This window comes from Ochotona princeps, chromosome 7 (genome assembly GCF_030435755.1).
Source record: "Ochotona princeps isolate mOchPri1 chromosome 7, mOchPri1.hap1, whole genome shotgun sequence".
Lineage (NCBI taxonomy): Eukaryota > Metazoa > Chordata > Mammalia > Lagomorpha > Ochotonidae > Ochotona > Ochotona princeps.
The window spans coordinates 57,927,967-57,999,540 of NC_080838.1; the positions used below are offsets into that span (position 1 = coordinate 57,927,967).

A 71,574-nucleotide genomic window follows, 5' to 3' on the forward strand; every position below is an offset into this window, starting at 1 on the left:
GATCAAATTAAATCAGTGTTCATTGTCTGACTCCAGCAATTTACATCTTAATTGCTATAGTGGTAGATTCATGGGTGTATCAATAATCCAAAGCTTTTGAAAACACCTTGGAGACATTCTAAATTTCATTCTAAGGCTTGCAGGAAGAGAGATGGGGAAGTCAGTTATAGCTACTGGCAGAAAACAACAGAGGTGTGGGGCACATTCCTGAATATGGATTAAAACCTGTACTCAGATCTCATGACGCCCCCCTCACCACCCCAGATGCCACCAAATCCCACTTGCCACCCCCACTGGTTCAGATGCAACAATGACTTGGCTTCATGGTTTATTCCCCTATCCCCACACTATCCACCAAAGGAGGAACACACCTTTCCTTCACCAAATTTGCCTTAGAAATGCTCTTAGCTCTAGGTCCAGAATCAATGTCTCTACTTGCTACCTAGCACTGCAGACTTGGCCCAGGACTTGGACCTTTATTCTGGTTGCCATCTGTATTGATGGCACAATAAATCCTCTTCTGTGAGTGAGCTGTTGCTTTCAAAAGTCTAGGCTAATACATATCTGTTCACTTTGACCACAATTACTGCTAAAGCAAGGTCTTTAAGAAGATTCCAGTAACAAATGAGTTCTCAATAAAGGTCAACTCTTCAGAACCAGTCTTCCGTCCACTACTAGTCTATTCTCCAGTTACCTGCAACAACTAGGGCTGGGTCTGGCCAACATGACAAACTCAATTTGGGTCACCCTCATGAGTGTTAGGAACCCAAGTCATTGAGCCATTGCCTATTGCCATCCAGGGTGGGCATTAGCAGGAAGCTTGAATTCAGAAGAGGACTAGAAACCTAAACCAGGTGCTCTAATATGGGCTTGGGCATCCTTGGCAGTATCTTAACCACTGTATCAAACTGTCCCTAAAAGTCATGCTAGGGCATGTCCAGAAGAAGCGGATAATTCCTCAAGTTCCTTGGCCTCTGCCCCATCCTGGGATATCTCCCAGATGAGGTTCTGGGCTCCTGGCTTCAACCTGGCCCAGCTCTGAGTGTTACAGAAATTTGAGGCATGAACCAGCAGATGCAAGTACATGCAAATAATCATAATAAATCATTGAAGTGTGTGTGCGTGCACTGAGCCAGTGTGTGCCCGAGCAGAATCACAAAGCTGTTTGCTCTGTAAGTGGTGAATATCTGGAATGTGAGCTAAATCATTTGGCTTGGCCCTACAAGGCAGCTGCACATTCAACAAATCCATAGCAGGCTAATCTTCTGGTTGATATTTTTTAAGGCCTGCAAAAAACGTTATAAATATCCAAATGGCCCTTGGCAGAAAAAAGTTTCCCACCCTCACTAAGGGGCTACTTCTCCACGTGTAGTCTATAGACTAACCACACCAGCATCACCTCACCTGCATGCTTGTTAGAAATGCAAAATTTTGGATCTGGCGCAATGGCTTAGTAGCTAAATCTTCACCTTGCATTCACTGGGATCCCATATGGGCGCCAGTTCGTATTCTGGCAGCCCCACTTCCCATCCAGCTCCCTGTTTGTGGCCTGGGAAAGCAGTGGAGGATGACCAAAGCTTTAGGACCTTGGACCCACGTGGGAGACCCAGGAGAAGCTCCTGGCTCCTGGCTTTGGATTGGCTCAGCTCTAGCCATTACAGCCACTTACAGAATAAATCAGCAGGCAGAAGATCTTCCTCTTTTTCTCTCCTCCTCTCTGTATATCTGACTTTACAGCAAAAATAAACAAATCTTAAAAATAATTAAAAAAAAAAGAGCTTTCAGTCCAGGCTGCCTTGGGATCCCTGCATGAAGCTTTTCAAAGCAGTGTCTGAAATCCAGACCAGTTCCCATAGGTTGGTTATGGGTTGTAAAAATCACCGGAGGGGAGTAGGCACAGCAGGTGAAGCAGGGGGCTTGAGACACTTGTCCAGGCTGGAACCCCAGTGAGAGTCCCAGCTCCTCAGCTTCTGATGCAGCCTCCCACTGGTGCATCCTGGGAGAAAGCCCATGAAGGCTCAAGGACCTTGGCCCCTGCCCCCATCATGGGAGGTCTCCGAGATGGAGCTCTGGGCTCCCGACTTCAGCCTGCTCCAGCCTCCAGTCCTGGGTGTTGTGAGAATTTGAGGTATGAGCCAGCAGATGCAAGTAGGCGATAATAATAAGAATAAATCACTGGAGTGTGTGTGCACACAGGGCCAGTGTGTTCTTAAGCAGAAGCACAAAGAGGCTTGCTCTGCAAGAATTTTGCCTGAACACAGAGCCAATAAAATCTTGGAGATTTTGTTTCAAACACGCACTCATTTTTTGCAAGGACATCGAACCGTTTCTCGCAGTTGTGTTTTCTTTGTTTTGGTAAACTGGCAGTCCATAAAGACCTTTAATTTTGGGAAAGCAAGTTCCTGACACCTCATTGCTGACTTGATTTTGCTCCCCACCCCGTGTGTGTTTGGGGGTGGGGGTGGTGCCGGGGTACTTGACACCTGAAGAGGACAAACGTTTTCATTCTTTGCGGGATGGTGGTAGTGGTGGTGCTTTTCGGTCCCTCGGTTCCCTACTTCACACCTTGGGCCAAGACCCTTTTTTTCTGCAGTATTTATTGTTAACACCGTGTCAGTGCAGTCTGCTGGCCCTCCTTGTTTTTCCAGCTTAAAACCAAACCAGGAAGATCTCCAGAAGAGATTGTGGCCTGACTAAGGTCGGATTCAGCCCTTTTCTGGAAACGCTGGGAGGCGTTCTCACTTACCGCCGTTTTCAACAGCCCTTTCCCGGGGTCCTGTTTCACACCAGCAGAAACGCAGAGTGGCAGAAACCTATAACAGATTGCTCTGCAACGCTCTTCTCCAGAAAGTGGGTTCAGGGTAGCTCTGTCGCAGGCGCCACACCTTCCCAGCACCGGCAGCCGGGCGCTCTCTGCGGCGTGCGTGGTGTGCGCGCAGAGTGCGGGGAAGAAAAGGGGCGCTGAGGGGGGTGGGGTGTCTGCCTTGGGGAAGCAGGCCAAGCGGATTAGGCGCTTTGTGGAAGGAGCTTGAAGCTTTCTGAGTAAGCAAGATTCAGCCTCCCAGCTCCGGGGAGTAGGGAAGGGAAGGAGGCGTGCGAGTCCCTAAAGCGACGTGAATGGCTACCCGGCTGCCTTTATGTCCCCTGGGAATCCCTTCCCAAGAGGTCGCTTGACATTCGCGCACACAAGATTGTTTCCAGGGTCCCAGTAGTTGATTCTGGGGGCGAAGGAAAAGTGTAACGCTTTCCAGACAGAAACATCCCCAGAAAGGACCTGAAACGGGCGTACCGGGGAAGACTGGGAAGAAGGGGGCGGCCCTCAGGCTGCGGCGCTCCGGGTGTGTTGTGAGTGTGGGAGGCAGAGCCTGCCGGGGAGCTCCCTGTTGGGTGGCCGAGGAGGTGGGGCGAAAGCCGCGCACAACGAAGCTGGAGCGCAGCCTGCCGCCCGCACAATCCGCAGCCGGGGGCGGAGGAGCCGGGAGCCGGTGGGGATCCTTGCTCCGGGAGGACTCGCGTGAGTCACCCGCTGAGCTGTCGCAAACGTCACCCGAAGGAAACCAGGCTCGGGGCGGGGCGCGTCCCTGGTGCGCTCCCGCGCTCTGCCCGCGCCGTGGTGTTCGTCCCCTGGCTTCCCTGGGCTCAGGTCCTCTACCCGGCGCTGCCCAGGTCTGCGCACGCTGAGCGGGCTTCAGCCCTAATCTCCCGCCGCTAGCGCAGGAGGAGTTAACTGGCGGGGCCCGGAGCGCCCGAGGAGGAAGGAAGGAAATTTTCGCAGTTTTGAAAGTTTTTCACTTCCTCTCTTCTTTGTCCCGCAGAGGTGAGTGCCAGGAAGCTGCGGCGGCCGCAGCGCCGACTTCTCCTCAGCTGAGCTTGCGCTGGGTTCCCGCGGCCCTCCACGGCCTGTGTGGGGACCGCGCAGCCTCGGGCTCCCACCTCCGCCTCGGACCTCTTCGAGTGCGCGCGCCAAGCCATGGAGGGCGCAGACCTGGCCGGGAAGATCCTGTCCACCTGGCTGACGCTGGTGCTCGGCCTCATCTTGCTACCCTCGGCCTTCGGCCTGTCGCTGGGCATCTCAGAGATCTACATGAAGATTCTGGTGAAAACTTTAGAGGTGAGGGGCCAGGATGGGAAGGGGGGAGGATGCTGCATGGCGCACCTGTGGGAACTTTGAGCTGGGTTGGTGCGGGCGGATCTTAGGGCAGTGAGAACCAGCTGACCCCAGGGATCCCGTGGCTAAGGTCAGAGGTAGGGGGCGCGTGTTTTGCTTTGCACCCGTCCTAGCGCAGCCCGCTTCCCGGCTTCTCTAAAACAGGAGGGATCTGGAAAGAGTCCGCTGGATCGCCTTTATTGGTTCCTCTGTTTTGCCCCCTACTCCGCGTTTTATCATTATTTCTATTTTGCCTGGTACAGTAACAATGCGACCGCCTGCGTGCTGGATTTATTTACATCCATTACGCCCTGCAGCTGTCATGTCAGTCACTCCCCTTAGTTTTTTACAACCTCAGGTTTCAGAGATCCTTTCTTGTACTGAGGCATCCTGTCCAGAGAGGTATCCTGTGCTACTCTGTGCCCAAGATAAGAAAAAACAGTTGCTGGATAGCAGCAAGAAGTCTGATTTTATTTCAGTGGAGTCATGGACATTTTATCTGATGAACAACACTTGGAATGACATTGAAAAGGTGTATTCTTTGACCTCAGCTCTCTGTATTCTGTTGCTTCCAAATCCTGAAAATGATACAGCAGTGGAAGTCACCATAAGAACAACTGTAACTTACCTTGACAAAAGGTGTTTGTGTCTGTTTTTAGTTTCTGAAGGCATATAAGATAAGGGAAATACAGATAAACTTGTACAGATAAACACATGAGCTGAAAGAAGTGTTTGAATTTAATCCAGTGTTTGCATTTAAATGTTGATTATGGCTCAATTCATTATAGCATATGTATCAACTCGACTGGATAAAGAAAATGTGATACCTATGCACTGTAGGATACTACTCAGCCATAAAAAGAAATAAAAGGGAATGAAGTCACAGCAAAATGGATGCAACAGGAGACCATGATGCTTATTGAAATAAAAGCCAGTGTCAGAAAGACAAATATCATGTATTTGTATGGGAGTGAAATGGCCACTTTGGGCTGTGATTGTTATTTTCACCCCATGTTTATGTTTGGCTTTCCTCTTTTTTACTGGAGTAACTCACTAGTGGTGACTAGAGAGTGGATTAAAATTGTGTCTGCAAAAACTGATGAAGAAAGGGGAGGAGAGGGGAGCAAGGGAGTGAGGGAAGCAGGGTGATCTTGGAACTGTGCTGATGGAACACATAAAGTCGGCTTTCAGTATTAACTAAAAGAAAGTTAAGGGTTAGAAACAGGAGTCTGACCTTGGAGGCTTGTTGGTGACACAGATGTGCCTAAACCCAGCACTAGAACCCCGGGCGTTTGTAACTGACCTCAGAGAGGCTGCCTACCTCTTGTGCCTGATTTATTTCATCTGTAACAGGGGGTCACGATACCATCCATATCCATAGGTTTATTTAGCTGTATTAAAATATGGCAAGCCCCTAGAAAAGTGGCTGCGTTGACTAGGCAAGGACACTTAAATGAAATTCATACAAGAATGAAACTAAAAGATAAGGAGGGAGGGTTTTGGGGGTGCAAAGCTTTTTTGGAGACCTATACATAGGTTTTTCAGAATATACATTTCCATTAGTTATTTGAAGGCCCATTTTTGTCTCACTATTAGAGGAATGGTATGATTGTAACATCTTTGTTACTCTGACTTAAATAGTACGTTCTCAACTTCCGGGCATCTTCGACTATCTCCCTAACTTCTTCTGAGCTCCTGGGTGGTTCCCAGATGCTCCTCTTGTTAGTTATTTAGCACACTTAAAGTTCTCAAAGTCCTTATGTTGTTACATGCAACTAATTCTTGCAGCCAAGTTCTTTTACCTTGAGCTGAAAATACCAGAGGCTAGGAGGTACTTTAGGAGGTTTATTTCTGCAGGGCAGGGATGGGTCAGGGTTGGTAGGAGAGCTGAGAAGAGAGAGGCAGAACAGCACCTGGGGGCTCTTTATGCCATTCAGGTGAGCTCACAAGGTGTGTGTGGGGGGGTGTTGGGATTGGGAAGGCTTGAGGGCAGGCCCCAGGGGATTGGTGCCTGAGACCGTCACACCTGATGCCCTAAGGATGGTTGGTAAGTGGGAGGGGCCAGGAGAGATTGGGGTGGGATTCTCAGGTGAAATGCATCTAATTGGTGAGCTCTGAGGAGGCGGAAATGGTGTCGGGTGCTAGATGGGATGTTCGAATCACTCCTTACACGTCTTTAACCCTGCACTAGCTAACTTCTGACACAGCTTCTCTTTTTGGCTACTCTTCGGTTGAGTCTTCCGTCCTTCATCCTCAGCCCCTTCTACTCGGAATTTATTTCTTGGTTTTGAACTTTTCTCACTTGACATTCTGAGTTAAGTCACGCTAGCCGCTGACTTTTTCTGCTGCTTCCTCCTGTGGGAACTTTTTCAGGATATTCTCACATTGGTAGATGGTCTCTTCGGCTGGTGTCTCCTCATTCTTAGAACTTGGAGATGACTGAGTTGTTCTCCCACATAACAATTTATACCCACGTGAGGCTGGAGTGAAGCTGTATCACGTGTGTTGGTTTGCAGGTGCTCATTCCTTAAAAGATATTCTTAAACGAGATGTCTAGGAAAAGGAGGTCAGCCAGGTGCTGCAGCCTGCCAGCTTACTGAACTTGATGGGGTTATTCCCAGTTCAGGATGTAGGTGACAACTTCACGTTTTATTCCATCTAGAATTGAGGAGAGTTTCAGACATGAACTCCTTGTTAACTGAGCACCGAAGAATACATTTGCTAATTATAGTGGCGGGATATGACACTGGTCTTGGATACCCAGTAGGTGGCAACCTGTAGGAACCACCCTTGTTGCTAGGGTGAGGGAGATGCTTGGCATTCCTGGGATACATGGAATCTGAATAGGATTTCACTTGGAGCTCGGATGTTTAGGAGCAGCCAGATTCATCAGGAAAGGGGTTGGGATCCTATGGTGATCCCTGCTTTGGGTGCAGGGGAGGGAAGTAGCCTCCTTCTGCTAGAAGAAGTAAAAGTTTCAAGGACATTTCTGTGAGGCTGGGGTTAGTGCAGTGGGCTGCTTTGCCCAACTTCTCCCAATTTTGTAAGGGTCATTCCCTTACAAAAATTATACCGTTGTTTAATAGTAGAACATCTTTGGTTCTAGATCAATGGTCTGCCTTTTTGTAGATTCTATTTAAGACCCAGTCCCTCTGTTACTCCTTTTCTAAATTTCAGTTGATTTGGTCCTTTCCTTTACATTACTGACCCAGGGATATCTTCTGAGCTGATTGACCAGGATTGTATATTTCTCAAGTTTGTTTGATGTTAATTAACATAGTATCTTAAGAGATCATGTAGTTTTGTGCATTGTGGATCCACTTTCATAAATTTTACGTCAGTGGGTGGCTTTTTCATGACCATACATTGCAATTTTGTAAGTTGAAATGTATGTAGAATTCCATCTGAATATAGCTGACTGTGATAATTGTTACTTGTCAGCTAATTGACCTCCATCCCTTGGTTCACTCCCCAAGTGGCCACAATAGCCAGAACAGAGCTGATCTGAAGTCAGGAGCCAGGAGCTTCCTCCAGGTCTCCCGTGCTGGTGCAGGGTCCCAAGGCTTTGGGCTGTCCTTGGCTGCTTTCCCAGGCCACAAGCAGGGAGCTGGAAGGGAAGTGGAGCTGCTGGGATACAAACCGGCGCCCATATGGGATCCCAGTGCTTGCAAGGGAGAGGATTAGGCAATTGAGCACTATGCCAGGGCTGGGATTTAACATCCCTTAAGGTATTTAATGGGCCAGCGCACCTATTCACGCCAACTCTTCCTCCTTTTTGCATTAATTATTATTCCTTCCCTTCACTGTTTCTTTTCTTCACCAGTTTTCTGTCTTTTGCAAAAGGTATGTCAGTAATTCTCATACAATTATAATGCATTTGTACAAAAAGTATCTCTAGGGTTGTGAATGTTAGTAGCTACAAGTGTTACAAGTCCGTGGCTGTTTACAATGAAAGATAAAAGTAGAGAAAAGCTGCCGGAGTGACATCTTGGCAGTCATTTAGCTCAGTTCCCCTGCAAGTCTCTTAGCAAGGTTCTGTTGTTCCCATTGGCAGATTGGCTAGGGGCACATGGTTTGAAATAGAATTGAGATTGTCATTTGAACCAAGAGTTCAAATTTTTTTTTTTAGTTGAAACACACACACGTTGCTTTCTATCCCCCAAATGCCTGTAACAGCCAGAGCTGGGCTGGGCTGGAAGTTCATCTGGATCTCCTGGACCTAGCAGTGCCTTTGGGCTTTCCTTGGAGGGCAGGGTGAAGTGCAGAGGGACAGTGTGGATTATTTGAAGCCATTTGGTGATTAGGACTCTTGCCTTGGGGCAGTTGTGCTCTGAGATTGCTCTGGGAAAGGTGTTCTGCTTGTGTATTTTCTGTACCGGTTGGTCTAGAGCTGGCCTGGTAAAAGAGAAAGAGCTATTTATTAGGAAGTGCACTAAGGAGCTAGCAAAGAGTGGTCACTGGGAAGTGTGTGTGTGTGTGGGGGGGGAGTCTGGTGTGATAGCTCTTCTGGCTCTACCTCCAAGTAACAGGATCCTGTAAGGGTGCTGGTTTGTGAACACTCGGAAGAAGCTCCTGGTTCCTGGCTTCAGATAGCTCTGGCCACTGTTGCCATTTAGGCTTTGAACTAGCAGACGAAATAGTCTCTCTATCTCTCTTCTTCCTCTAAATCTGCCTTTCTAATAAAAATAAACAAATTTTAAAAAATCACAATCACTAAACAAAATGATCATTGTGGTACCTACATTAAAATGTGGAGTGTGGGGAGGGAGGAGGAAACCACTGATTTATGCTTTGTGGTGGGTACTACACAGATTTGTTCCAGTAACCTTCACAACCACATTGGGGGGTATTGCTGCTGCAGAGATGTTGAAATGGGTGCCCCCAACACACTAAAGGTCAGCTTTGGTTCCAGCCAGGAAATAGCAGGACTGCATTTGCAAACCTGCATCTCTGGCTACAAAGCATGGGGTGCCTTCTTACTTTCCCTGCACAGTGAACCTAATTTTCTCTCAGCATCAAATGGTTGCTCCTCTAGCCTTAAAATTTGCTTGTCTTGAATGTTGTCACTGTATCCTGTAGGGCAGACATGAGCTGCTATTTTAGTCTAGGAACTTATCTTTTGGCAGAACATGGAGCTCTCTGTAGCATATCTTGCCATTGAAGGAATGTCACCATTGTCTGAAACAGCTGCCATAGTAAAATACTACCGACTGGAGGGCTAAATAACACATTTATTTTCTCTTCGTTCTGAAGGATAGAAGTTCAAGGTCAAATGTTTCTGTACACATATCCTGGTGTTTCTGTGTCCACATTTGCTCTTCCAAGGACACTAGTGAGAGAGGAACCAGGCTCACTAAAATGGCTTCATCATAATTTAATGCCTTTGAAAAGCACCTGTCTTCAAGTAGTATACTTATATGTTCTTGGAAGATGGAATTTAGGAAAAAGTTTATTTTCATGCAAAAAAGATGCACTGTCCATGCATAGTTCTTTTTTGTAATACTCATTTTCTATGTACCTTTCCACAGTCTTAGATAATGGGTAGTTGGAGTTTCAGCATGAACTTTGAGGGCATGTAATTCAGCCCATAATAGCTGGAAAATAGTAATATTTTTCAGCATATAAACATGGAATAAATTAGTGATGAAAACTACCATTTGCATAAAGATGAAGTCACATGTCCACAATCAAAAAGGGAGATCCAAGATGAATAGTGATTGTTAACAAAATTTATTTTAATCCCATCTTTGCTTTAGTTAGAAATGATAATATATATCAAGGCTTAAAGTGAAAATCTCCAAAATTATTTGCCATTAATTTGATGGTTGAAGAATCACAAGTGAATTTTTACAAATAAGCCTTCTGGAGAATCATGAGTTTTTTGTTGTTATTTTTAGAAAGTAATTTAGAGCGAACCTAGAGGATATCAATTTTAGAAGCTAACGATGTCTAAATTGACTCATTCAAGGGAGGAGTGTAAGAGGGTAAAAAAAAGTTGAAATGATTATAAACAGATATAAGCATGCTTATTTAGTAAGATGTCAAGGCAAAAACTTTTTGGCTTTGCATCGGATAGGCTCAACTTTAGCTGTTGCAGATATTTGAGGAGTGAACCAGCAAATGCAAGACTTGTGTCACCTCTCTGTCACTCTACCTTTCAAACAGAAATAAATCCTCAAAGAAAAATTAAAAGGTAAAGTAACAGAGAAGGGCTCGGTGCCATGGCCGAGCGGCTAAAGTCTTTGCCTTGAACGTGCCAGGATCCCATACGGGCGCCGGTTCTAATCCCAGCAGCCCCGCTTCCCATCCAGTTCCCTGCTTGTGTAGGTGCATAAAAATATATTTTAAACATTTATGAAAATCACATGTTCCTGTGTTTCTTTATATTCTGTAAGTTCAAAACAAAGGGACAGGTTTTCTTTCTCCAAGTCTCTCAAACCTGTAGATTTTCTTAATCATGGCACTTTCCCCTCGCTTCAGCAGGTAAGTTACAAGGTAGACAGTTTAGTTAGTGATTTCCTAACTCCTGACTTTCTAAGTCTTTGCTACTGCTTTCTCAAACTTTTTTCCCCCAAATATTATTTGTATCTACTTAAAGATGGAGACAAACAAAAGTATGGGTAGATGTTCTTTGCATCAGTTCACTCTCCAGATGGCTACTGTGCTTTGGGTTTGGCCAGGCTGAAGCCAGGAGCCAAAAGCTCTACCTGTGTCTCCCACATGGGACCCAAGTGCTTGGGCTGTTCTGTGCTGCTTTCCCAGGTGTATTGGCAGGAAGCTGGGCCAGAAGCCAAGGCAGCTGGGACTTGATGAGTGGGTTGTCACTCACAGCTTAACCCACTGTGTCGCAATGCAGGCCTCAGGGCTTTATGTTTAATTTCACTTGTGTATAAAAATGGTTTCATTATTGCTGATTGTCTCTAACCAGTTTAAATGAATCCTTGTTTTTGAACAGTGGGCCACGCTACGCATTGAAAAAGGAGCCTCAAAGCAGTCAGTTCTTAAAAATTCAGCTTCTGTGGGTAAGTCTACCTTTTCATTGTTATTGTTAAAAACATACAAACAGGGTGCTTTGTGTCCTCTACATGAGCATGAACCTGAACTATGCAGTGGAAGATAGTCCAAGTCCTTGTGACCCTGCACCTAAGTGGGAGTCTGGGGAAGAAGCTCCTGGATCCCGGGTTTAAACTGATCCAACTCCGGCCACTGGGGCCACTTGGAAGATGGCTCAAGTGTTTTGGGTCCTGCTACCCACATAGAAGCCCTAGCTGGAGTTTCTAGCCCAAGCCCTAGTCTTTGCACCTGTCGGAAGTGGACCAGTAGATAGATCTGTTTCTCTCTCTGTGTGTAACTTTGACTTTCAAATAAATAAATGAATCTGAAAACAAAAACCACTAGGTGAGGCTTCCTGTTGCCTGGGTTTATTATTATTTTTTTATTTCTCTTTTTTTGGGGGGGGGCTTATTCAGAGGTAAGGGCATTATGAATATTTTCACCTATTGATTTTCACCAATATGATTTTTGTCATGGATCCGCCTTTTCCATGGTACATCCCCAAAAAAGTGGAGGTGAATAGGAACACTTAAATCATAAAAGTTTTATTATTATTATTTTATTTTATTTACTTTTTTGCTGGAAAGTCAGATATACAAAGAGGAGGAGAGACAGAGAGAAATATCCTTCATCCAGTGATCCACTCCCCAAGTAGCTGCAGTGCTCCAAAGCCAGGAGCCAAGAGCCTCTTCCAAGTCTCCCACACGTATACAGCCTCCCAAGGCCTTGGGCCATTCTCAACTGTTTCCCAGGTGACAAGCAGGGACCTGGATGGAAAGCAGGGCTGCTGGGACACAGACTGGTGCCCATATGAGATCCCAGCTAGGCTACTGCGCTGGGCCCATGATGGTTTTAGCTCAGGCTGTTGCCTATCACATATATCATATCTCATTTGGTTGGCTGCTTTTCCTTTCAGTCTGTGAACCTGGGATTTGATTCTCACTGTTCTTGAACCTCTGTGATATTTAAAGCTGACATAGAATCCAGTGATGAAGAGAGCATGGCCCCTGTGGGGAGGCAGGCATGCCAGCTTTCCCCTGTGTTAATGCTCTAATAGATTGATATGCAGAGGACTCTGAGGCTCTGTTAATCCGACAGCCATGTGTGTCCTGAATGCTTGTTCCTCTACTGACTGTGCCCGAGAATCCAGAACTTACTGCTTGTGACAGTTAGAGATTTGTGATTTAGTTAGCAATTTCTAGCTGTTGTTTCAACCTGGTATTTGGACTCATCAGAGAACTAGTGTTACAATCCTAGACAGACTGAGAGAGGGTGATGAAACGCATGGAGCACTCATGTGCTTGGCTGGTGCAATCTTGGGTCTCTGGAGCATCATGTCTGTATGTGGTTGCCAATAGTAGCCCAACTCTGAGTTGAGCCGATCAAAGGTCAGGTAGAGGTCCCAGGCAGGCCCCAGGGCCACAGCAGTGCCGGTGGGAAGTTGAGATGTTTCTGAATGATACAGAATGATGCTGTTATTCTGTTAAACTCAGAGGGAAAGATTAGCTAAACATGGAGTATAGTTATGTTTATTTTCTGCACAAAAAAGGTCCTTCTGCTCTTTTAGTTAATGAGACACATTAAAAAATGATTTTATTGATTTGAAAGGCAGAGATACAGATAGGAGCTAGAGAGAGACAGAGATAGGTCTTCCTTTCACTGGGTCACTTTCCAAATGGTCACAATGGGCAGGGCTTGACCAGGCTGATGCCAAGAGCCACATCCGGGTCTCCCACGTGGGCACAGGGGCCCATGGACTTGGGCTGTGTTCTGCTGCTTTCCCAGGCACCTTAGCAGGACGCTGAATTGAAAGTAGAGCAGCTAGGACTTAAACTGGCTCCTGTTTGGAATGCTGGTACTGCAGGTTAAATCTTATTATGGCATTATAAGCCCAATAAAATGCACTTTTTTTCTTTAAAAAAAAATTTATTTGTTTTTATTTACAAGGAGATGTACCAGGAAAAGGAAAGACAGAGAGGGAAAGATCTTCCATCTTCTGGTTCATTCCCCAAATGATTGCATCGGCCAGAGCTGAGCCAATCTGAAGCCAGCAATCAGGAGCCAGGAGCCAGGATCATAAGGCTGTGGGTCATTCTCTGATGCTTTCCCAGGCATAAGCAGGGAACTGGATGGGGAGTGGAGCAGCCGGGACGTGAACCCACACCCATATGGGATCCTGGATTAGCCTGTTTGAGCCAAAGTGCCATCCCCAAAATACACTTTTTGAAACACATTTAAAGGTACCCTGCCTGGTTAAATTCCGTCTGATTTCTTTTATTGACTAATCCAAATAGAAAACTGAACTTGGAGTAATACCTTTGTGTTTGAACAAATCCCTTCTGTTTTTTTTTTTTTTTTTTTTTTTTTGCTGTATTCTGTTGGATCTTTCATTAAATACTTAAGTTATTGAGGTTCTTATATGATTGTGAGTAAGATGTGTTTAAAAAGCCTTGCTGTTGGAGTGGCTGTTTAGCCTCTTGTTAAAATGCTCACATGCCACCTTGTAGTGCTCGGGTTGGGTTCCCAACCCCGGGTCCTGTCTCTAGCTTCTTGACAATGCAAACCCTGGGAGACAGTGGTGGTGGCTTCATAACTGGGTTTGTGCCACAACATGGCTCAGTAATTGGGTTCCTGGATAGAGCTGCTGGCTGCTGGCTGTGGCTCCAGCCCATTTCCAATTGTTGCAAATATTGGGGGAATTGACCCAGTGTATAATTGCTTTCTCTATGTTTTTTTTCTAAGCCTTCTCTACCTCTCTCACACTCATACAGCCCTGTTATTTCACATTCTGCTTCTACATTTGAGAGTTTTTCCTCATCATTATCATAAAGACGAAGATAAATCGGCTTGACCATCTTTCCCCTTCCAATTAATTGTGCTAAAGTGAGAATGAAGCATCAGGGGAGAATATAGGCTGGCCCTTCTCCCCTGTCTGTGGTCCTATGAGAACAGATTTTCCAGAAACACAGCCCGAGAAAGCTAAGACAGTAGAGGAAGAACAATAGTGGCTCATTTACTTCTTTTTCTCAGCAGTCCTTTCCCTTTTCTCTAGAACCTGGTCTGCCTGACATGTTAGCAACACCTGTTATTTTATTACTGTTGTAAATAACACCAGGGATCATGTGAGTTTTAAGAGCCAGTAGCCTCATGCTTTAGGCATTTGGCTGCTTTCCAGAAGATGGCTAAGCACAAATCAGTTGGTAAGTTTGATTGAAATTATAATGAATATAATTAATTATATAATTTTAGTGAGTCAGGAGGAATTCCACTTTAATTGCCTTATAATACTAGCATAGTTTGGAATGATCAACAGTCAGATGTTGACATGGGGTGTGTCATAAACAGCTGGAGCACACAGAGGCTGTGCCTTCGTCATGTGGCTTTGTTCCCTGGAGAGTGTGGCTGGCCTGGCTCAGTCCTGTTGGCTGGAGGAAGGGACTGCAGCCTTCTCATGTCCTCCAGCAGGTACCCCGACAACGCCTTTGGGCTGTGTGGCCTGCTGTTCATTTAGTGCCACGCTGTAGTTCTCTAGCTTGTATTTCATACCCCTCAATGCCTACCCCTGCACCAGCACAAACACTCCATGGTCCTCTTCTTCAGAGAAAAGTTAGACTGCCCAGCATTTCCTTTCTTAGTTGCAAGTTTATATATTTATTTGAAAGGCAGCATTGCAGAGACACGAAGATCTATGCAGTGGTTTGCTCCTCCCATGGCTGCTGTGGTTGGGGCTCTGCTAGGCTGTAGCTAGGAATCTGGAACTCCAACTGGGTCTCCCATCTGGGTGGAAAGGGCCCAGGCTCTCAGTCCACCTTCTACTGCTTTCCTAGGCTAATTTTGTTTTTGGAATTCTGTGAGGCATTTGACCTTGTTGATTTACTGTAAACAAAAATGTTTTTTATTCTTTTTTTATTGGTTTTAAGATTTATGTATTTTTATTGGAAAGTCAGATATACATAGAGAAGGAGAGACAGAGAGGAAGGTCTTCCATCCAATGGTTCACTCCCCAAGCAGCCGCAATGGCTGGAGCTGTGCCAATCCAAAGCCAAGAGCCAGGAGCTTCTTCTGGGTCTCCCACGTGGGTGTAGGGTCCCAAGGCTTTGGGCCAACCTTGACTGCTTTCCCAAGCCACAAGCAGGGAGCTGGATGGGAAGAGGGGCTGCAGGGGTTAGAACCGGCGCCCATATGGGATCCTGGGAATGCAAGGCAAGGACCTTAACCACTATGCTATTGCGCCAGGACCTATTCTTTTTCTTTTTCTTTTTTTTTTTTCTTTTACATTTCTGTTGTTGGAAGAGGCAAAGTTTTTGTGATGAGCCATCCAGTGGTTAGGTCCCCAAATGCCAGTGTATGGTAGCAGTTGATTTAAACAAGATTTGCTAATTGCTGTACACCTTTAACCACCCATCTTAGTGGAATTCTGTAGAAGACAAGCATTCTTTTTGTTTGAAAACTATCAGATTAGATATTCCATATTTCACTGAAATGCAGTGTAATGAAAATTTAGTTCATCCATTTTTAGGGGTGATGGTGGATAATTTGACAATTACCTGGCAAAGTAGAAGACCTGAAAATTATACCCCATCTTCTTCCTCCCTCCCCAATTCAGCTCAGACTCAGCATGTGTGTATTAAGCGACATGTTAAAGTGTAGACAATCGACATGGCACAGTAGCCTAGCAGCTGGGGTCCTTGCCTTGAACGCACTGGAATCCCATATGGGTGCTGGTTTGTGTCTCAGCAGCCCTGCTTCCCATCCAGCTCCCTGCTTGTGGCCTGGGAAAGCAGTTGAAGACGACTCTGCACCTGTGTGGGAGACCTGGAGGAGGTTTCTGGCTCCTGGCTTCTGACTGGCTCAGCTCCAGCCGTTACAGCTGATTGGGGAGTGAATCAGCAGACGAAGATCTGTTCTGTCTCTTCTCCTCTCTGTATCTGACTTTCTTATTCCGAAGGAGAGTGATTGTTTCCTAGGAAGTGTGGGGGTTGGGGGTGGAATGAGAGGAGAAGTGGAGACTATTTTTTGTTTACTTTGAAAAATATCTGAAACCAGTATGACAAGGCGTATCATTTTTTTCCCTGTTAAATCTTTGTTGTTGTTACTTTACGGTTTAAAAAACCCAGCCAAATACAATATTAGTAATTATCCCTTTTTTTTTTTTTTGTAAGAAGGGAGAAGAAAAGCATAATGCCTGTCTCAGAGGAGTACTTTGGTATTTATCTGCTCCCAAACAGCCTGAGCAGTGCCGGGGGCCTCAACATACCAAAGCAAAGAGTTATAGAGAGGCACCTTACCCTTTAGATCTGGGTTTCTCAAATTCAGGCATTACCCATGGCTGTTATTGGATAATTTCCTGTCTTGTGCATTGTGAGATGTATAGTAGCATCCTTAGCCTCCATCCACTAAATGACAGTAGCATTTGTAACCACCAACAACGTATGAAGACATAGTTAGTGTTCCTGGGCACAGACTGTATGTATATCTTTCCTTTCCCTACCCCTCTGCCACCGGGCTGTAAGCCATAACTCTTAGAGGTAATGTGTTAACTCATTGGTTCTCACCCTCATTAGCATGGTCAACTTTCATTTTTTTAATATTTATTTTTATTTTGAATTTTGAATTTTATGATATAATTCTGTAGAGTCTGGGATTTTCCCCCAAATTCCCACCACCCCAACTAATTTTCCCCATATTGTTACAAAATGTAGTCCTTCATAAAGAGTTATAATTCCATCAGTCTTGTTTAAGTGTACCTGATATTGCTGGCACAATGTGAGACAGTCCAGCATCCCATTGTCTACACATTTCTAACAGTTTCATTGGGAATCCATCTTTGATTTGGAAGTAGGGATGCTGGTTGCATTGTGTCTTCACATCTGGATATAGTAGTCTCTATTACTCCATCACTATACATTGCAGTTTGCATGATGGTTTCCTTATGTTAGAGACAATATATGGTGTTTGTCTTTTGGAGATTGACTTATTTCACTGAGCATAATGGTCTCTAGTTGGGACCATCTAGTTGCAAATGGTACAATTTCACTCTTTTTAATGGCTGAGTTATATTCCTTGGGGTAGATGTACCACAGTTTCTCTAACCGCTCTTCTTTAGATAGGCATCTGGATTGTTTCCATGTCTTTGTAGATTGTGCTGCTGTAAATAAAGGATTACAGATCCCTTCTCATATGCAGTTTTAATTTCCTTTGGGTATATTCTTAGGAGTGGGAGAGTGGGATCATATGGCAGGTTTATTTGCAATTTGCTGAGTACTCTCCATACTGATTTCCATAGTGGTTGTACTAGCCTTCACTCCTTTTTTTTCAAGATTTATTTATTTTTATTGCAAAGTCAGATATACAGAGAGGAGGAGGGACAGAGAGGAAGAGAGACAGAGAGGAGGAGAGACAGAGAGGAAGATCTTCTGTCCGATGATTCGTTCCTCAAGTGCCACAACTGCTGGTGCTGCGCCAATCTGAACCTAGGAACCAGGAACTTCCTCCAGGTCTCCCACATGGGTGCAGGAGCCCAAGGCCTTGGGCCATCCTCGACTGCTTTCCCAGGCCACAAGCAGGGAGCTGGATGGAGTGGAGCTGCCAGGATTAGAACCGGTGCCCATATGGGATCCTGGCGTTCAACGCGAGGACTTTAGCTGCTTGCGATTAGTGATTTGATAAACAGAACTCTGGAAGACTGTGTAGTGTTCCTCCACCACATGGGTCAAGGGGAGGAATTATCCATTTGTAGCCTGGAAAAGGGCTCTCTCAGTAGAACCCAACCGTACTCATATCTGATGCCAGACTTCCAGTCTCCAGAGCTGGGCGAAATACATTTCTGTTGTGCTAAACCACTCAGTGGTACTTAGTTAAATCAGCATGAGCTGACCTAGACACTGCTCTAAGCCTTGGAAAGTAAGTGACTTAGCATTACACGCTGACCCGTGATGAGTAAGCATGATGGAGTGGTTCCAGCAGGAAGGGAGAAGGTGAAAGGTCAGATGTGATTCAGTGGTGTTACCATTGCATTGTGATGTGAAGAGTGGGGGAGAGCAAATTGAGCTCTGAATCCCAAAGTGCCAGGTAGAGAGGTCCTGCCACACTGTTGTTTTTTAGATCCTTTTAAAAATTTTTCATATAATAGGAGCAAGGTGGGTGGCATACCTTGTACCCTATTCCTCTATTTGCAGTGAAATTCTTCTTCTTTTTTTTAAATGAACTTTCAAATCTAGCTTCAGCAGTGATTGCTGGAGATCTGGTTGATGTTTAACTCTTAGTCCCAAACCCCTCCAGTTTGAAGAAGCTTTTTGCAATTCAGAGTGTTAGGGAGTTTTGAAAAAGAGGACAGAGATCCAAAGAGAATAGAATTGCACAGTAGTTTTTTGTGGTTTTTTTTGTTTGTTTGTTTCGTTTTTTGCACAGTAGTTCTTGATGCTCTATTTCAGAGTCCATCCCCTTGGAGAATTTGTTGATAGTGTTGGGAGGAGCAAACATCTCCCCAGGTAGGAACTAAATTGAAAAGCCTGTTTGGTGGTTTCAAGAGTGTTCTGCAGGCCAGCTTCCACACTCAACACATCCCTGCTTGCCACTGTGTCCTCTCGACAGTCCTGAACAAAACCTCAAAGCTTCTCAGCTTTGTTTTTATCTTACACTCAGACACCTGTTAATCAATGTCATCACCACTGCCAGCCACCATGTTAAACATTGATCCCAGAGTGCAAAATTATTCTTATTAGGGAGACTTTGTTAAACCTTGTTTTACTGGTGAGGAAACTGGGTGAGGAGGCTCAAGTAAGTTGATTGTCATCACACACTAGTCAAATGTTTATCTGGAATCAGAATTTATCTGTTCTGGTTAACATCTGTTAGCACCACATCCTACTTTGTAACCCAACCTTCTGATACTTCCATTTGTGGCTGGGGTGAGTATTGTATGACCTGGAGCACCTCTGCTGAGTGCTGCTGGCCTTGTCACTGTGATGTAATAAGAAATGCAGATTCCATCTGTGCCCTCTTTTCTTTCCTGGCAAGTAACTCTCCTGGAATCCTAGAAATGTTGAGTGTCTCTACCAGTGAGATGGCTGGTGGTCAGGGACTCCTGAAGAAGCTGTGGGATTCAACCCCAGAGTCGGCTTAGTGGATAAGGGGCTGAACTTTTGACCCTGCCTTACCTAGGGAGAGAGGTGAAAGGGTGACTTCACCTGAGTTATGAAGCCCTCATTGTACTTTTCTTCTTCTTTTTTAATATTTACATATTTTTTTTATTGGAGATGCAGATCTACAGAGGGAAGGAGAGAAGGAGAGACAGAGAGGAGAGACAGAAAGATCTTCCCTCTGCTGGCTCACTCCCCAAATGGTTGCAATGGCTGGAGCTGAGATAATCCAAAGTCAGGAGCCAGGAGTTTTTTCCAGGTCTCCTGTGTGGGTGCAGGGTGCCAAGGTCTTGGGTTGTCTTTGACTGCTTTCCCAGGCCACAAGCAGGGAGCTGGAAGGGAAGTGGGCTGCTGGGATTAGAACCAGTGCCATATGGGATCCCAGTGCATGCAAAGCGAGGACTTAGGCTCCCACGCCAGGCCCAAGGATAAGTAAAATTTTAAAAACAAACAAAACAACAAACAAACAAACAAAAACAACAAAAAACCAAAGCTCTTTTCTTTCTCCCCCTTTTTTTATTGATAATGCCTTGCTGTGTTGGTTGTAATATAATCTCTGTAATAATTTTGTGTCCCCTCTTTTGAATCTTGTAAAGATTTTTAAAAATTTTATTTGAAAATAAATTTATTCATTTATGGAGAGAGGGATATAGAGATCTTCCAACTGCTGGTTCACTCCCCAGTGGCCACACTGACTGTTAGGTGCAGGGACCCCAGTACTTGGGCTGTCATTCTCTGTTGTTTTACTGGGCGCATTTGCAGGGAGCTGGATTGGAAGTGAACAGCCAGGATTCAACCCGATGTTCATATGGGACTTCCATGTGAGATTCAGTTGCTGTGGGCAATGCCTTTACCTGCTACGTCACAGCACCATCCCCTCTGTTTACTTTTTTGATTGTTCCAAGTCTCTGCTTGTAGCACTAGCTTTTATAGGCAGAGAAAATGGAAGAGGTCTTCATCCTTCCATGAGGTCTTTACTCCTGCCTGCAGGTGACAACAGCCGTTCATTTCTCCCTTGCCTTCCCCCACCACATGCCCAAGGCTCTTGGGACTTCATGAAGTTTCCCAACAAATAAGAAGCGACGGCAGAGCAGGTGCTGAAGCATGTTTGGTACACAGAAGCCAGGGGACAAAAGGGCATCTTTTTTCTGGGAGAGTAAGTTCTTGGCCTCAGGGAAAGGAAAGATCTCCTTGAACTTGTGCTTCCACAGAGGCCCTTTGTTGAGTTGGGGTAGGAAGAAACCAGCGAAGATTGGAGGTTTTGGCAGTGGACAGAACCTTGAGGCAAGGCCCTTCCTCTGTGCAGCAACCTCAGGGATATGTAATGGGGGCTCTGCCCATTACCCCCTTACTCCCTTCTCCAGGTCATGTGTGTGGGGTTCCTGCTTTTCTTCCTCAAAGCACTATTTTCCTCAAAGCTTGGATTGGTTAGAAAAGAGCTTTGATTGCCTGCACATTGCAGTTTGCTGAAGATTCCCTGGGGAGCCAGTGGACCTGTATGTCTCCAGTGAATTTTTGGGGAACAGCTGGTGAGCTTGAGCAGGAAGAAAGAGCAGGCTGAGGGCTGCTTTTCACCCTTTGGGGCTTTGGAACAGCTTCATTTTGTCTCTGAGCTTTTGGGTGGGTGCTGGGAAGCCTGCATGTGCTTATTTTCAGTGGGAAATGGAGTGAATAAATGGGGCCCTTTGACGTATCTAAGTGCATGGAAATTGTAATGTATGCAGAGGATAGCAGCTTGGAGCCATGTGGACTGCAGGCCTTGAAAAAAAGGCAACGTGTGTTGGAGGCAGGGCAGACACCTAGCAGAGGTCATCTACATTACCAGAGAGCATAGCACTCTGTGTGCACTGTGAGGGTGTCCTTTTCCAGCTAGGGCCATCCTCTGGAGTTAAGCATTGTGAAAACTGATAATGATTTCTAAAGTTGATACCTTTAGAAAAACATAAGAAGAGTAGATTTTTGACCTAATGCATGAGATGTTATAATGCCTGCATCCCACATTGGGTTGTCTAGATTCTGTTCCTGTCTTTGGGAATTCCTGCTTCCTGCTCATGAGCACCCTGGGAGGCAGCAGTAATGGCTGCAGTATCTGTGCCACTCATGTGGATGGCTTGGGTTGAGTTCTGCTCAGGCTGATTGTGGCCCTGATGGGCATTTGGGTAGCAAGCTAGGGGACAGGAGCTCACTCTGTCTCTAAATCTCTCAAATAATTTTAAATCATAAACATAAAATTGAATGTTAAGACTTGGCATGGAGTATAGACGTTGACCACATATAATTAATGACATTCACCCTGATGGTAGACTAGGTAAAGCCAAGTCCTTGCTGGCAGTAAGCACATGTTCCCTCTCCCCAGGCCTGTGATGCTTTTTGTTTATTAGGTTGGTATCTATTCATGCATCATTCATATCCCCTCCTCTTCCTGCCTCTGCAGTGAGGTTGCCATAAATCTGCTCCAACAAGTTCACAGCTTCATTTCTATTGCCTCACATGTCCAAATCAGTGAGTGTACTTGTCTGAATATGGGCCAACCCACATGCTCCCTGTACAAGCAGACATCAAGTATGTGATGCAGGCAGGCCTTGCCAGCTCCCAGTGTATGACAGTGTGCAGCCTGTGGTGTCAGCAGCAGTCTGTACAGCAAGCATGTGGCGAGATTTGCTGAGTCACAGGGCAGTGTGTGTATCAGGGTTTGTGCAAGAGAACAGCATTTTGTCATCGATGCAGATTTGGAAAAAAAAAATGGAAGATCCTGCTGATTTTTCTGTTTACTTTTGGGGTTTAGTTAAAGCATTGCCTGGCCACTCCACCCTTTCCTGCACAGGACAAGCTACCCATTGCGCTCTTCAACCCACACCTGATTTAATCTTAGAAGAAACTGAGAAGGGATTTTGCAGGATAGGACAATCCCTGCATTGTACAATGAATGGAACTGGTAGTTCATAGTCTCCAGGAAAACAAGAAAGGGTGAAGTGCAGTTCTGCCAATAAAAAAAAAGCTGGAATGATTTTAGGAAAATGGACATCAGGTGGAAGAAAATGTAAGCGGGGCTGACACTGTGGCACAGCAAGTGAAGCTGCTATGTAGTGTTGGAATCCTTGTCCCTGTCCTCTTCTGATCCTGCTTCCCACTAATGCTCCTGGGAAAGCAGTGGAAGAGAGCCTGAGTGCTTGGGTCCCTGCATCCGTGTGGGAGACCAGGTGGAGTTCATGGCTCCTGGCTTCAGTCTGGTCCAACCCTGGTTGGTGTAGCTATTTGGGAAGTGCACCAGCATATAGAAGATCTCTCTCTCTCTTCTCTCTCTCTATCTTCCTCTGCCTTCCCCCACTCCCCTACTGTCACTCTGTCTTTCAAATAAGTAAGTAAATCTTCAAAAAAGGTAAGAGAAAGTGAGCAAAGGGAGGAGTGTAGTAGTGTTGGAAAGAGCAAATGTCCGATAACTGGTGTAGTTGGCTTGGAGCTGGGATACCTAAACAGGTGGTTAGAGGTAGAAAGGGTTGAGGTTGGACAGTTGGCTTTATGTCAAATCCTAAAAGGCCTTAGGCTGAGAAACTAACTCCTTGGATGAAAGGATCCCATAGTTCTGAGAGGACAAGTCTGGAGATTCAGGGAAGGGGAGTTAAGCAGGAAGAAGGTGGAGAAAGTGGCGAAAGGAAGCCATTGTGGAATTCAGGGAGGCTTGCACCATCCAGTGGGGTTGGTAGAGTGGTGGAGTGTCCCAGCCTCAGGAAAAGTCAGGACAATAGATGCACATTCGGCAGTTCTTTATAGATGAGGACATTTTAACTGAACTCATATTGGGAGACTGGTGAATACATCATAGAAAAGGACCAGGAAGAGGTCAGTGAACTGGATAAGGGTCAACTAGAAAAAATACTTGAGAATGAAGAGAGAAATATATATTTTTTTCTCTCTTTGGTTCACTAATTACTCTTTGGGGCTGTATTTTTCTCCCTAAGGTAATGAAAGTTGTCCATCAACTCTTTTTCAGAAGTGAAAACCTCAAGTATCTCATCCCTAAAGGATTATATCATGCAGACATGAGGTGGGGGGTTATTTGGAACTTCTAAGGCTAATGCAGAAATTAACTTTTTTTTTTTACATAAATATTAGATTGACCTGATTTGGAAAGTATGACAATTTAGAAACCTTAGTGCTTTGAGGCAGTGCTTCCGTGCTTGCAGAAGACTTCTGCTCTGTTTCTTGGCTCGCTTTCATGGTAGTAGAAACATGTGGTTGCAATGCCGGCGTTGAGTATTTTCTTGCCTAGGTAATAGCAAACATGTTGTACAAGAAACACTTGAGCTGTATTTTACACTTACACCCTGGAGACCTTTCCACTTTATTACTTAGAAAGTTTTTTTTATTTTAAAAATAGCTGTAGGAAATTTGATTATATGAATACAAATGGTTCTTTTAGCCTGTAGTTGCATACCATTTGATGCTAAAAATAATGCCACCATAAATATCTGTAGAATCTAAAAATATCCATACACCAGGGTTGCTCTGTGAAAGAGCATTTGTGATTTTTGATTGACATTGTCAATTGCCCTTCCTAATGCTTGTCTTACCACTAGGAGTAGACAGATGTGGGCATTTGTGACCCTACAACTTCCCCAGCAGTGCAATATATGTCAGACTCTTGGATTTGTGATAGTCTGATAGGTGAGGGGTGGAAACACACTTGTCTTACTTTGTATTGCTTGTGTAAAGTGTGTGATTTTGTACACAGCTCTGTGTGTATGAACAGTGTATTCATTTTTCTGGGACCAATCATGTCTTTTTCCTTTCAGGCTGCTCTGTGGTCCTTTCTCCTATCATAAGAATTAGCTTTAGTCTGCATTGCCTTGACCTGGGCAGATGCTTTTCATTTCTGTGTAGTCCAATTTATCAATATTTTACTTTCATAGCTTTTGAATTTTGAATCTTTCTCTTTTTGCCAATTTTTAAAAAATGATTTATTTAAGTTCATTGGAAAGGAAGATATACATAGAGAAGGAGAGACAGAAAGGAAGCTCTTCCATCCAGTGGTTCACTCCCCAAGCAGCTGCAATGGCTGGAGCTGAGCCAATCCAAAGCCAGGAGCCTCTTCCGGGTCTCCCACGTGGGTGCAGGGTCCCTCCTCAACTGCTTTCCCAGGCCACAAGCAGAGAGCTGGATGGGAAGTGGGGCTGCCGGGATTAGAACCGGCGCCTATATAGGATCCCGGGCATTCAAGGCGAGGACTTTAACCGCTACACTATCATGCCGGGCCCTTTTTGCCAAGCTTTAAGGAAATTCTCTGAAGTTTTCATTGATTACTGCTATGATTTTATTTTTAAAATTATGTATTTTCATCTATTGAAAGGTGGGGACTCTCTCTGTCTCTCTCCACATGCTAGTTTTTTCCCTAAATGCCTGCAGCAGGTAGGGATGGACCAGGATGAAGCCAGGAACTTGAACTCCATCTGGGTCTCCCACGTGGGTGACAGGGACCCAAGCATATAGTCATCATTTGCTGCCTCCCGGGATGCATTAGCAGGGAGCTAGATTAGTAGTGTAACTGTTAGAACTTGAATTGATTCTCTGATATGAAATGTAAGTAACCCAAGCAGGAGATTAACTCATTGTGTCACAGTACCTCTCCCATGAATTTTTAAAAAATTTTTTATAATTGGATTTTCAACTTTTGTATTCTGGTATGGTTGTTCAGATAGCTATCCAGTTGTCTCAGCATTAAAAAAAAAGTCCATCTCTTGGGGCTGGCACTGTGGCATAGTGGGTTAAGCCACTACCTGCAATGATGGCATCCTGTTTGGGTGGCAGTTCATGTCCTGGCTGTTCCACTGCTGATCCAGCTCCCTGCTAATGTACTTGGAAGAGCAGCAGAGGATGGTCCAAGTGCTTGGGCCCCTGCTACACATGTGGGAGACCTGGAATAAGCTCCTGGCTTCAGCCTGGCGCAGCCCCAGCCATTATGACCATTTGGGGAGTGAAGCAGTGGATGGAAGGCCTCCCTCTTCCTTCTTTCTCTCTCCTTCTCTCTCTGTGTATCTCTATATCTCTTCTTCTGTAACTCTGCCTTTCAAATGAATAAAATAAATCTTTAAAAAAATCTATTTCTGCACAGTATTTTAAGAGGAATTTTTGATAATTTCCCAAATTCCAGTATTTCTTTGATTCTGGGTTTTTTGTCCTGTTCTGTTTGTCTATTTCTTTTCTTTCTTTTTTATTTTTGGATTCATTTCTTTGAAAGTTATGGTGACAGAAGGAGTAACTGAGAGAGAACTAGACTGGCCAGCCCAGAGCTCTTCCATCTGCTGAGTCCCTCCCTCAACGGCCAGGACAACTGGGGCTGGGCCAGGCTGAAGCAAGGAGCTGGAGCTTCACACTTGTCTTCCATGTGGGTACAATGCATTCAGTACCAGGCCGTCCTCTGCTGCTTGCCCAGATGCATTAGCAAGGACAGGGATAGGAAGTGGAATCGCCGGGATTTGAATCAGTGCTCATACAGGATGCTGGCATTTCAGGCAGCTGCTTACCCCTCTGCATGAGATGCAGTGCTGACCCCTGGTTTTGCTATTTCTTTTTTTAAGATTTATTTTTAATGCAAAGTTAAATTTTTAAAAGGTTTATTTATTTTCCTTGGAAAGTCAGATATACAGAAATGTGGAAAGACAGAAAGATCATTTGTCTGATGTCTGTCTGATGATCCACTCAAGTGGCCGCAACAGCTGGAGCTGCACCAATCTGAAGCCAGGAGCTTCTTTCATGTCTCCCACGTGGGTGCAAGCTCCCAAGGACTTAGGTCGTCCTCAACTGCTTTCCTAGGCCACAAGCTGGATGGGAAGTGGGGCTCCCAGGACACAAACCAGCGCCTATATGGGATCCTGGCATACACAAGGCAAGGACTTTAGCCACTAGACTACTGCACCAGGCCCAGAAATTTAAATTTTACAGAGAGAAGGAGAGACAGAGAAAGATCATTTGTCCACACTTCACTTTCCAAATGATTGCAATGGCCAGAGCCAAGCTGATCATAAGTCAGGAGCCAGGAGCCTCCTCTCTCACATGAGTGCAGGGTCCCAAGGCTTTGGGCCATCCTCCACTGCTTCCCCAGTCCACAAGCGGGGAGTTGGATGAGAAGTGGAGCAGTTGGAACACGAGCCAGTGGTCAAATGGGATCCCAGTGCTTACAAGGGGAGAATTAGCCAAATGAGCCATCATGCTGGCCCCTGATTTTATTATTTCAAATTCAAGGAAAGTGTTGTGTTTTTTTATGCTGTTAGCAGAGAACTGGGTTGGAAGTGAAGTGTCCTAGACACAAACTCATCTCCATGTGGGCTGTTGGCGTCTCAGGTGGCAGCCTTGACCCACCGAGCCACGTGCCAGAGCATCCTTTGTAAATTTGTATTTTATATTATATGTAGATTTTACCCCTGCTATTTTATTTTAGATTTTTTTAAGTAGTGGAGTATGTAAGTGTTTAAAGGGAACATTTCCTTTTTTCATGTGAAAAAAAAAGTTAATTGATACTCTTAATTATGCTGAGTGAAGTAACTTGGAGGAAGGTCAGTAGTTTCATAACTTTCAGCCTCTTCTAAAAAATGGGTAATCCTGATTGAGTCATCATGATTGAGCAGTGCTTGGGAAAACCATGAGAAATGCACTTACTTTAGCTTGTTTCCTGTGTATGAAAGGTCATGATACTTAAAGTGATTCTCTCCCCGACCGCTTCTCTTCATGGGCCTACCATATTGAATGTCACAGTCCTGTTCTTCTAAGCCAACATTGGTGTTACATGAGACCTGTGAACATTTCATCTGGTTTTTTTTGATAGTGTATTTTTTTTTTTTACTAGAAAAGATTGATTTTGGTGATGTGGCCATATCTCAGTTGCTCCTTTTGGAAATACACATGAGGAATCATCAGTCTACATTCACAATTCACTTAAATCAGAGTTTTATCCTGTTTAAGCAGTTTACATATCACACAGTCTTCCAAAATATCAGCAATTTTCAAAACATTTAAATCTATACCAAAAGACAAGAATTTACTATACTGGAAAGTATTCAAATGAATGTGAACCTTAAGCCGTGAGAGTAATTCCAGAAGATTCATACTTGGAGTTGTAACATCACTAAACATTGTAGTCTTCCAAATCAGTTATATGGAAGAGCATACATTTACTTTTTTTTTTTTTATAAAAAATGAAATCTATATTATCATTAAAAAAAAGATTTACTTATTTTTTTTTTTTTAGCAGAAAGGCAGATGTACAGAGAGAAAATCCAGGGAGATTTCCCACCCACTGATTGATTCCCCAAGTGGTCACATAGTGTATTTTTAATACGTTACACTTACTGCCTTTTTGTATTTAAAAATATTTTTAAAACTTATATGAAGTGAACACATTTTACATAGTTTACAACAGTTGTAGGAGCATAGCAGTTCTTCCCTCCTGCCCACATTTCCCACTCACCCTTCTTCTTCCTTCCTTTGTTTTAATTTCCCTAACATGAAAGTGTTAAGTAGTGAATTACCTAACCAGAAACAACCTCACTGACTGGTACTTTGCTAATGTGATTATGAAATACATAAAATATTAATAATAGGTGAAGCTAAGTGGATAGATTTCTTGATTATTTCTCCTAAAAATCATCTTAATTTGAAGGCTGTTTTCTCTCAACTCTGGCTGGGAAAGTCCAGCCATTGTGGCTGCTAGGGGAGTGAACCATTGGATGGAAGATCTTCCTGTCTCTCTCCCCTCCTCTCTGTATATCTGATTTTCCAATAAAAATAAATAAATATATATATATTTTAAGGAAAGTACATGAAGTGATTAGGAATAATTTATTCTCACCTAACGTATGCTTTTTAAATAACATTTAAAAAGTAATCTCAGGTGTCCATGTCCTTTTTGTCTTCATGTACTTTAGTATGTATTTAAAAATAGACTTATTTTCCTTGCATAGTTCTTATTATATCATAGTTATTATTAAACTTAATAGTACTAAAGTAAGCTTTTTAGAAAGAGTATTTGGGGGGAAGTGTTGGTAATCAGAAACATAAATGTATTACTGTGAAATAAGCAAGATCAAATTGCTGAAGTCCTAGAAACTTTGGACAACTTTATTTAGAGCTTAGCCTTATGGTATGATGGTCAAATTATTATTATTATTATTATTATTATTAAAAGATTTATTTATTTGGAAGGCAGGTTTAGAGAAGGAGGAACAGAGAAAGAGACAGAGTCGGATCTTCAGTCCACTGGTGCACTGCCCAAAGGGCCACAAGAGCTAGATCTGGGCCAGGCCATGCAGGAGGAATTTATTTGGATCCCCCACATGCGTACAGGGGCCCAAACATTTGGTCCATCCTCTGTTGCTTTCCCAGGAGCATTATCAGGGAGCTGGATCGGAAGTGAATTGAACTGTGAATTAACCTGTGTCCATATGGGATGCTGGTCCTGCAGGTAGCTGGTTTACTTGCTGCATCACAGCACTGGCCCTCTAGCTGAATTACTGTGAAAGAGGACAGAAGGTTGGTTAGAAACGTGTGTGCTTGGTGTAAGTAATGTGTTCATAAGTGTGGTGAGTAAGGAATAAGAGAAGACCTGGAAGGAGATTGGTGGTATGTGTCAGGGATCTATCCTGGTGGCAGAAAGCTCTTCCCAGCCTTGAACTGTGTCCAAGTGATTGCTTTAGCATGCCTTTCGTGAATGTTCCTCTTCTTTAATTTCAGCTTGTGCAGAAATCCTGACGTCCAGGTGGTTATTGTTACTACTTCACTTTGGACTCTGATCAGGCCAGCCACATTGTGGGCCAGGATGAAAGCTTGAGTCAGTAGGGAAGGGTCCTGGCCTGGTGTCCTTGCCATGTATGTGAATCTTGGTGTAACTTCTCATGCCGGTAAAGGAATTGTTACCAATAGCTGGTGCTGGGACAGCTAGCATCCTTCAGGCCTATTTGTTTAATAATTGGAGAGGGGAATAGAAATGTAATGTTCATGGACCAGAGTAGCATTAGGAACATACAAATTCATTTCCTTGACTAGCCAGGAGACCAGAACTCCATCCGTGTCTCCCATGTGGATGCAGGAGCCCAAGTAGTTAGTTCATCTGCTGCTGCCTTCCCTGGCACGTTAACAGGGAGCTGGATCTCCAGCAGAGCAGCTTGGATTTGAATGGTGCTCACATATTGCGCCTTGTTGTTAGCAAGCAGTAGCTTCATGCGCTGCACTGACACCTGACAGTATGTTTTTGAATTAAATGTGTGATTGGGTAGAACTTTTGGTAAAATGGACTTATGCAAACCTTGTTCCAAACACTGAGCTTCTGGCTTCTGGAGAAGAGACATAGGTGGGTTAGGGGTTCCCTGGCATATTTAAGCTACTAAATGCTTTTTGATCTATAGTAGACTCCGATTGACATTTTTTCCTCACTTCCATCTCCCCAGCCCTCCCTCTCTTCCTTCTCTCCCTGCTCCTCTTTTTCTTGATCTCTTTCTCTCCCTTCCCGTCTTTTTTTTTTTTTTTTAAGTTTTAATTTATCTAATTGCAAAGCAGAGACAGAGAGAGCTCTGAAGAGCTAGTTCATTCTCCCATTGCCCGTGATGGCTGGGACTGGGCCAGAGCCAGAGCAAGAAGTGGGAACTGGGTCCAGGCCTCCCACGTGAACAGCAGGAACCCGGGTGCTAGCACTGTGTGGCCCAGGATCTGCCCTCGTAGGAGAGTAGAGTCAGCAGCTGGAGAGGTGGACCCAGAAGCTCTGATAATGGCTGTGGGCATCTTCTTCAGAGACCTGCTCCCACCCTGGTCTCCTTAATTGCGTAGAAAGCTTGCTTTATAGTTTGTGGACTTTAAAACTGTGATTTATAAACAGGCGGTTATTCCAAGAGTTCACTCAGTTAATTTGGAGTTCATTATGCTTGTAATGGCTTTAACTTCTGTCTCCATTGCCACAGGCCTCTTCTTTCTGGTAATTGATGTGCAAGTGACTTGCCTAAGGCACAGGGGCACAGGGCAACTTGTGCAATTTATCCCTTGCATGAGATGGAAAGATAATTTTAATTTTATTTCATTCAAGTGTTGGCTTGGCCAAAGCATTTGGTGGAAGGACAAAGTTCAAATGTTGATGATTTGTTTTCAATGTGTGATATGAAGGGGAAGATCCCTCTGCTCCTGTTGCCTGGGGGTTATCAGATTAAAAAACTGTGGGTTACTTGGATTATTGTTTATTAAAAATAAGTGGGCTTTCTATTGGTGTTAAAATGAAAACAATCATTTTATCTGTGCTTGTTAATCTGATAAGTGTTTTTATCTGTGTACTTTAGTGTTTTAGTCTGTTCAAGAACATTTTTGTTTTGGTGCCAAGAGAAATACTAATCTTTTAATCTGTAATTTGATACTTGATCCATGGTGAATGTTCCTTATATTTTAATTAATTGAATACTTTTTTCCAGACAGTAATTCAGACCCCCAAGTAGACAGTACATCACGGGGAAGAAGTCACATTATATTTTAAACAGTGTTTCTTTGAATGTTTGCTTTTATTGTAGGACCCATTTTTCACAATTTGTGTGTTTATTAGTAGGGGAGAGCTTTTAGTTGGTATCTGTTCTTCTGGAATACAGATATTTATCTTAGGCACAACTGAGTTCTACAAAGTATAAATACTTATCATGTAACTTACTGAAGAAAATAGATAGGAAACAATGGAATCCCCTGAGTATCCCTTTCTGATCCCATTACATTGCCACCCCTTGAAACTACTGTACGGATGTTGCTACTTATTTTTTGGCATGATTTCATACTTCTCCTGCATAGATAGATCTTCAATATATGTGATTTATTGTTTTATATTGTTCAAACTCTATAAAAGTCTTGTCTTTCACATATCATTCATTATTTTTGTTCATTCCAATGCCTGAGAATCATTTAAGGGAATATAGTTAATGTCTTTTTAACCCTGGGTAGTTAATGTGTTTTAACCTTAGGTAGTAATGTCTTTTAACCTTGGGTAATGTCTTTTAACCCTGGGTAGTTGAGAGAGAGAGAGAGAGAGAGAGAGAGAGAGAAAGAGAATGTGTGTGTGTGTGTGTGAAGTATATTTTTGTGTGTATGTCTCCCTTTATGTTACCTCTCTTTAATGCACCTTTGGTTTCCACTACTTGCTTATCACAGTCAATGTAGCAAAGCGTTCTTGTGCTATGTATAATGTATTAAAGTATTATGATGGTTCTGTGCATGAATTTTATCAGTTTCGCTAGAAGATAATGAAAAAGATTTTCTTTACGTGAAAATGTGAAGCAATCAATGTGAAAGTAATGAAAGAATGAGAAAATACCATTTTAAGATTCATGCTGTCAAGAATTATTGAGACCAGAATTATTATTTAGGTGATATAACAATCTGAGTATCCAAAGTTTGGAATTCTAAATATCCAATGGCAGTATTTATTTATTTACATAGTCTTAAATATCTTTCATTTATGGTCACCTGTTGATTACAGATGCTTACTAAACATAAAGAGAAAATGGGGAAAATTTAAGTCAAATGATTAAAGTTGCACACCTCTGATTATGGGCCTCATTGATTCACTTCACCGTTACTCTGTTTCCTGATCTGAGGCAGAGAGAAGCAGTTCATCTGCAGTATTACTGCCCAAAGTATAGATCTGCATCTAAGATAAGCTCAAAGAAAGAACGAGAGATATTTCACAAAATAAATGGCTTGTACTTAAAAAAAAAAAACAATCTTTTGCATGCCAAAGGAAGGCTGAGCGACCTAACTTTATATATCGAGACAAACATGACTGGATTGAGTGTGGACCAGAAAAAAAATTTTTTATGAAGCATGTTACTGGCACAGTTGTCAAATTTGACTAAGAACTTTAGATGAAATATGTGTGTGGCATTCATGTCAACCTCCTTGATTGATTTTGACAGTTGTCCTGTGATTAAGTAACTGAAACTCCGTGTCCTAACGAAATGGTGCATGGTGATATCCAGGGTCGGGCATCCTGTCTAACACATTTTGAGTGGTCCAGAAAATACATATTTTTTATATGTAAAAAATAGAATGGTAAAACAAGGCTGTACAAGGCAGGCATTTATTAAATCGGGGTGAGCTGATCTATTTTTATAACTTTCTTATGGTAGATTTGAAGTGTGTGTATTTTTTAAAATAAAGATCTCCTCGAGTTATATCTAGGAATAGAATTGTTAAGCCCCATGGCCTCAATCTGTGAGTTTCCCAGACAGTGCCAGACTGTTTTCCAGCATGGCTGTACTAGCTGTATTAATCGTACAGGCGTGCGTTTCTCTTGTTAGTGGCAGGTTGAATAGCTTTTCTCACTTAGTGTTTACTCTGTCATGAACTGCTTGCTGTACTTGTGGCTTTTTTTTTTTTTCTCACTGACTTCTCTGACTTTTTCTGATTAATCATTTAGGCATATTGCAGTTTCTCATACATTTTGGAAAGATGCTTGAACAAAATAGAAAATGGTGTTTGATCTTTGGAGTTACACAGAGTCCACTAGGTCAAAGTGCAGAGAAAATATTACACATCAGGTGTGCGGGGTGAGGGGACAGCTGCCTGCTCTTTAGGGATCGCTCTTGGCTCCATCCAATGCTATGACGCAATCTGAGCTTGTGTTCCTCACCCTGGCCCTTCTGAAAGGTTGTTTTTAGAGCAACTGCTCACTGTCACTGGCGTATTTCATTCAGAGATTAATGGGATAACTTGTTCTTCCTTGCCCTCTCGACTTAAAAATTAAAAAAAAATATATACATGTTGCTACATAGTAAAACTCTTGCACTGCTAACTTTTGGCCAGCACTTGGCTTGGGTAACTTGCTGATTGGTACCGGTGTCTTTAGGCAAGGGGCTAAATCAGTAGGGATACTCTCTTGGTTCATCCACTAATACTAATGAATCTTTTCAGAGCGAAGAAAGTTTAACAGAATTTCACTTCTTGTTCGTGGCCCTCTTTGCAGTCTCCCCTGGTGGCTTGTGCTGCTGTTGCTTTGCAAAACTAAAAAGCTGGAGGATTATGGGACTTTCTGCTGATGCAGATGGTTGGTTCTCCAGGCATAGAGGAGTCCGCGCTCTCTGCTTTTTTCATCGATTTGCTAGTTGCTCAGAAAGTGAAGAAGTGAAAGGGACTTTCTTTCAGTGAACTTCATATTTTAATCTTTAACTTCAAAAGAAAAGATTTTTTTTCTTTGTAGATTTATGTAGGCAAGTAAATCCCTTGCAAATCATCGTATGTATGTGTGTGTGTATATATACATATACATATATATGTGATGTAGTATATATATATTTACTCTTTGAAAACTTTGTCACTTAGAGTTAGTAGTAGGAACTGGGTGTCAATGGCAATTTATAAAAATCTGTACTGTTTTAAAATTTTTTGATTTTTTGATGAAAAATATATGCATCTGTGTAGGAAGAGAATTCTAGTTCTATTGTTCAGAGAAAACCAAAGCACCTATTATTTTCCCTTGAAGGTTTTCATGTGTCTGTATGTTTCATAAAGTTAACTGACAGTTTCAGAGTCTTTTGTATCAGAGCCTGTATTGATGGGCACATTTGACAATATCTGGATCAGTTATAATCAGGTAGTGAACACAGTTTAATTATTTTCCTAGAATTGGAATTATTGATCATCAAAAAATCTATTTTTAGTCTTTTCATGCCAGACTGATTTTGATAAAATGCTTCTAGTTCCATGCTTGGATAAGCTGAATATGAGGGTACCCATATCATTTTTATCATTGAACTTTATCATTTACCAAAAACAATGCCAACTTGATAATATAAATATGATGAGATCATGTACATTTCTTTGATTACTAAGACTTTTAATATATTTATTAATGATGCTGCTTACAGGAATCCAATTTATGAACTTTCCCTACTTTGCTATGACTTTGGATTTGAATTTAAGTAATTTTTGCACATTAAAAACATCTGGGTCAAATACGTTGCTTGCTTTTTTGACTTTATGGTTTTTATTAAGGGAGAACAGAAGTCTATACAGTCTGGACAGAATTGGTTTTGTGAGTTCTTTGGTTACTGACGTGTAGGAAAGCAATCTAAACAACTGGGGTTTCAAGGTCCAAAATTCCTGCATAATCAATTCCAGTCATTGAGTAGAGGCCATGATGTGCAGACTCCGTCATGTCAATGCTTTTCCCGTTAGGATTGTCTCTTGTTTCTGAAATTTGCTTCTTGCCACCTGTTACATTTAGTTCGTTGTTTCCTATATTCGGCATAGGTGCAGTTATCCCATTGGTCCCTTGTTCCTCTGTCCTATGGTGTTTTTCTCATGTCCTGATGCTTTCTTTTAAGGTATTATCCAAAGAGATGAGTCACCCATGGAGAAGGGGCTCTCTGGTCTGCGAGGAAGGGACTTTGAGCTCTCTGACGTGTTTTATTTCTCCAAGAAGGGATTGGAAGCCATCGTGGAAGATGAAGTGACCCAGAGGTTTTCCTCAGAGGAGTTAGTGTCATGGAATCTCCTCACAAGAACCAATGTAAATTTCCAGTACATCAGCCTGCGTCTCACCATGGTGTGGGTGCTGGGTGTCTTAGTCCGCTATTGTGTCCTACTGCCTCTGAGGTAAGTCACCTGCCCGATACTGCCTTTTATAAACCATGCAGGTAGTGGACGCCTAAGAATCTCGGGTGCTAATTTTACCCCTTTCCAGCTAGCAAATGCCACCGCTTGTGTAGGAATGTTATAAGAATCTAGTTTTCTTTTGTATATTTTGCCTAAGTGAGGATATATATTTGGAATCCAGCATCTACTTTTATTTGACAGTCAGACTCCACATTGCTGTTGTGGTCAAAGACAATGTGAGGATGAACATAAAAGGGAAGTTAACAAAAAGGAGATCTCATTGAGAGTGTCAGCCCCACTCTAGCAGCTGAGCAGCAGTCTCAGCCTGCATTTACATACCTGTAGCAGCTCAGCCCTTCATAGGAGAGGATGTAGGCCTGAGGGTCATTGCCATGTGGAGAGAGCAAATCAGAAGCAGATGTTATCCCATGTGGTTGCATTAAAATCTCTACTCACATCCGTTAGATGTTCTCCACGTGGGTCCTCTGGTGTGCTTCAGTTTGAGTGCTGCCTGATGCAGGGGCCACCCTGAAGCATAGGTTTCTGGAAGTTTAGTGCAGAGCCCAGGAGGCAAGGCCTGTTTAGCCTGGGGTGGCAGGGAGTAGGCTCAAGTACTAACTTCAGCAGTGCTGTGATCACGTTGCTTCATTTTCCTGAGCATGGCCCTGGCATCCTCTCATCAGAGCTTTCCAGGAAATTGCTGTCAGTTAACTAACATTGGCACATGGATTGAAATCTCTTCACCATCCCTGGGGTAGCTAATACTTGCCTCATTCGGATGAATCACAAGTGAAAGCATTGCTTAAGCATGGGCAAATGAAGATCTCCAAGTTCTTTCTCATTTCTTATGCTCATATTGCCAATGTCCTGGTGTTGGGGTGGCCATGTCTTTTGGGAATCATATCAGCTTTGATGACCAAATGAAATTCAAGGTTTCATGTCTACTTTTGCTTGAACCTTCAGCCAGTGCTGAAATCAGGTTCATGTACTGGAGTATGCATAAAGTTATCTATTGTTGTTCAGGGAGGAAGTTTTAGACCTGTTTTTAAAAACTTGTATTTCTTATTAAATGCTCCATTTGCCCTGTTTTTGTTCTTAAAAAGAGATGATGGGGGTCAGCACTATGGGTGAGTGGGTAAGGCCAATTTCCTGTGGCACTGGCTTCCTGCATGGGCATTGATTCAAGTCCCAGCTGCCCCACTTGTGATCCAGTTTCCTGATAATTGCCTCGGAAAGCAGTGTCTGGACCTTTGTAGTCACAGGGGTGACCTGGTAGAAGTTGTTGGCTCCTGACTTTGGCCTGGTCACTGTTGCCATCTGTGGTGTGAACCAGTAGGTGAAAATTTCTGTGTCTCCATTTATTCTTGAAAATTTTGAAATTTCAGCATTTTCTTTTTGAGGAATCCTAATTCCATTTCTGGAAATGACTGCTTTGCTCTTGAAAGGATTAAATTATGTTCTGAAAGCACTTTTTAGAAGAAGAAAATGTCTTTGGAGATTAAGGGTGTTGTCTGTCACACTCATTTGCTCATTTCCATGCTAGTTTGATCCAGGGAAAGGGACAAGAGTTTCACATTAAAGAGATTCACATTAAAGGATTCCCCATGGAGATACTTGTGGGTGCTTTTCTTATGAAAGAGCTTTCACTTGCTCATCAGTGCTTTTAACTGTTTGATAATTTCCTAGATCAAACTTAACAGCTTTGTGAACACATTTCCAGGTTTCTTCATGCTTAGAGAGACTACTTACACTTAAGTGTGTTTTTATTTTGTAGATGATGTTGTACTCTATAATATTCTGAAATCTACTTAGCTTTTTTCTTTTTATTGTATGTTTTAAAGAGAAACTATTTATTTATTTGAAGTAATTAAAGAAAAATTGAGAGATCTTACATTCACTGGCTCACTCCTTAGTTGCCCACAGTGGCTGAGTCTAGACCGAGGTAAAGCCAGACGCTTCATCCAGGTCTCCCATGTGAATGGTAGGGACCCAAGGACTTTGTCTTCTGCTACTTTCTCAGGTGCACTTGCAGGGGGCTGGATTGAAAGTGGAGTAACCCGTGCTTCAACCAGCACATATTTGCGGTGACATATATGTAGGTGGTGTGCTACAAAGCTAGCCTAGCTTTTTTTTCTTAGCATGTGTTGTAGAATATTCTTCCATATCTGATTCTAAAGATTTATCAAATTCTTTGATGACTGCATCATATTCCATAGTATGATACCTTATAACTTAGTTTTATTATGTGTGAACATTTAGGTCATCTTTCATTTAACACACTTTTGTGTTTTCTTTTTAGGGTTACCTTGGCTTTTTTTGGGATTGGTTTGCTGGTCCTTGGAACCACGTTGGTTGGACAGCTGCCAGACAGCAGGTAAAAAGTTTCCTTCCATGCAGTCATCACCACATGTGGTTTTTCTTAGCTGTGTTTGCTGGGAGTATTTGTTTAACTCGCAGGTAGTACATTGCATATATCTTCTCATCCCACTTGTCACAATTCTACTCATTTGATCATCCTAGTCTGTTTTTGGTATCTTACCATATTTCATATACATTTTAAGAATTTATTCTTTCAAAAGATGAGTGAAGAGAGGAAAGAACATAGACTGAGGACACCCATAAGCGGCAGGCTCGTAAGGCTGAGACCAAAGCCAATTTGGCTCCTCTGGGCAAGTAATCTTACAGTACTCTGGTAGGATGGGAACTGCTCTTCATCAGTATTGTTCAGTGCTGTTGGTTGAGCTGATAAAACTATAAGAATGGAGTTGGTCTTGTTCAGTAAGGTTGAATTCAGAAACAACTCATTCATATGACACAATAATAAAGGCCTTTTTCCTGTTGGTTTTTGCTTCAGCCTCAAAAACAGGTTGAGTGAACTGGTGCATCTGACCTGCTGTCGCATCTGTGTGCGAGCCCTGTCTGGTACCATTAACTATCATAACAAGTGAGTGAGTGCTGGCTTCCTGCCCGCCTTTATCTTGGTAAATCCATCCTAGAGTTGATAAGAGCATCGAGCAGTGCATGGGAGGGGGCCGGTGGCGTCAGACTTCCTGTGTTCCTCCCTCTTTCACAGACATAACAGTGCACAGACACACTGCCCAAAAAGTGGTGTGAGGCAGGGATACAACCATGAGCATGTTGTGTTGCCTGAGCATTGGGCATTGACTGTGTACAGGCCTGGCTCTGTGCTTCTCTGTGATTCCACGTTACAGTTAGGGATGGAACCTCTGGTATTGGTGGTGGAGGAGGTAGGAGCGTCAGAGCATGAGCTGGGTCTGGCTTTCAGAATGAAGGCAAGGAAAGGCCTTTGTGCAGTGCAAAGACTTGGATTCTGGTGGCCTGGTTTCTAGCCTCAATTCTGCCACTTCCCAAATTCTACAAACCAACCTTAAAACATAGTACCATATTGTTCTGCTTTCTTCACCCTCAATCATAGAGAACAAAGGAATTGGAGGAAAATTATTAGCTAAGTTGTAGTGATTTTCTTAAAGTAGTTTTCATTGTATTTGAAAGGCAAAGAGGGGGCGAGCATTGTGGCATAATGGATTAGGCCACTGCCTTCAATGTTGGCATCCCATTTGGCCACCAGTTCTAGTCCTGGCTGCTTCACTTTAGGTCTAGCTCCATGATAATTTACCTGGGAGGGAAACAGAAGATGGCCCAAGGCTTTGGGCCCCTGCACTCAAGTGAGAGACTTGGACAAAGCTCTTGGATTCTGACTTTGGCCTGGCCCGGCCTTGGCCATTGCTGCCATTTGAGGAGTAAGCCAGGAGACAGAAGATCTCTGTTTCTCTTTCCAACTGTCTGAAACTACCTTTCACATAAATAAGTTAATAAATAAATACACATTTTAAAAAGTTAAAGTGAATCTCTGCATGTTGTTCAGGAAGTAGTAGCCACTTTTCAAGGTTTAATGCTTACCATTGCTTATAATTGCAGGCAATACAGACCCCAGAAGGGAGGCATTTGTGTTGCCAACCACACCTCCCCAATAGATGTTTTGATCTTAACAACAGATGGATGTTACGCCATGGTAAGAGCAGTTGACTAGTCCTTCAGTAGTTGTATTGTGGAGATTGCTCAAATGGTTTATTTTGGCACAAACAGGAAAGTTAGTTCACACTGGCTATTTTGATTATACTGTTGTAGTTGTTACAGAATATATTTACATCAAGAATGTATAGGGTAAGGGCTTGGCAGCGTGGCCTGGTGGCTAAGGTCCTCGCCTTGATCCCATGTGGCCGCTGGTTCTAATCCCGGCAGCTCCACTTCCTCTCTCTCCTCCTCTCAGTATATCTGACTTTGTAATGAAAATAAAATAAATCTTAAAAAAAAAAAAAGAATTTATAGGGTAAGAAAGTAGTCATTGTATTCAAAGTAGTAAGAAATTTATTTACTAGAATATAGATACATTTGAACTTAATAGAACTGTACCAAGTTGATTCCATTTTTCTTCAAGTATTTCACACTTGAGAAGTTTTCCTTAGAGTGGTATGAATCCCCTGGTTTTCTCTTCCTTCCGGAACTTACATACCATCAGAACACATCTGGATTTTACAATGAGGCTCTAGCAAGAAAGGCAAATATTTATGTTGACTTTCTCAGTGTCTATCCCTACCTAGTGTCAGAAGAAAAGAGAACAGAACTCAACACCAAACCACAGAGCCCACACTACAAAGCCCTTGAGAATGCTTGCCCTGGGGATGAATAGGAGCTGGTTTCTGGCACTTTTCAAAGTCTTGGTTTTTCTGCTATCCTTGCAAATGTGTTAGGATTTCCTTCATCTTTTTTATGAGTTAGCTGAATTCTGCAGGATAACTGAAAGTGTGAAATAGAGTGCCTTGGCTGGGTTCCTGAAGGACCTGCTCTTCATATTCTGAAGTGATTCAGAGGGAGCAAATGAGTTTTATTTCATTTGCTAGCTCCGGAGATAGTGGCAGTCATGTGCTGTGCTTTTGTGGGAAGGCATTTGAGGGGAACTGTTGTTGACTGTTGGCTGAAGGATGGAAAGTGTGAGTGCTGCAACGTGTCTGTATTTAGCTTTCTAGTGTCTTAGGTGATCACTGAAGGGATTTGGAAAAATCTTTTTAAAAATTCCTGTTTTATTACCATATGTTATAGACCATCTGTATAAATTATGATTTCAGATATAAAATTCTTGGACATATACATTTTAACATATTATCAAATTTCTCTAAATAATGAAATTCTTCTTGAATCTAAGGCAATTTTAGCTGCCTTTATGGACAGAATAATGAATTGTGAGAATTGATGATTTTGAATCTTTTTTAGATTAAGTTGTTAGATATTTTTATGTAGTTATGTGTTTTACATGATGCTCAAGAAAAACAACAGACATGTACATCATGCAAATACAATTGTGTGTGTAATGTTAGTGTAATTCATGGCTGCCCTAAAAACCATCCAAGGACTATCAGTAGGGCCCCAGCCTATTTCTGCATATATGTAATATATGTAATATATGTAATTACTACACAAGTACCTTCATTTACGTCATTTCACCTGCTCCATAGCCTCATGAAGCTAGGGCTATTATGGAAGAAATTATGATATAGATGAAGTAGAGACTTAGGCAACCAACCTGCCTGTCTGTGTCTGTTTTGGAGTACTATAACAATACCACAGACTGGGTGAATTTGTAGCAAACAGAAATGTGTTGGCTGCTAGTCCTGGAGGCTTGGAACTGTAAACACCAAGGGCCAGCATCCCAGGGGGGGTCTTCTTGCTGTACATCTTCACATCGTGGAAGGTCAAAGGGCCGCGACATGAGCAAAGCAAACTGTCACACTGGAGATGAGGATCAATACAGAAGTGCTGGAGAGGCAACCAACCCAAAACACTGCTCAGTCATGATTCTGTGTGTCTGGCACCAGGTTCTTTCTGTGTCCTGGTCAGCAGAGTTGAGACCCAGTGATGACTGAGGGCCTCACGATTTTGTTGGCATTTTCCATGCCTTTTGATTGCATTTAAACACAGTTCCCTTATGAGCCGCTTTAGAAAAGCACAGTAGCTTTGAGCTATCCAAGAGGCTGAGTGGTAGAAATCTGAAGTCAATTGGATTTAAATTGATGTGGTGCAGTCAGAAGCAGGAGGAAACCATACGCCATCCTCCAGGGATTGTAGTAGTTGGCTAAACATCAGTTATTCATTTGAAAAACATGAAAGAACTCCCAGCAACGACTTTTTAAAAAAATTTTTTTTTTAGCAACTGAAAATTGTGTGTATGTGGTATACAACATGACGTCAACATATATATTATGGAATGACTTAATCAATAGCATTAATTACCTCACTCATTGACTTTTCTTTTCTTTTTTTTAAGATTTATTCATTTTATTACAGCCAGATATACAGAGAGGAGAAGAGACAGAGAGGAAGATCTTCCATCCGATGGTTCACTCCCCAAGTGAGCCGCAACAGGCCAGTGCTATGCCAATCTGAAGCCAGGAACCTGGAACCTCCTCCAGGTCTCCCACACGGGTGCAGGGTCCCAATGCATTGGGCCGTCCTCAACTGCTTTCCCAGGCCACAAGCAGGGAGCTGGATGGGAAGTGGAGCTGCCGGGATTAGAACCGGCGCCCATATGGGACCCCGGGACTTTCAAGGCGAGGACTTTATCCGCTAGGCCATGCCGCCGGGCCCTCATTGACTTTTCTAAGCTCTACTTTTTCCTGCTGGACAAAGCTCCCTATTGTTTTGAAAATTTAGAAATAGTTTTCAGCTTAACTGAAGAGTTGTGAAAATAATAGTATCACTTGAGATTCCATACCCTGTATTCACTTTTGTCTTGGGAAAAGTTGGCCTTATTTACCTTATCACTTGTATTCTCATGTCCTGGCTCATTGTTCTTCTGTCTACAAAAAAACAAAAAAACAGAAACAAAACTGATAACTATTTGTCTTTTTTTTTTAAGATTTATTTATTTTTGTTGGAAAATCAGACATACAGAGAGGAGGAGAGACAGAGAGGAAGATATTCCGTCCGATGGTTCACTCCCCAAGCAGCCGCAATGGCTGGAGCTGAGCCAATCCAAAGCCAGGAGCCAGGAACTTCCTCCAGGTCTCCCACGTGGGTGGAGGGTCCCAAGGCTTTGGCCCGTCCTCTACTGCTTCCCAAGCCACAAGCAGGGAGCTGGATGGGAAGCAGGCCACTGGGATTAGAACCAGCACCCGTATGGGCTCCGGGTACATGCAAGACGAGGACTTTAACTGCTACGCTATCATGCTGGGCCCTATTTGTCTTATTAATATCTAACATTTATTTATATTATGTACAGTGGAAGTCTGAATGTATACCGATATATCCAGTTTCCAGAGTTCTTTTTTTGCTCTCCTAAAATATCAACATATTCACTCATTTTCTTATTTGTTTCTAAAACTTTTTGGTGTATATTTTGAGTTTCTTTAAGAGGCATAGGGACACAGAGAGAGGGACAGAGAAAAGCAGAGAAAGGTTTCCATCTATGCGTTCAGTCTCAGGACCCACAGCAGCCAGGGCTAGGTAGGGTTGAATCCAGGCACCTGGAAATTAATCCCAGTCTCCTACTTGGGTGGTGGGGACCTAACTCCTTTCTTGGAGCCGTCATTAGCTGCCTCACGGAGTAAACAGTAGCAGGAGACTGGAATCAGAGGTCAGGTTGGGAGTTAAATCAGACACCCCCCTAAGGAATGTGTGTGTTCCAAGTAAGTCCTAGGTCTCTGCTAAAGCCCGCCTGTGCGCTCCGAATCCCGCAATACGAGGGTACTGCCAAAAGTTTGTGGATAAATGACAGGAAGGGGTATGTTTATTTTGGTGCAAAAGATTTGAAATCCGTGTGATTTTTTTCCTAACATATTTTCCAAGATTTTTTTGAAGACCTTTTGTACATCTTAAGTTGTTTCAGAATTGCTTCACGTATTGTACAACAGCCACACCAAACCAAACCGAGGCGGAAAAACTACTCATAGTGAATAGGGTTCAGGAGGTTTTGCAGTTCTTGTTTTCTGATCGTAATGGAAGATTTATCACCAAATCACGTTGTTGTTGCTAAGATTCTTGGATTTGTCCCTCTTTTTTTTGTCCCCTTTTTCAATGTTGTTCTTTTATTCGTTTTATTCATTTGAAATACAACCAGGCTCATTTGTTTCAGTTTACTATTACTGTCCTTATTGATAGAATTTTATTATTTTTGAATATATAGGGAATTCAAATGAAATGAAAAAGGCATATTCACCTAAGTCATGCCCTCCCATGTTCATCCTATCCAATTCTTTTCTGCCTTGTAGGTTTCCAGTCTAGTTTTGGGGTATCTGTTGTAGAGAGAACCACGTGTAGATGTCATTTCCCCTTTCTTTTATACAAAAGGTAGCATACCAGGTTTGTTGTTTTGCCTTTTAACCTAACCATATATCCTGGAAATCACTCCTCAGTTGTGGAGCTCAACCTGGCCTTTTCCCAACTGCATAGTACTCCATTATAAGTATGCACTATTGCTTTTTTCAGTATGTGGTCTATTTAGTCATTTAGACAGCTTCCAATCATTCACTGTAATGAGCAATGCTGTCATTAATAACTTGGGCATATGTATTTTTATTTTGTTGGAGGTGTATCCTCAGAGTGAATTTCTTGAAGAGGAATTATTGATATGAAGGATTAATGTAAATATCATTTTGGTGACTGTTCCCCAATTTCCTTTCATTGGTGTGTAATTCTTTCTACTTCCAAGCAGTGTGTATTAAATGTGCCTGTTTCCTCCAGCTGCACATCCGATTATATTATCAGGCATCTTGTTACATCTTGGTCAGTCTGACAGGTTGGAAAAGATATTTCAGTCTAGTTTTAATTTGCATTTCTCCAATTTTTAAAAGCTAACGATAATTGATGCAGCAACACATTTGCAAATTACAAGTGAACTATTGAAGAGTACTTTTGCTTACATTTTGTTTTTCAAGTCCTTTAATAAAACTAAGAACTTGAGCTGGGAGAAGGCAGTCAACCTTGTCTCTGAGTGGGGACCAGGAATTTATTGGTATTTTCAGATGAAGCTTTCTTTGGGCAACTTGGCACTTCATTCTTCACATGGTACTTCTAGGTTGGCCAGGTTCATGGTGGATTGATGGGTGTAATTCAGAGAGCTATGGTCAAGGCGTGTCCACATGTCTGGTTTGAACGCTCCGAGATGAAGGACCGACACCTGGTTACTAAGAGGTAAGCAGGGAATTTCTTCTGTATTAATGAACTAACATAAAATCTAATAAATCTAGATCTTCCTTTCAAGAAGGAAGCAGGACTGCAAATCAAAATTAGGACGTATAGATGTCCTTGTAGTTGGATTTCTCTGTTGTACCACATGTTTTTCGCAAGGTTTTTAAAAAAATGTAATGCTATGGTTTTAGTGGAATAGGTGTTGGGATTACAAGGTTCAAATGTCATTATCACTGTGAGTTAGGTACACTCCATTTGAATTTTCAGAGTTAAAAATTGCTACCTTGATAGTTCAAATAGTAGTAGCTGTTTGCAGAAGGGATGGATGTTTGTGGAGTGACTTCACTTCATCCAACTACAGACGCAGCTAATGGCCCTCATGGTATAGGAACAGAAGGTACGTCTGGGGGTTTGGTGTGGAAATAAATCACCAGCACGCTTTGTTGGAAGGCAGATTTTTATCTGGGCACTTTAAGTGAAGGTAATCCTAAAGTTGTTGGAGAGGGTGAGAGGGAGAGAGTGACGGTTTTCCCATCTGCTGGGTCGCTCCCCCATCAGCAGTAGCTAGGGATAGGCCCTTCCTTGAGTTGGGAGCACAGTTCAAGTCTTCCATGTGAGTAACAAAACTGGAGTCATCCCCACTGAGCCAGAGCTGGGCATTAAGCCCAGGCAGTCCCATGTGTGATGTGGGCATGTTAACTACTAGGCTAAATGCTTGTCCTTGGTCCTGGAAAGTATGTTTTGAAATCTGTTTCAGCTGGAAAGAATATCTTGGGAGCCCTTTGCTCTGGGGAAGTCTGGCAGCTGGGACCTCTCTACCTCAGCTCCTTCCGGTTTCTGTGAGCAGGACTGGGCATCCAGGACCAGCGCAGGGAGAACATCTGCCGGCAAATCAGTCCTCTCCTGCATGCTGTGGGCTTCAGAGCCAAGTCCAGCCGGACCCATTTAGGGAGTTTTCCTCTTGCTGAGTGTAGTGCAGACAGGCCCAGCAGTTCAGATGGGGAGAGGCACAGAGGAAAAAGGCACATAGCCTCAGACCTGGGGATACCAAGGCTCTTGTCATAAGACTTTCTGCTCTCTTTCCCGGGAGTAGGCAGCAACATTGAAAATCACGGACCGTGAAATTCGAGAAAGGGAGGCAAGTAGAAAGCGCACCTTGAGTTAATTTCCTGGCTGTTTTACAGACACATTTGTGCTCGTAGAGTGGAAAGGATGCCGGAAGGACCCTTGCCTCTCTGTAAAGCTGGAATTTTGATTCTTTATTTTTCTTCACAGATTGAGAGAACATATTGCGGATAAGAAAAAATTACCCATATTAATCTTTCCTGAAGGTAAGAACAAGGACTGCCTACCAGGCTATGTTTGTTGAAAAAATGGAATTGTTCTAGAATTTGGGATTTTTAGAGTCCCGATACCTGCTGTCTTGTAGGAATGGGAAGCTCTTCCCCAGGCTGTTCATTTCCTGCTTTCTGTTGAGACTTATTTAAGTTTATGCTACCTTTTTGATTTTAAAAGTCAGTTCTTGGTAGTGATCTGAGAAATGATGCATGAGTTTTTTAGGGTCTTATTTTATTACTTCAAGAGGTAGAGAGAAAGAGACAGAGCTCCTGTTTGCTGATGCAGTCTCCCCCAAATTCTGTGCTGTCTGGGTGTGGCCAGAACCGGGGACCAGGACTCGATGCAGGTCTCCTCTGGGCGGTGGCATCACCGACCTGAGCCATCACCTGCTGTCTGCAGATTATACAGCAGCAGGAAGTTGGAACTGAGAACAGATCCGGTACCTGGGGCACCCCAAGCAGCTCCTTAACCACCAGGCTGAATACTATCGAGACCTGTGTTTTAAACGTTGAAATTGCCACCTGTTGTAAAATTATTTCCTTAGAGTGGGTGGTCGTAAAGCAAAATTTTGTACTTGAAGCTGCTTAGAACTGGCAGGTTGGTAGTTATGCAAGATTTGATTAGTAAACTAGTAGTAAAATGCATGTAATTTTGATGTTTCAAGTTGTTTTTGTATCAATCATTCCTTTTGAAATTTCTTTTAAAAAAATGATCATCCTTAAAAATATTCTCTCGTCTACTTTTATCGCACTGTAGGCACCTGCATCAATAATACTTCAGTTATGATGTTTAAAAAGGGAAGCTTTGAAATTGGAGGGACCATTCATCCTGTGGCCATCAAGGTAAACATTCAACCATAAAAACAGTAGTGTTGGCTTAGACCTTCGCTTTGATGTAATGTCAAGCCTGAAGTTTGTAAGGGTGAAAAGCACTTGTGTCCTCTGGCGTCAGACTCACTGGTTTGTTGTATTCTGCTCCTTTTGCTTTCTGCTGCTATGTCTCCATTCATTTGTGCGTAGACAGACACGGTGTGACTACCTGCCAGTCATGGTACTGAGTGCTAAGGATGCAGCAGAAACAAAACAGATACTAACCCTACTGTTGTCCCCCTAGGAGTTAATGGATGCAGATACCTCGTAGTTACTTCCCAACCCCACTATTACAGCGCTCTGAGCCCATCTTAGGTAGTCAGCTAGATGTTGTTGGAAGAGTTACCTTGCCTGGGTTAAGATTTTTGATCAGTTCCATCAGGTGAAGTAACTTTCTCTTTTGAAGAGATGTATTTGTTTGTATGAAAGGCTGAGTTATAGGCAAAGGAGTGTGAGAGGGAGGAAAGGAAAGCAAAAAATGAGGGAGGGGGAGAGAGAGAGAGAGAGAGAGAGAGAAAGAGAAACATTCTCTGCAGTGATTCATTCCACAAATGGCTGTGACAGCCAGGGCTGTGTCAGGCTGAAGCCAGGAACCTGGAACTCCATCTGTGTTGCACATGGGTGGAAAGGAATGCAAGTACTTGAGTCATTTTCTGCTATTTTCCCAGGTGCATTAGCAGAGAGCTGGGTCAGAACTGGAGTAGCTAGGACTCAAACCTCTATCCCAGTGGAATGTTGATGTTTCAGCCAGTGCCCCAACTTGTTGTACCACAGTTGTGACCCCAGTACCATTTTTTGAGGTCTGATGGAAGTGTCTGGCCAACCACGTTAACAGCATTGACATAAATAAGAGAAACAATGACTTAGTTTGTAATTGGGTTGTTTTCTTTGTTCTCAGTATAATCCTCAGTTTGGGGATGCATTTTGGAACAGCAGTAAATACAACATGGTGAGCTACCTGCTTCGAATGATGACCAGCTGGGCCATTGTCTGTGACGTGTGGTACATGCCCCCCATGACCAGAGAGGTATTCCCAGATGACAGCTGCTCTTGATGCTTTATCTGTCTGAATAAAAGCTAGGGAATCTTTTTTTTTGTTTGTTTTTTCTTAAAGGAAAATGTTATCATTTCAAAAATGTACAGAGAAGGTGAGATAGATTTTCCATCCACTGGTTCATTTCCCAGATGGCCACAATGGCCAGTGCTGGGCCAGGCTGAAGCCAGGAGCTTCATTTGGGTCTCCCACCTGTCTGGAGGGGCCTAAGTATTTGGACCATCTTCCACTGTATTCCTAGATGAATTAGCAATGAGCTGGATTAGCACAGGACACATCGGATGCCAGCATTGCAGATGGTGGTTTTACCTGCCTCAACCCCAGTCATAGCTAGAAAACTTCACTGAAAGTTGGGTCGCTTGTTTTTCACATCATGCTTTTCTGCTTTCTCAGAAATACCACTTTTTAATAATATACTTAGCTCTCTTCAAATAAAGCCATTTTGATATTCAGATATTGTTTCCCATATAGCTTTATAATTGCTGTTGGTTTGTTGAGCTTACGGATATTACAGAATCACTGAAAACCAACAGTGAGCAAAATAAATATATTCATGTGGTAAAGTAATACAGCAATGAATTTGCCTGTTGGAATAGATGATACTTGATATAACTGGCTGAGCTAAATGTGAATCTGTATTTAAAACTAATATGAAAGATGATGAGACAATTTCAAGGTATTATTTATAAACTGTATGCACATGATGAACTTAGCATTATTATCACTATTGTTTTTTTAATTAGGAAGGAGAAGATGCAGTTCAGTTTGCAAACAGAGTTAAGTCTGCTATTGCCATACAAGGAGGACTGACTGAGCTACCTTGGTAAGAACTTTTGCAAAAAGACTATCATTTTATTTTCTGTAAACCTACCCAGTGTGTACAGCAAGAGCTGGACATTTTACTCATTCATGGACCCACTTCGTCAAACTCAAGCTCTGGGGTAACAGCTACATAGAGCAGGCTGGCCCCAAGAACTGTGTTCCTGGTGGCCATGTGCCTCGCTAAAACGTAGGGTTTGTATTATTAGAGAAGGAATGGAGAATGGGGTGGGCTTGGAAGACAAAAGGTTACCTCCAGGCTCATTCATATTTAATTCTAGCTGTAAATATTTTAAAGAAAACGTAAAGGCATAGAGGTAGAAGATCTCAGTTATGAAGAATTATGGTTTTAGTTTGTTTCCTTCTTGTTCAGCTGTCTTGCATGAGCTCACCTGTCCTGACACAAGCTTTGGAGAGACAGCGAGCTCTCCCGTTTCTCCACGGTGCAGCCCCACTTCATGACCTCATGCAACCCTAATTACCTGCCATCACTCCATTTCCAAGTACCTGGGAGCTAGGACTTCAACACAGGCATGCTGAGGGCTTAAAAACATCCTGTCTGTAGCAGAGGGAGTTAGCCATACATGTGTAATAGTGGGAGGTCAATTTCTTACATACAGATGCATCAGCATGCCATTATGGAATGGTTTTCTTTTTCTCAAGTCCTGAAAGTAAGATCATGTTGTCCGTTTTGGTGTGGGAGAAAAATAAATACTTCATCTGAAAATTCTTTGAGACTGAGCTGGATTCAGCCATCGAAGTAAGGTTGGATGCCTTCAGAACCAGCTGAAGGACCCAGGGCTTAGGGCGGGGACCTCTGGAGGGGGTGGCTGGTTCTTCCATTCCTGCATGCAAGGATGGGCAGCTATGACCTTGTTAAATCCATTCCTTGAAAAAAATAAAAACAAATTTAACTAGGAGAGCTTGTTTCTGGCATCCATTATGCTAATGAAGAAACCATTCATTTCTACAGCTTAAAATTTTTTATGCTCACTGGCAAAGGTGGCGAGGGAACCTACTGAGAGCTGAAGCCTTGTAGTGGCCCTGTGGAAGGTGGTCTGCCCCTGTGGGTGTTGCCGGCTGTGAGGGCGTGGGGTTCTGTATGAGTTCTTGGCTTAGGGCAGCTCTTTAGCCCTCACATGTATGCTAAGACTGACATTTGTAAACTAGGTACAGTAAATCAAACGACGGGCAGCACAGCGAGCTATGATGGCAGCTTCTGTTAGTCCATAGATGCCCTCGTGATCCATTTTTCTACTGGAACTGGTTTCCTCGTTAATTTTCTTAAGCTCTTTCTGCCCTTCTTCATATCTGACATCTTAGCCCGACTGTTTCGAACTATGAGCAGTGAGGAAGAGCTGGAAGTTCTGGAGCTTGGGATCTGTAGCCTCATCCTCAGGGAAGGAAGAAAGCCTTGCGATGCAGAGGAGCCTGGAGGAGGCAGCACCCAACAGGTTCCCCATCACAATGGTCTCCTACAGCTGCCAAAAATGGTCTTCCGAAGTTTTCTGCTTCTGTTTTTCAGACCACATGCCATTTTTTTTAAGAGTGATTTTATTTTGATTGAAAAGTTAGATATACAGAGAAGAGGAGAAAAAGAGAGAGGAAGATCTTTCATCTGCTAATTCACTCTCCAAGTGGCCTCAATGGCCGGAGCTAGGAGATTCCTCCAGGTCTCCCACACAGTTGCAGGGTCCCAAGGCTTTGGGCTGTCCTTGACACAGGCAGGGAGCTGGAAGGGAAGCAGGGCCACCAGGACTCAAACTGCACCCATATGGGATCCCAGAACATGCAAGGCGAGTATTTCAGTCACTGGATTACTGCACTAGGCCTTTTTTTTTTTTTTTTAATTTTTTTTGGTGATGTTTACATAATTTAGAAGGATGCACACCCATGTGGACCACTGATTAGGTTCGGAAGGGTTGAAGAATGGGGGAAGTGGATGAGATGATTTGTTTCCAATTTTTATTTTTCCTGTATCCTGGGGAAGTGGGGAGCGAAGGGGAGAAGCCGCACCAGCACCCTGATTGCATCAGTGCCCGAGGATGGAGATGGCCACCCCGTGTCATCCCTGGGTCCCCGATGTGGAGCATGCTCCGAGGGTGCTGTCCAGTGGTTTCAATAGTTCCAAAATGCTGTTGATTTTGTTGCTCCAAAGATGAGGAAATCCTCCCAAGGTCCATTGGCTGAGATAGTCCACCCTGGAGTCTCCACTCGCCCAGATACTTGCTGTCAATGCTTGGCCGGGGTAGTTGTCCAGTTTGTTCTTCCCTGCATCCTCTGCTATGATAGTAGATGTCCTCTGAAGGCCCCATTGACCTACCATGTCCTCCATGTGCATCTGGGTGTGCCGTCCACTGCACCAGTTTGAGAAACTAAGGATGTTCAGTTCTGACACTTGCACTCCACGGTCAGACCGCAGATCCTGAGGTTTTCCCTGTGGTTTGAGTGCTGAGTCCAGCCGTTCAGTTGAGGGGGTGGAGGGCAGGGTGTCTCCAGAGCATCTGAGGTGACTCCAGAGCTGACTTCTGTGTGTGCTAGCTGGTACGGAGCCCGGCTTGGTTCAGAACATTTCTTTGGTAGCATTTGTATGGAGTTCAAGTTCTGTCCTCATGGGACTGAGTTCACTGGCTAACCTGGGATCATTTGTCATCATTAGGAAGCCCTTGGTAACCATTTCTGCTTAACCGGGTTAAAATTAAATAGTAACAATATGGTGTTTTTAGAATTAAAATCTAAAACCTTAGGTTCGGAGGGAGACAGTGCCTCTGCTAGCTCAGCTTCTTCCCAGATCCTTCAGTTTTATTGTTTGTGTTTCCCAAAGAAGGAAAGACGCACAGGGCCTTATTAACCCAGGCAGGTCAGTGTCTTCACCACCCCAAAAAGAGTTTAAAGATGAGGGCCCAGTGCAGTAGCCTAATGGCTAAAGTCCTCGCCTTGCACTCGCCAGGGTCCCATATGGGCGCCAGTTAAAGTCCCTGTGGCCCTGCTTCCCATGCAGCTCCCTGCTTGTGGCCTGGGAAAGCAGTGGAGGGCAAGGACAAAGCCTTGGGACCCTGCACCTGAGTGGGAGACCCGGAGGAAACTCCTGGCTCCTGACTTTGGATCGGCTCATCTCTGGCCGTTGCGGCCACTTGGGGAGTGAATCAATGGACAGAAGATCTTCCTGTCTCTCCTCCTCTCTGTATATCTGACTTTCCAATAAAAATAAATAAACAAATATTTTTTTAAAAAAAGATGATGGACCCTGAATGGAGGAATGCTACTTACAACACAAACTTCTGGCTCAATGCAGCTTCTGGTTCTGTTGTTTTATTCTGTCCTGGGATCTAAATCCTGGAAAGGTAGGACTTGAAGTGAACACATACCATGGTAAACACAGGGTTTGGCTAGAATAATGATTAGGCCATTTATCTGTAAGGAATCCACCCACACAATTGAAAGCCTTCCATCATTTATCATGTATGTATTATTCCTTACGGTGTTCAGTCAGACCTCGGTGGGTGAAAAACAACAACAGTATTTTGTTTTCCTAGGGAAAAAGTTTAGGACACGAGTCTGCACTTTAAGAATCCTTGTTTAAATCCAAATATCTAAGTTGACAATCTTAACTTTTATGAAGAAATGGAGTGGAGGCGTTATTCTTTATGTGTGCAAAGCACTGGAAAAAATCATTTCTTCCTCAAAGTGACAAGTAGTTGATGGATGGGAGAGCAGAGACTAGAGCCTGAAGGTTCCTGCTCAGGGAGACAGCTGGCGGGGAGGTCTTACAGCCTGGCCTTTGTCTCCCCAGGGATGGAGGGCTGAAACGAGAGAAGGTGAAGGACAGCTTCCGGGAAGAACAGCAGAAGAATTACAGCAAGATGATTGTTGGCAATGGCTTGCTCCACTCAAAATCGGACGGATGACATCTTGCAGATAAACTTGGCTTCTCAGAAAACTTCCCTTAGAAATGGATTTTTTTTTTTTTTTTTTTTTTGTGGTGGTAGGATTGTTTCGTTTTCATTTTTAATTTTTTCTACAGGATGATTGTTTCTGCCTCTTTGTGGGCAGAGGGAGAATTTACAGGTACCCATTTGGCTTTTGTTGTTCTAGAATTAGCCCCTTGCATTGTCAGGTAGTTCACGGAGTTCAAGTTCAGTCTTTCATAAAATGATTGCATCATTATTGATTGAACGAAAATACTTTATGAAGGAACAGGTGCTTCTAAAATGTGTTTGGTACTTGTTGATATAATGATTTTTAAAAAATATCCCGAATTCTGTTTGCATATTTTTTGCCTCCCTTCAAACTTTTCAATGGTAGCATGGTGCACACATCCATGCCGAGTTACCATTATGGTTCTGTTCTACCTGTCGCAAGGTCCGAAGGGTCACCTGATCTGAGAGTGGAAAGAAAATGTAACTTATTTTTTTTGCTGATATATTGGAAGAGAAATACTATTTGGCTAGCTTCACCAAAGAAAAATAATTTAATTGTGTGTATGCATGTATATGTAGGCAACTCCCCAAATCAGGGCTTTGAAGTTATAAAGAGCTTAACCGCTTTTTCTCATTGTTGTGCTAAAGATCTGTCTGTTGCCCTTTCATCTAGGGGCTTGTTGGTAACTAAATAGGTTTTCAAGTAGAATGAGCCTTTAAAAAAAAAAAAGGAGTCCCATTGAGTGTGATCAGTATGAATGAGTGGCTGAGTGCAGCCACCCCTCACCTCCACCCCTCACCCCCATATCCCTCACTTCCACCCCTCACCTCCACCCCTCACCCCCATATCCCTCACCTCCACCCCTCACCCCCATATCCCTCACTTCCACCCCTCACCTCCACCCCTCACCCCCATATCCCTCACTTCCACCCCTCACCCCCACCCCTCACCTCCACCCCTCACCTCCCTCCCACTGTGGTCTGTTGCTGAACTTCTCCCGGGTCCTAAGCAGAAAACTGAGTGGTCTGATTACCTTCCAGAAACTGAGCCTTAACATTTTTCCGGGGAAGTGAGTGCCCCTGACCCAGCGTAGGCAGTGTGTGATGTCCGAGGGGTGTCGTCATCCATGCTCAGGAGTGTTCCTCTCTTCTCTGGGAACCATGCCCAGAATGTGAAATGTTATACCATGAAGAGAAATAAATTTTATATTTTTACTTGTGTGCCGCATTATTTCCTCCTGCCCTCGCCCAGGTCTGGTTTTGAGTAGGCTGAATCCGGCCGTTGGCCGAGAAAGGACTGCTTGTTTTCATTTCAGCGACTCAGGTGTACTGAACTGCAACACCAGGGCAGCTAGAACATCCACCACTTTTCTCGTTGTCTCTATTTAACCTACTTATTTAGACTCTGACCCCGGGGACTCCATCTTGGACTAGGTCACAGACTTCAGCTTCACTCCAGGTGAACTCAGGCCATCATATCTCGTCGACTCTCCTGCAAGGCCCGGCCCTGGTGCTGTCAGCTTGCAGACAGGATCCCCCCATCTCAGGCAGCTGCCTTCCTGTCTTTGCCACCTCCTTTCCCTCTTCTTTCAGCATCTCCTGCCTCCTCTCACCCCAAAGTTGCAACTCCAAATACTAATAAGCGGAGGTGGTTTCGACTTGTTTTTTTTCTCCGACAAGGTTTCTCTTTCTTTTAACTTAGTGTGTTCAGTGTACTTGAGTTAATAAAATCTATCTTATTAGCCCCGTTCTCAGGAAAGCTAATAGAACAGATAGTGGATGTTCTGTGTAGACCCCAACAAGATGTGTCTTTGTGAGGTGCTGTGAATCAGTGGATGGAAGATCTTCATCTGGCTTGTGTGAGTCATATTTTTGGCTTTTCAAATATTTTCACTCATGTAGTTTTGAAATACCTTGTGCTTATTGATGACATATTCTTCCCAATTCAAAAATATCACACCTGCAGGACTTGAGTTGTTTTTTTGTTTGGTTGGTTGTTTTTTTTAATTTTTTTTAATTTTTTTTTCTATTCATTTATTCATTAATTACAGTGTATTACATGACACAATTTCATAGCTACTGGGATTCTCCCCCCTTCACCCCAAACCCCTTCCCCATGGTGAGTCCCCCCACCTTGATGCATAACCACAGCCCAAGTTCCACCGATACTCCCTAATTAAAAGCTCACACCATACAGAGTCCAGCATCCCACTTGTCCAGTCAAGTTCAACAGCCTCCCAGGGAGGCCCTCTCAGGTTTGAGGGCAGAGCCAGCAGAGCGTCATCTCGATCAATTAGATCAGCAACAATCCAGGTACGATGAGACTGGTGCAGAGTCCACTGATTGACATAGTCCGTCTTAGAGTTTCCCCTTGTCCAGTTTTTCGCTGCAAACATATATCTGAGGTGGTTGAGTGATCTACTCCATCTTCTATCTTTTCTTGGTTAATGTTTTGATTCCTCCATTTTGTTCAGGGGAATCCCCAAAGAAACTTTGAGGTGTTCCCAGTCCAGGCTCCTAAATACACTACTAGTAAGCACAGTGCCCGCCACAGTCCATCACTCCGATCATTTGGTGGTTGTAATCCCTGGGTTGGTTCTATTCTGAGCCCTGACCTCCATTGGATCTGATGAGTATTGCAGCTCTTCCCGGCTCTGCCCATCACACACTCGTCCCTCACCTAAATCAGTGGGAGGTGTGCTGGTTGGGTGCTGCATTCCCTATTGGCACAGGCCATTTTACCTTGGCATTTGGTGTTTTGTACTGTTGTTATCGCAACCAAACCTGGCCAGACCCCCTCACAGTTCCAGCACTGGGATTTGCCAGTGGATGACGTGAACCGACTCAGCCTGGTCTGCCCCCAGCCTGAGCCAAATGTATGCCAGTGGGTCACTTTCCAAAGCCTCTTCTGGGTTGTTTACCTCCATGCTTCCTGCGTTTATTTCTAGGGTCAGTGTCCTATCAGAGGAACTATTCAGATTCCTCCATCCGACCCCTTCCTGGTGTCAAGTTTCACACATATCAGCAGGTCCTTTGGCCAGCACCACTCTTCAACCCATTCTGGTTCCTGCTGTTGAGAGTTTCAGCCCAGCCACGGCTCGTCCATACCCACATATAGCTCATCTATGGCTCAGTTGGGGTTGAAACCTAGCCGAGTCCGTCCCACATCTACCCTGGTCCTCCAGAGCTTGGTTGGTTTTTTTTTAAATGCTGCTTCTAGCTCATGGAGTTTGGTTTCTTTGTAATCCCCAAAAGAATGTTCAGGCTCTTTTTTGTAATAGTATCTTGTTTCAAACCTCTAGAATGGGATCAGAAGAACTGCGGCCCACAGGCCAAACCCTGCCCTCAGCCTGTCTTTATAAACAAAATGATCTTAGAAGATGGACAACTCATACGTTTATATTCATATAGTTGATACCCACTTTCATACCTCGGTGACAAAAATGTGTCATTATTACAGTTAACTAAATGGCCCACAATCCTGTAAAATGACTGACACTTCACTTGCATAATCTTGCTACTGCAGCTTAAACACCGTTCTCTGCCTGGGTTTTATGGAGCCCCACGGATGGTGAGAAGTTAGCCTGGAGAAACGGAAGAGGGGGCCATGGCATGGTTTTGAATTCTCTGCATGACATTTGTGAGATTCACCCATCTTGTTTTGTTTATACATTGCTAGTTCCTTTTCGTTGCCAAGGGGTTTTAAATCCTTAGGGGGAAATGATTTTTCCTGTTCACTCCACTTGTAGCTTGAACACAAATAGTTCGTGTTGCTGGCATCGTGTGAGCAGGGTTCGGGCCACATCTACTTGATTTCACAGAAGATGTAGCCTTTTCCAATCCCACCTTCTAAAAAGGCTGTTTTTCCTAGGAGCTCAGGTGTGATCCCAGTGCTAGAGCCTGCCTGGCTGCACCAGTGCCTGTGAGGCCCAGCTCACTGCTGGCCTGTGGTCTGCTCACCCAGCTTCCCTGCCAGCATATGAAAGCATTTAAAATAGGATTCTTTTGGGTACAGAGAAGGGTAGTATTCCTGGCTGGCAACAGACGTTTTCACAAGAGGCAACTTTGAAGTAAAAACAAGTATTTGATCTGGACAAAAGCCATTATTTTAATATAAAGAACAAAAACTTTGCTTTAGAGTTTATTGCTGTTCATCTGCAAATTGAGTATTTTGCCAAAGGATTTTCATACAACGAAGTGATTTGTAGGAAGAAGCAGACTGGTCAAAGAGAAAGCTAGAAGGCTTTTCAAGTTGGTAGAATATGCCAGCAGCCCAAGAGCAGGAGGGTGCAAGAAGGAGGTAGCAAGCTTTCTAGCTGTGTTTGTTACACTGTGGCCCTGGCTGAAACAGCAAGGCAGGTGAATGGTCCATTAGGCTGGTCCTAAGTCTCTGCCATGGGCTCCCCCTGCTGTGGACGAACTGTATGGCAGGTGTGGCTGCGCCCCCTGCTGTGGACGAACTGTATGGCAGGTGTGGCTGCTAGCTGGCTTCATGGCCAGAAGACAGAGTGCACCTCTTGTCTTGGTGACCTGAAATATTTCAGATTTCTCTGAGATCTCTTATAACTAGGAATTGGATTGCCTGGAAAAGTGGAACCAAAGAGTCAGGCTTTTTTTCAATGTAAAAATATACATTTTATTCTAAAAATAAGCAAATTTAAACTTTTTTTTAAGAAACTAAAAATTGTTCTTCTTGACCTAATGAAGATAAATCCTTGATGATTACAAAAACCAACTAGGAATCACAGGTTAGCATTTGGCAGGTTTGCTTTGCTGAATAAGTTCTTCAAACACAGCAGAATGCCTATGTTTGGGACTTACTGTGGATCCGTCACTACTCTGGATACAGCGACGACCAGGAAACATTGAGTTATTGGGCTTTGGGGAGTCCACTGAAACAGGTGGAAAGCAGTAAAAATCTAGAAGCATATTTAGATGAAGCTCTCACAAAAGACTCAAAGAATTTTAATTTTTTCATATTAGCCTGAGCTGTGAACCGGCCAAGGGTTCTTTCCACAGAGTCTGCCCCGGAGTGTTCTGCCCTCAGAGCCAGAATGTAGCATCGATGGGCCGACACAGCCTGTGAGCAGGGCTGCTCTCGAGCACACGCTTGACAAGGCTGTTTGCTGCATCACCTGCAGGTTTTACCATGGCGTGCTTGCTGATTTCAGCAGTCCTGGTGAGTGGTGGTGTCTAAATCAGGCTCACGTGAAAGCTGTCATATTGTCTAACTGGAAAAAATTTCCAGAACTGGCTCTCAAATTATTCCTACAGAACCAAAACTTTTTTGCGAATGGGGAAGAAAGAACTTAGAAAATCCTGTTCTGTCTATTAGGATTGGCAGGTGACATATCACAGCTCCAGTGTGTAAATCCCTTGGTCTAACACCCTCCCTTCCCCTCACTTGGAAGATGCTCTTATTGTAAGTTATCCTGTTGAGACATTGAAGCTTACACATTTTATGCAATATGTAGCATCATTCAAGTTCAGTTAGCGCTGCGTCTTCACGCTGTCCAATATAGAAACTAACCTGTGAGAACTGGAGCACACACAACGAGCCACGGGCGAAGGGGTGAAGTCTTTCTTCAGTCCAGGAACAAAGTCCTTTGGTGTCTGAAGACTAGTTTATTGCTATGGTGTAAGGCGTGGGGATGACGGCATGAGCAGGAGCTGGTGGGTAAGTGGCTCTGACCAAGTTAGGAGAAGTGCAGGTGAGCCAGCTCTGGGTTCGAGCGCATACTATCCTCTCTCCCAGCCTCCAGATCAAAAGCACAAGTGTGTGAGGGTTGTTTAGAATCACAGATCTTGTTATCTCTGGAACAGTCTGTTATTATTTTTGGAGCCATTATTATTATTTTAGATTATATATATATGATAGGCAGAGAAAGAGAGCCTGTCTACTTAGTATCTCGCTCTCCAAGTACATGTGCCAGCTGGGGCTGGGCCGGGCTGAAGCCAGATTCGAGGAACTCAATTGGAGTCTCCCCCATGGGTGGCAGGAACACAAGTGTTTGAGCTATTCCCCTGCTGCCCTGAAGGGTGTGTGTTGGCAGGAAGCTGGGATTGGGGGCTGAGCTGGGACTTGTACCCAAGCACTCTGATCTGGGATGTGGGCATCCCAGGAGGCAAATTTTTTTTTAAGATTTTTTATTTTATTTTGTTTTTATGGCAAAGTCAGATATACAGAGAGGAGGAGAGACAGGGAGGAACATCTTTCATCTGATGATTCACTCCCCAAGTGACTGCAACGACCAGTGCTGCGCCGATCCGAAGCCAGGAGCCAGGAACTTCCTTCCTCCAGGTCTCGCACGAGGGTGCAGTGTCCCAAGGCTTTGGGCCGTCCTTAACTGCTTTCCCAGGCCACCAGCAGGGAGCTGGATGGGAAGTGGAGCTGCCAGGATTAGAACCAGGCCCATATGGAATCCTGCTGCGTTCAAGGTGAGGACTTTCGCCGCGCTGGGCGCTAGGAGGCAAATTTTGATTGCTGCTCCAAAAGAGGCCGTCCAGCGCTGTGTCCTAGCCAGACCCTCCTCATTTCTTCCCTGGGCTACAGACTCTCCTGCCTTGGCATTCCCTGCAGCTGCTCTGGTTCCCCCAAATCGCCTACTTGGTAAACAGTAGCCGTTGTGATCATTTTCAATCACACACTGACTCATGGCACTTCCCTTTCAAAGCTGTCCAATGGTTTTACATTGCAGGCAGGGTAAAGAGGAAATCCCTTAGCCTGACATCGGACTTGGTCCACAGTGTGACTGCAGGTCATCCCTTTGGCCTGATGTCTATCATGCGTTCCCTGCTCAACCTCCCCTTCTGGCCTTTTGTGACACCAGGAGCATATTTGTGCCTCAGGCCATGGATGCCAACTGTTCTGCCAGGAGTAATCTCTTAGGTATTTGAGAAACTCCTTAGTCATTTGCCTACATATTTAATCTTCTCAGAGGTCTTTCCTCGCCATCCTGCCTAAGATAGCCACCCCTGCAACTCCCTGTCTTGAAACCTGTTTCTTTTACATTGGTACTTCTGACTGTTATGGGTCATTTATTTCATGCATTCCCCATCCCTCAATAAGCTTCCTTAATAAGTTGCCAGAGCATGGGAAAATTTGGGATCGTTTGTCAACTCTTTTGGACCTTGATAGTTTTGAGAATTCTGAGTAGTTGTTTGTTTTTCTTGTAGTTTCCTTCATTTGGATGTTTCTGGAGTTTTTTCACAAGTAGGTCCGTTACTCACCTGTGGTGGAGTACCATCTGTTTAGGGAGCATGCACTTTTTGCTTGACCTGCTACGGACAGTGCTCAGCTCAGACTGTTGGTGAAGGGGTGGGCTTGCTTTGCTTGGCTCCCATCCCAGGAAGCATGGATATGGGCTCAAACTGTAGGCATTTCTGACAGTTTGTAGCCTGCAGGTCTGGAGTTGAGGTGTTGGTAGGGTTAGTTTCTTGGTTTCTCTTTTTTATGTATTTAAAAGGCAAAGAGACAGAAAAAGAGACAGATCCTGTGGGCTGGCTTACTCCCCAAATGGCTCCAATAATCAGGGTGGGACCAAGGCAAAATTCCATCCAGGTTTCCCAAGTGGGTGACCCAAGTACTTGTGGCAGCACCTGCTGCTTTCCAGGGTGCACATCAGCAGGAAGGTGGGATTAAAGCAGAGCTGGGACTTGAACCCCGGCACTCTGATTTGGGACGTGGGCATCTCAAGTGGCATCTGTCCCCTATGACAAATGCCCACCCCCAGGGGTGCCATCTTCAGATAGACTCCTTGGCCTGTGGAGCTGCCTTCTTCCTTGGTCCCCAGGCAGTCTGTCAATTTTTCTGTGTTTATTCATAAAAGCACCAGTCTTTTCAGATGATGACCTAGCCCTGTGGCCTTGTTTTCCTTGGTCACATTTACTTACCAGTGCCTGAAGCCAGAAAACCCTTGGAGTTCCCAGCTACAAGAGTTGGTAAAAATCTTCCCTCCTCACTGATGCTGAAGTGAGTTGGGTTTCCAAAGAGAGTGACTCGAGTTGCAAATGAAACATCCTGGAAACAAATAGTTTTATAAATGTGTATGCAGTGAACTCTTCTGTAAAACTCCAGAATAGAATACTATGAATCAGAGATTCATCTGGCCTCTTGTTGCCTATATGGAGAGATATAATTCCAGGGCAACTTAGAGAACCTTAAGGCTTTGCAAGGCAAAGACTAAAGCACAGCCCGAGAGCAACGAATATGTAATCTGATGGGCTTTCTTTCCTCCAGGATAAGGCCTACTTTGAAAAGTTTACATTCCAAATATCTGTAACAAACTTTGTTGAACATTGTTAGAATCCAGTGATGTGCCGTGGAGTAGGGAAGGGGGAGAGAGAGCGGGAAAGATCTTCAGGTCACTGTCTTTATTTTCCATAGGGCTACCATGGCCAGAGTTGGGCCAGGACAAAGCCAGAAGCCTGGAGCTCCGTCTGGGTCTCCCACAAGAGTGACAGGAGCCCCTGTACTCGGGCCATCTTTTGCTGCCACTCTAGAAGCAATAAATGTTTATTTTTATTGGAAAGACAGATTTACATAGAGAAAGACCTTCCATCTGTTGATTCACTCCCCAAGTGGCTGCAATAGCTGGAGCTCGGCCTATCTGAGGGCAGGAGCCAGGAGTTTCTTCTGGGTCTCCCATGCAGGTGCAGGGTCTCAAGGCTTTGGGCTGTCCTTGACTGCTTTCCCAGGCCACAAGCAGGGAGATGGAAGGAAAGTATAGCAGCCTTTCATGAACCAGTGCCTTTATGGTATCCCAGCAGATGCAAGGTGAGAATTTAGCCACTAGACTATTGCACTGGGCCCTCCAGGTACAGTGCAAGAAAGCTGGATCAGCAAGAGAACAGCTGGGACTTGAATCTGCATTCCAGTATGGCATGCCTTGCAAGTAGTAGAGACAGAGAGAAGTATCTTTCATCCACTGGCTCACTCCCCAAAATGCTGCAATGGCTGGAACTGAGCCAATTTGAAGCCAGGAGCCAGGAGCTTCCTCTGAGTCTCCATGTTGGTACAGGGTCCTGAAGCTTTGGGTCATTCTCTATTGCTTTCTCAGGTCATAAGCAGGAGCTGGATGGGAAATGAAGCAGCTGGGACACAAAGAAGTGCCCATATGGGATGCAGGGTGCTTGCAAGGTGAGGACTGAATCATTGAACTATTGTGCCAGGCTCCAGAACCTCACTTTTATTCAAGGTATCAGCACACCTAGGTACAAACTGTATTTTTCAGGCTTTGTAGCAACTGGGTATGTCCATGAGACTAACTTCTTATCAGTAGAACATAAATCTAAGTCTAATGTTGACATTCATGGGAAGTAGCTCAAAAAAGTCATTATGTATAAACATCCCCATTTTATGGATAAGAACTATAAAGTCAGAGATTGGCATGGAAAGGTCATTGATTTGTAGTGAAGGCAGTGAGAGTTGGAGTCTTTCTGTGGCAATGGGCAAGCCTGAAGGTGACTGCCAAGGCTTGTCTCCTGGTGCCCATCTGATTTGTGCAATCCTCGTTTCTCTGGTGCAGACGATCCTGAGAATTATGTCTCCCCCGTGGATTCCAGCAAAGGGGTCGGGTGCTGCAACAGGAAAGCAGTCTGCCCTCGTTGAGTCTCCAGATGAGACCTCCGCCCAGGCCTCGTGGAATTCTGCAGCAGAGCATCTAGCTGGACCATGTCCAGGCCCCTGACCTGGAGTACCCATGAGAAGACAGCTGCATGCTACCCCAGGTCAGCGAGTCTGTGGTAGTGTGCAGAAATGGAGAGTAAGCACACGTACCTAGCAGTGTAGCATTGAGGGAATGACACAGCCGCCCTATGGGGGCAGAGATGGCCGAGTGTCCATCACAACATTCTGCCTTTTCTTCCACAGAACAGCACTGTCACTGGTGAGCAGCTGGCCGTGCAGGGGCTTGCATCTGGGTGAAACTGCTGACTGGTTCTCACCCATAGTTTTTGAATGGAAGTCATCTGAGTCACTTCTAGCATGAGGTTGTAAAGAAGCAGGTGTTTTTCTTCCATTGATTCCTTGCCCGTCTTACATCTGAAGGTGGAAGACTTCAGCATCTTAGGGCCTGGTGGAACCCCCAGCTGCAAGGAACCTGGGCTCCTGAGCTACTTTGGGGAGAAAACCTACTGCTTGACCAGGGACTTAGAGAAATGAAACCTTATTGTGTTAGGCCACTGATGTTTTGGGGTTTGTTTATTGTAACAACTATTTTTCTTAGTACTGTATACATTTTCTAATTTATAAAATGTGGTTAAAGTTGTAATTATTGTACACTATTATCTTTTTAAAAAAACTATCCATTTACTTATTTGAAAGAGGAATAGACGCACATCACACACACACACACACACATACACACGGAGATCGTGCATTTACTAGTTCACTCCCCAGATGCCTCCAGCTGGGTCTGGCCAGGCTTTACCAGGAGCCTGGAGCTCGTCCCTGGTCTCTCTCATGGTGGCAGGAGTCCAATCACTCAGTCATCCTCTGCTCCCTTCCCAGGTGCGTTATAGCATGGAGCTATACTGGAAGTAGTGTGGCTCAGACTCCGATGGGCACTCTGATCTAGGATATCAACATTCCAAGTGGCCACTCAGCCTGCTGTGCCACAAAACTGGCTCCTATAAACTGTTATCCCAGCATGGGCATGAGCTGTTCACAGCAGCTTCACAGCATCTCCTGCAAGGCAATAAGGGAGGGAGTTATTTCTTGACCTCGTAGGTAATGACACTAAAGGGCGGAACTCTGTGGCTAGTTGGAAGGCACTCTGGCAACGAGTGACCAGCACAGGTCTCGGTCTCTGGATCTCCTGCCCAATGCTCCCCCATGAGAATCTGCCGAGGAGCCGGGGTGTGGAAGCTGGTGCAGAGGCAGGGAGAATCAGTGTTTCTTGCACTTACATAGCTGTGTAAACACGAACAGAGGAGTGCAGTGATGCCAGGGTTGTCCCTTGGAGTGGAAACAAACGCCTTCGTCTGCAGACACTGTTGGATCATCTGTATGCAGAAAGGCAGTAGAGTTCCACCTTACATGTGTTTCATTCCCATTAGAAGATGAATGTGTATTTATTCTGAGGTGGTGGTTGAAATGCCTTCCTGGTGTGTAATGGGATTTTCTCCTCTTGGCAATGCTGGAGGCGGCTCACTTAGCTGCAGATGCTGCCGGTGAAATGTCCCACATACACCCATGGCACATTTGTGTTCTACAGATGGCCCGTGCAAAGCCCATTTGTTCTTCCAAATAATTTATAGTTATGACAAATGCACGCCCTCTGGATGACGTGTGAGCTCTTTCTTGGAAGAAGAAATGATCCACTGCTCTTCCCCAGGGGTTGCTCCTTCCATGGAAAGTGGGTGTCAGCTCTGTTCTGAGGCTGAGATCTGGTGGGATCAGACTTTAAAGAAATTGACCAGTTGTGTGTGACTTTTCTCCCCCTGTCCACCAATGAAATCCATAAAGTGTGGCTCAACTCTCCCCTATGAAGCAAGCCCGGGTGTGAGAGTTCCTTATGAGGGAGTGTGTATGTGTCTAGCTCTTGCTTTATAACACTTTTCCCAGTGTTGTCTTCCTTAGTTAGATAATTAGGATACTTCTTTGACAATGTTTAGGAATAAAGAGGAATAATTGAGCCCCATATGTGAGTGAAGAAGCGTGCCAGCAAGTGGAATGCCCACGGAGCGGCTGGTCCACCTGGGAGCTGGCGCCATCGCCAGTGCTGTGGGCAGCTGTTTGGGTCCTTGCTCCTGCCTCATCCTCCTCCCACGGAGAGCTGTCACAGTGCCTCACCGTCTTTTGTGGGAAAATAGGCCTTGTGGCTCTCAAGCTCATAAAGAAAGCCTGCAAACCTCTGATTTTGGAATCTAGTAAATTCCTAATAGCGCTCCATGCTAACCAGGGATTGTGTTTCATTCTTTGGCACATGGAAATGGAGGCCAATGCTGGAATTAGCATAGACTCAATAATGTAAAGCAGAGCTGGGCTGGGACCATGCTGCTTGCACTAAGTGGCATCACCAGCAAGGAGCTGCTGTCAGGTGGATTTTAAAGAAGTCTCGTTCCCATCGGGAGAGCTGCACCTGCAGGCAACGGAAGATGATGAATAGTTTGCATTGCTCGCAGGTTCAGCAATCCAGGGCCGCCTTGTTCTCCCAGTCCTTGTCTTGCTATCTGACATGTAATGAAGCCACATCATAAGCCTGTTTATAAACCTGGTTTCATGGGATTGAAAACAGGCCTTCCATTTAGTGGCTATATGATACCAGGCAAAAAAATAATAATAATAACGTCTGGAATCTCATGCTTTCCTTTAGGAAGTGAGTCCAGTCATGCCATCTGGAGGGGCCCTGGAAAGAATCAATGAGGGTAAATGGTTATACTGTAATTGGCAAAGCCCAGCACCAAGTGAGAAGGTGATTAGCAAGATAGTTGTTGGTAAAGCGCCCTTGCTTGGGTTGAAGGTTTGACCCATGCTGTGATTTGAATGTGTACCCCAGTGATTTGAATGTGTACCCCAGGGGTAAAGGGCCCAGTAAGTGGGGGCTGGGTGGCAGTTACTCTGCGCTCACGAAAGGATCCGTGTCCCCGTCACGGGAGAAGTCTCGTGGTCTCAGAGGTGACTTGCTAGAGTGCGAGTCCTGCCCTCCCTGGCCCTCCTGCTTTCTGCCACTGCCTGATGCTGCATAAAGGCCCTCAGCAAGCAACAGCGCCTCGACAATGGACTTGTCCGTTTCCGGCCCTGTGACCCAATGCACTCCGATTATTTATATACAAAAGCCCCCGTCTGTGGTATCCTGTCATTGTAACACATCACGGGCTAAGACATCTGAGAAGGGTCGAAAGAGATTAGGAAAACACTAGTTGAGACAGGACCAGATAAGGGACTTCTTACTGGAGGTGCAGATGTGCAGGAAGTGACTGACCTCCAGGGACAGTACAGATGCTGGACTCTCGGCGAGCCTGTGTCCACCCGGAACAGGCTTGCTCATGTGCCCACCTGCCATTGGTTACAGAGTGTATGTTCTATCTTGATCAATACTTGAGCCTCTGTTTTATAGGAACTCTGTGCTCAGGAAATTGACCTGTAATTTTGTTAGTCTTATTTGTGTATATGTATTTATTCAATACTGACTGAATGCCTACATACACATGTATTGAGTGCCAGCTATTGTTATCAGTGATCAAGACATAGTGGTACAAAATGGAGTTAGGTCCCCCTTTACTGAGGTTAAAAAAAACCAAAACTATAGAGGAGAAAAAAAAAGTTAAGTAAATGATTAAATGGAAAAGCATACTCAGAAGTATGCCAAGTGCTCAAAAGGAAAATTGCAGGTCAAAATATCAGTCACTATGTGTTTGGTGTTTGCTTACAAAAGGTGATGTGATGGAAGAATTGTCCCCTTAAATAGAATCAACAAAACTTTTATTAGGATAGTAGGAGCCACATATTTCATCTAAGAGGTCTTCTATAAATCCATAATCAGACATAATTCAGATAGAATCTGTAAAGTGTTTTGATTTTGACTTTATAAGCAGAAGGTTGTAACTGCAATCTGAAGGCAAACTTTAAGGCGATTCCTTGGGACATGAACCATAATTACAACAACAGGGACATAAATCTGTGACTTTACAATGTCCATCAGGAAAGCAGATACGAAACACTATAGCTTATCTATTTTGGCCATGAAGACAGAGGAGCCATTCAGCTAATACAACAGGTGCAAAACAAAGGTTCAATGACCTCAGCTGACATAAAGCATTTTTTTTTTTTTTACTAACTTTCCTGACTGTTCAACCCGGCAGAAATGACTGTACCTGACTTTGACACAAGTGGTCAACATTTTGGTAAATTAAACCACTCGCTGAATATCATGCTGTGTAGGTTGTCACTGGGCATAAAAAAATCATCTAGAATGAAAGGATCTTCAATTAATAGGAACCACGTGAGGCACAAGACTTTGAAACTTGGCTGCTGGCTGGAGCAGCAGGTGAAGAAGGGTTTGAAAGCGTCCTTTTGGCGCCATCTTGTGGTCAGTGCTATGAGTGCTCTTGGACCAAAGCCACCAACTTGCCCGGAAGACTGTATTTACCAAGGTATAGAAGATTTGGGGGGCTGTTGAGACCTGAAAGAGTCTTCCACAGAACCAAGGTGACAAAGGGAGCTGTATGACCCTGCTACAGCGAAGCCCTGGTGTACAGATCGGATATCTTTAGGTAACAGAATTTTGTTTCAAACCAGCTTCAGCAGGCAGAAGTTGCCCTCACAGAGCTGGAGGAACTGTGACAGGAACCAAGGCGTTGGAGGCTGCATGTGGGGCTCATGGTCTCTAGCATCTGCCCCTGATGTTTCTTACCTTTGTTTTTGAACTTTTCTCTTAATTTAGAGACTATGACTGCTACAAGTCCCAGACCTCACACTACTTTCTCTGTCATGAGTCCGCTGTGAGTAGAAGAATCCCAGGGAAGAACTCTCGGGTTCATCAATCACTTCTGGTGGTTGGGGTGAGACGCGGATAGGATGTGTTCCTTTAGGAAGGGGGCGAGGTGCTCCTGGCAAAATAAGAGATCCGAGAAGAAGAGGCATAACCTGCTGTGATTCACAAGTTGGGCACCTGGAGGGGACCTTGGTGCCTGTGAGTTCCAGCGTCTCTCAAAACTTACTTTTTCCAGGCACACCACACCATCACATTCTCCCCTAAGGAGACAGCCACCTAAAGACAAGTTGAGCTGCTGTGATCCACACCAAGTCCAGAACTTTTGGTGAGGTGTGTTCCGCTCAGGTCTAGATCAAGTGTCCACTCTTGGTCTGGGAATCTATTTGCGCACACGTGCGCACACACAAAGTTGGCCACAATCAATTTTCCACACACACACACACACACACATTGGCTACAAGGCCAGTTTGCTTGAATTAAATTTATTTTGAGTATAGTTAGCATATCTTTGAATACTTCCAAAAGAGAAAGGGCCTGTAAGAGACTTCCCGCCAACCTTTGTAAGTTATTTTAATTGTCCACACTTAAGGGAGAGAAGTGTAATAATTTGGTACATGTATTCAGTGAGAGCTGATCCAATCAGATCAACTGGCATTTCCGTTTTCTTAAACATGTCTGTAATAGTCTCAGTGAGTCAGATACCTCAACGACATTCAGCCATTGAATTCGTGTTTCCAAGAAACCTTTCGATGTGGGCCCCTTGACATTTGTCAAGTTATTGTTTTGGGTGCTAGGAGTATGTCTCTCACTTGTTTGAACTTCAATACACAAATATTGACAATGCTAAGTGGTCAGGGGCTGTAATTGATGCGGTGTGAATTGGGAATACATGTATTGTGTTATTATTGAATGATGTTGGTTTCATCAATGAAATTTGTGAAAAATTGAACTAAGAGAGCTTCATTGATGCAGAGAATAGAGGTACATGGAACCTCGAGGGGTTAGAGTTGTTGCTGGGGTTGATTTCATAATGGAGAAATCTGGGCAAGTGTCTGAGAATATGGAGGTATTTTCTTCCTCCTGCTAAGTTTTCTGGCCTTTTGTTCTGAGTGGAGCTGGACCAGGAACTCGAAGGCTAATTGAATCCAAAACAGAATACTTGACTCAGTACGCATCATTCATAAACTGAGGCTCACAGCACAGTGTTCTTCCGGCATTTACAAGTTCAAGCAACTTGAATGCTGTAAGACATATTAGTTTAATTATTACAAGCGAAGGCTGTGTGGGGCCCAAGAGCATGCGTTTTGGTATAAGGTTTGGTGAGATTTGACACTTGGCCTCACTCCTACTGTTAGTGTGACTCGCAGCAAGTGTCTTAGCCTTCCTGCATCTCAGTTTCTTCATCTGAGTAGTGGGTAACATCAGTATGTACTTCATAAAGTCATGAAGGCTAACTAGACATACTTCATAATAAAGGCTCATCAATTGTCCAAAGAAAAATCACAAGCATACAAAGCTTTTCTTGCCTGTTGTTTAGGGGTAGATCACTACCACAAGGCTAAAACTTATTTATTGATGTCATGGAGACTATTGACTTAATCATTGTATAACTGATTATTGTGGTCTTAGTTTGGGTTGCTTGGAAAGAGTTTTAAGAGTGAGGAAATGGAATGAATAGTATGTTAAAAATTCATTTGCTTGCTTTTTATTTGAAAGGCAGAGAGGAGAGGAGAGGAGAGGAGAGGAGAGGAGAGGAGAGGAGAGGAGAGGAGAGGAGAGGAGAGGGGAGGGGAGGGGAGGGGAGGGGAGGGGAGGGGAGGGGAGGGGAGGGGAGGAGAGGAGAGCTCTTTCATTCATTGGGTCACTCCCCAAATGCTTGCAACAGCCAGGTCTGGGCTGGGCTGAACTCAGGATCCTGGAACTCAGGGTGGCAGGAACCCACGACCTGAGCCACCAGAGCTGCCTCCCTCGTAGGTGCACATTCGCAGAAACCAGGATTCCAAGTGGAAGGGCCAGGACGTGGACCAGACAAGCGAGGTGAGTGACAGCATCCCAAGCGGCAACCTTATCCCCGTGCGGAACACCCACCCCCGACATGCATTTGCTTCTTATATTGCACGATGATGTGAGAATCGCTGGTCTGGGAGTTACTCTCAGACTGGCCTGGGATGGGTCGTGGAGGGAATGTGGCACTTCTATCCTTGTGGTTGTATTCCACATGAATAGAGAGCCTCTGATTGTAACACTTTGGTTTGTTTATGTCTTTTCCTTCTTCCTTTATGTATGGAAGGAGTCGCTGTGACCGTGAGGCTGGTCCGGGGATCGCTGCAGCTCAAAGAACAGGTGATTTAGTGGGTAGGTTGAGCACAACAGCCTGCATTGCGCTAACCATGTACTGTCCACTCTTCTATCTGCCTTACACTCTGATCTTGTTTCTCAGTTAACCTGCAGCATTTGTGGATGGCAACGATAAGACAGATATCATTTGTCAAACTTCTTGAAATCTCACTATATATGTCAACATGCTAATTGTGGACATTCTGCCAGAACTTGCTGGGGGCCTCTAGTATTCATTTCAGAATGAGCTAGGAAGCAGCAAACAGGCTGAAGTCTGCGTCCACCAACTCCTGCCTCTTCCTGGTTGAGGGTTGCGTCTGGGTGTGGCTAACAAAAGTGCTCAGAGAGCACGCAGGTGCTTGATGTGGGAAAGCTTGAGTGTGACCAGAGCCATTTGTTGGCGCTATGACTGATCTACAGGGTGTTGAGGGGCTTGGGGAGCGGGTACCAAGGGTACCTGCTCTGGACTTGTGTATGACTTTTTCTTGACTATCTTATGTGTTCTCGCTCTGTGGGTTCACAGCCCCTTGCTTCATCCTCTGTGAAATGCAGGGCCCTGTGCAGGCTGGCTGTCCTCTGTCCCAGGCTCTAAGCTCTATGTGGGTAGGGCCTGGGGCCAGGTGGCTCCCCATGATGCCCACAAACCTTTGGTGAACAGTGAAACGGATGTTGTATTTACAGTGAGAAAACAACCATACCGTTATTACAAAGGCCACTTGCAGTGCTTCATAAGGAAATACATTTATGACACACAGAATAATACTGCCAGACCCATCAAAGATGAAGATCCAAGGTGCTGGGCTTGGATCCCTGGGATGCTGGTGTCAGACTTAAAGGAAACTGTGACCCTTGGCAACCTGAAGATTTAAGAAGAAAAGGCGGAGATCAAATAGTCTCCTCTTTGAACAAACGTCTTGAGTGAGAAGTTTTCCAACAAGGTGTGATTCACTAAGAATTTCACTATGGTTGGAGTGCTTTTAATGTGCGAGGTCACTTGTCAAAATTAAGTCCCAGATTTTGGGACAGAGGATATGACCATGTAATGTGACAATGCTGCCAGTAGGTGGGGGTGTTCCATGTAGCATTAGAGGCTTTCTGGGTTCTCAAATTCTAAAATACTGACAGGTGTTTCAGTATCAGCCAAGCGAAAGGGAGGAAAATGAAGCTATCGTATTCTAAAGACAGAAATGTTAGCACGAGAGGCAGCTTTCCCAACTATTGCTAATCATATGGGGAAGTGTGCAAAATGATGGCCACTTCCAAGTCTCCTGTAGTTCCCAGGTTGGCCTAAACACTTTCCAGCTTTGAAAGATTGTTCCGGCTGTGCACCTGTGGCAAGCGTGTGTTGAATGTAACGGTCAGTGGGCAGTTTTTGCAGCAGAGTCAAGAGTGGCTCGAATATATAGTTTTAAGATGAACTGTGAAGTGCCAAACTTAGCATTGTGAATTACCACATATGAAATACGATTTATGTTCACAAATTATTATATTTAAAAACAGCTCACAAAGTAATTCTCAATACTGTGATGTTTATAACTTGACAAATGGCTGAGCTGCCTTAATATTTCAGTCGAATCTGATAAACGCACACTGGGGGTCTACTGGGCAGTCTGCCAAACAATGGGAATTCACGTGTTGGTTCCTAGGTCTTCCAGAGACACGACTCTTCTCCATCGCAGCCAAGGCACTGGATGTAAGGGGAGTGGTGCCAGGAGAAGTCAGTACCCCAAGGTCATCCCTGCTAACGGGTCTCTGCTTCTCTAATACCGACCCAGAGAAGAATTACCAGCACATCTGTTATACCCCGTTGCACCACACCCTTCAATGCAGAGAGAAGACCTAAGGTCATGTCAGAGGCTTATCCAAGTCTGGACTTGCTGGTTCAAGTCCCGGCTACTGGGCGTCCAATCCAGCTTCCTGTTAGTGTACCTGGGAAAGCAGCAGATGGTGGCCCACGGACTTGGGTCCTTGCCACTTGTGTAGGAGACAGGAAGGAGGTCCTGGCTCCTGGCTTCAATCTGGCAGCCAATTTGGGGGAGTGAACCAATGCATGCAAGAGCTCTGTCTCTTTCAAATAAATGAATAAGTAAATAATAAATCTTTTTGAAAAATCCCTGATTTTATAATCACACCACTTTTCAGAATGCCTGCAGTAGGCTTTACTGCACACGAAAATGACCAATTCACATTCCAGTACCAGTCTAGAATATTCTAGGCTGCTAAGAGAAGACTCTAAACTGTACTAACCAGATTTCTCCCAGCTTTAGTTTTTCTGCTCCACTTAGGAACATTGGAGATTGCAAAAGTTTCTCCATGCTACAGAAGAGAAATGTCCAATTCTCTACTCAAAGAGTCAAAAGATTTCAAGAAAATAAATGAGCAAACTTTTAGGGTGAGGGTTACAGAACAGACACGTCTTTGGAAATACGCAATCCTGGCCAGGATTGCCATGTTACCACTCAGCTACAGCTCTGTGGGATTTAGGGGCAATATATTCAACTCTCTCTGCTGAGCCTTGGTTTTTCTCACTTTTGAAAACTGGATGATCGTTCCTAGCTATCAAGCTTGTTGCTTGAGACAGGATAACATACAGGGAAACTCTGGGGATAACTCCTGGCATGTTAGAGCCCCAGAAACCCCCCTCTATG

At 44.0% G+C, this 71,574-nt stretch overlaps 1 protein-coding gene across 2 annotated transcripts; it reads left to right on the plus strand.

Annotated features, from left to right (window-relative positions):
- The first annotated feature begins 3,672 nt into the window (after nt 1-3,672).
- Nucleotides 3,673-52,765, plus strand: GPAT3 (glycerol-3-phosphate acyltransferase 3). Of its 2 annotated transcripts, none has more exons than XM_058667072.1 (12): nt 3,673-4,111; nt 11,103-11,169; nt 34,677-34,947; nt 37,247-37,321; nt 37,802-37,891; nt 38,887-38,980; nt 44,039-44,154; nt 45,427-45,482; nt 46,246-46,331; nt 47,257-47,385; nt 48,156-48,235; nt 52,025-52,765. In XM_058667072.1, the coding sequence occupies exons 1-12, from the start codon at nt 3,971-3,973 to the stop codon at nt 52,137-52,139; spliced, it is 1,320 nt and encodes a 439-aa protein (XP_058523055.1). In that variant the 5' UTR covers nt 3,673-3,970; the 3' UTR covers nt 52,140-52,765. The 2 variants fall into 2 exon arrangements, with proteins under 2 accessions (XP_058523055.1, XP_058523056.1); XM_058667073.1 differs by having other exon boundaries at nt 4,047-4,111; nt 34,775-34,947.
- The last annotated feature ends 18,809 nt before the right edge of the window (nt 52,766-71,574 follow it).

Bases quoted from the DNA above. Each gene is read 5' to 3' on its own strand.
- GPAT3 (XM_058667072.1), top strand. From the start codon at position 3,971: ATGGAGGGCGCAGACCTGGCCGGGAAGATCCTGTCCACCTGGCTGACG. The intron at 34,948-37,246 runs GTAAGTCACCTG...TTTTCTTTTTAG, and splicing joins TGTGTCCTACTGCCTCTGAG to GGTTACCTTGGCTTTTTTTG. The intron at 45,483-46,245 runs GTAAGAACAAGG...ATCGCACTGTAG, and splicing joins CATATTAATCTTTCCTGAAG to GCACCTGCATCAATAATACT.